Here is a 71657-nt window from a genome sequence, read left to right as displayed (position 1 = left end):
CCCCTAGGTGTTTCCCATTCATGTATAGGTGCAGAAGGGGGTGTAGGTCTAGATTCTTGGCATCATTTGCATGTTGCTACCCATTCCCCAATCCATCCCTGGCCACCATACATAACTCCTAGCCAGGGACTTCATTCTGACAATACCTGGATGACCCTCATGCAATAATTCAAGTATTCGTTTCCTTAATATGTCCGGTATGATCACCCTATCCCCCCATAGTATACATCCCTTTAAGATTGATATTTCCATTTGTCTATTCTGAAACGGTTTAACAGTCTCGTCACTTGCAGTCTCTGGCCACCCTTTCCCTATCCAATTTAAAATCTGCACCAGGTTTTTGTCCCTCGCAGTTTCCATAGCAATGTCTGTTGCTGTGATTGGTATGTTTGCCATGGTCTCGATTTGAAGGGTTGATGTCGTTCGTACAGGATCGTCATCTAAGTTGGCTAGGGGGGAACGGCTCAAGGCGTCAGCGTGTGTTATGTTCTTTCCTGGTTGGTAGATCAAGTTGTAGTTATAGGCAGCTACGAATTCTGACCACCTCGTCATCTGCGGTGACAGTATGTTAGGTGTAGCTTTGTTTCCTGCGAGGATTCCTAGAAGAGGTTTATGGTCTGTGACAAGTGAAAAGGGTCTGCCATAGATATACTTGTGGAAACGTTTTATTCCTGTTATTGCGACCAATGCCTCTCTGTCTAGTTGGCTGTAATTCCGCTCCGGTTTAGACAGAGTTTTTGTATAGAATGCGATAGGTGCTTCTCTTCCATCGGGTAATACGTGGCTGAGTATGGCACCAATGCTGAATGGTGATGCATCGCATGTTAATATTATTGGAAGGGTTTTGCTGTATTGTATTAGCACACAGTCTAATGTAAGTAAGTTTTTTATTTCCTGGAATGCTGTTTCTTCTCGTCGCCCCCAGGTGCAGGTAGCTTTCTTATCAAGCAACCTGTGTAGTGGTTCCGCCATCATTGCTTTCTGTGGCAAGAATACATTGTAAAAATTAATAAGTCTCAAGAAGGCTTGCAAGTCTGTTTTATTTTTGGGTCTGGGAGCTTCCTTTATTGCTCTGATTTTGTTTTCAGTGGGGTGGATCCCTTCTTTGTCTATGAGGTATCCCAGGAATTTGACTTTGTCGGTGGCTAATTGGCACTTCTCTTTTTTTACTTTAAGTCCCGCCTCTTTAAACTTTTTTAAGACCTCCCTTAGGCGGTCTTTCAGTTGTGCTTTGTCCTTGTCTGATATTAATGCATCGTCAAAGTATGGTACCACCCCCTTTATTCCTTGCAATAGGCGTTCCATTAAACTCTGGAATACCCCTGGGACCACACTAACTCCGAATTGCAGTCTGTTGCATTTGAATGCCCCCCTGTGTGTCACAATTGTTTGTGCTTCCGCTGTTTCTGGGTCAACTGGTAATTGTTGGTAGACTTGCGCAAGGTCCAATTTCACGAAGATTTTACCTCCCCACAAAGAATGTAATAGGTGCTATACCACCGAAACTGGGTATGTGCTTTGCTGTAGCGCATGGTTAAGGGTTGCTTTGTAGTCCCCGGAGATACATACTGACCCATCTGGTTTAATAGGGGTAACAATTGGGGTTTCCCACCTTGCATGGTCTATTGGTTCTAATAACCCCTGTGTAATAAGTTTATCTAATTGTTCATCAATTTTTGGTTTTAACACAAAAGGAACTCGCCTGCCTTTAATCTTATAGGGACTATATTTGGATTTAAATTAAATGAGATAGGGGGCCCTTGGTACTTGCCCAGTTCTCCGTTGAAGATGTCCTGGAATTCTTTCATCAGGTTCTCTTCCCAGTCTGTCTCAGTAATGCTGTTTATTCTGGTTACTCCAATTCCTAATGGTGCAAACCATTTGAGTCCCAGTAGGATGGGTCGATCCCAGTCGACTATGGTTAATGGAAGGACTTTAGTGTGTTTTTTTAATTCAACTTTGAAATGTCCGGTACCTACTACAGGAATTCTGTTTCCCTGGTAGTCCTTTAGTGTGAGTTTTTGTATTTCGAGCTCTCCCTTGTTTATATCAGGTATTAGTCTTTTTAGGGTATCCCACGATACCATTGATAAATACGAGCCTGAGTCCACCTCCATCTCACATGGCTGGCCTTCTATGGTGACTTGCACATGTACCTTTTTTGCATTGATTGAGTTTGAGTGCCCAATGGTTATTGTTTGATGTGTTTCCTCTTTTCTGTTTGCTTCTTTCCATCGCTTGTTTCTGTTTTCTTGACTCCAATGGCTCCCTATTTGCTTTTCCCTCTCTCGGGGGGCGGGGGGGGAGTATTCCATCTTTGTCTAGGGCCATAGTTATTTTTAGTTCAGCATGCCCTAGCTATGTGTCCCCGCGGTTCACAGTACCTGCAAATAGCATAGAAGAAACGGCATTTGGAACGTGGATGGTTTCCTCCGCACCCAGCACAACAGAATTCTGACTTTCTTTCATTTTGCTCCCGTCTACCTTTTTCCGACTGGAGTTGATTTACCTCTTCCTCTTCCTCTTCCTCTTCTTCTTCTGATAGGGATTCGATATCCTCGTGATGTGTTGTGGTGGTGGGTTTTTTTTGTTCCTTCTGGTGTCTTATTGTGTGTTTGACTAGTGTCTTTTTGGGTTTCCTTTGGTAATTTATTCATTTGTCACATGGTGGCTGTCGATTTCTGTGTGGCTTCCGCTGCAGTGGCTTCTTCTATTGCCTCCTTCAATGTTATCTTATGTTTTGTTAGTAGTCAACCCTGTAGTGTAAGGTCCTTTAATCCGAGGACCACATGGTCCCTCATGGCCTCATCCATGTTTAGAAATTCGCATGCTCTGCCAATGTCTCTTAGTGCTGCAACAAAATCTCCAATGCTCTCATCTTCCTTTTGGTCACGCTGATAAAATTTGTGTCTTTTGATGAGGCATGAAACGGTTGGTGCATAGTGGGCTCGCAGTAATTTCTCTAGGTCCGTCCACGTCATCGTCTTTACATCGTTGGGTGCACCCAATGCCTTTGCCATTTTGAATACTGTGGGACCTCAATATCCTCTTTTCGGATATTCCTTGGAGATCGCTCCCTTCTAGAAACATGAGGAATCGGTCGATGTAGGATTCCCAGTCTTCAGTTGTTGCGGATGGCGAGTTGTTCCTGGCCATTTCGTCTCGCTCAGTCCTCGTTGCCCTGGGCACAACTGGGCTCCTTTGTCTCACTATCCCACCTTCGTTGCTAGTGTTGTGTTGTGGGAAAAGAGACTCGAGACCCAGTTGACCTTTTTCCCTTTTTATTTTCTTTCTAGTAATCGCATGCAGAGAAACCGCAGCAGCCTTTTTTATAGCTGGTTGCTCGCGGCTCATAGCCAATGACGGCTCTTCAAATCTCCTGCCACCATGGACCAACCTATCATAGGTAAGTATGCAAATATATAACACCCACCAAATATGATAATGTACTTAGGGCCTGGTTACACTTCGAACATTTGGTGGACATTTTGTTAAACATTTTTGCTAGTCTTGTCAGTGGCAAGTGCCACCTATAAAACATCTTATAGAGATTTTCCTTATATGCAGTAGCCATTGTCAGTTTGTCCTTAGTATTCCAAAGTTTTTGCCATTTATCTGGTTTATAGTATAACCAAAGTTTTTTGCCCATACTATCATTGTTTCTTTAACTTGTTCATCTTCCATTTTAAAGCTTAATAAATAATTATAATTTTTTCAGTTTTGTGGCTACCAAGCTAAGTCCACCCCTTGATTTTGTAATTCTTGTCTAGTTTTAAGTTCATCATTCTCATTGACAACATCTTTATAAAGTACAATTTTTTCCAAGTTAATAAGATTTGGATGTATCAATGTTTACATTGTAGAAAACCAGACTGGTATTTTCCTATAATTTTGCAGATTGATTTTTTTCACATACCAAGAGTAAAGTATTCCTCACATAATGTCTTTGAAAATATCTATGTACAGTACACCTTCCATACTACAGAAAAGCATGCCATCCTAATTGAAGATTGTGTTGGCTTGCAAACACTCTTAGCACCAAGACTGATATGGCACAAAAAGCATTTGCAAGCCGACGAGACTTTGGGGCAATGAAATGGCTGTTTGAAGCCTCCCATTGTCTTACAAATACTCTTTGCACCAAAAGTGGAAAGATGTGAAAGGTGTTTGCAAGCTGATGGAGGCTTGAAGCAAGGTGATTTCACTGCCCTGAAGTCTCATCAGCTTGCAAACACGTTTTGTGCTAAGACTGCAAGCAGGCAAAGAAACCACAGGAGAGAGGCTGGAGAAGAGACAGATCTTCACAAGGTAAGTGACTTGGTGCAGCAGGATCAGGGTCAAGCAATTGTCGGGATCCCAGGGGAGGGAGCATGAGATATCACAGTGGGTCAGAAAAGGCCTTGGGTAGTCTGAAGCAGATGGCCTGTTCCCCACCTTGAGATACTTCATGTGCAGTTAACGGCCAACTCATTCAATTAGCAAATGTGTAGGCAAAAGCAGGGAGTGATCTTGGTAAAGTTATGCGATTCACTCCTACAAATCCTCAGGTTATGAAAGTAATTGGCAGGCTCCATAACATTCGTAACTCAAGGACTACCTGTAAAACCTCTTTGGGGTTTGATGTTTCTTTCCTTCCTTTTTTCTAGGTGTTTGCCATTAATCCTGAAGAAAAGCCTCTAGTTTTAATTGTATCTTAATTTTGAAAATATTTTGAATTTATGTATGTATGGGTGTTTTTAAAATGTTGGAACTTTCACCATATATGATAATATATCCCTTCATTATGTTTATCTTTCTAGTATACATTTGAAGTACCTGTCAACTCTGAAGTGAACCTAGCTGAGGCCGTTTGGGAGGCTTCAGGGTTGCCACACAACAGGGGTGGGGGGGAGAGAAATAGCTAGATGGGAGTTGTAGCCAAAACAATACAGTTTTCCTGTGGGAACCAAGGACATTCTCACAGGTGGATGGCCAAAGGAGGAGTGAAGTAACCAGGCAACCAGCTAGCACCTTGATTGGACAGTGTGACCAGTGACTTGGGGGAAAGAGGAAACTTTTACTTTTTAATGAAACCTGCAGGAACTTTAGAGTTGGCTCTCACCAGTTGTGCCAATATGAAATAGCCAATAAATTGTTCTTTGAGGAATATTTCTGTCTCAGAGTGCTGCTTTCTATGGGTGCATTGCTTGGAATGCTGACATTACTTTTATAGCTTCTAGATAATTTGTCTGATAAGAAATGTCAACAATGCATTATTTTATATATATTTTTCTTAAATACTATACCATAATATGAATTTCAGTCCCTTCAACCATGTATTTTCTCACCTAGCCATTTGTATATTCAATCAACAAAATTATCATACATTCTTTCACTTGTTGGACCTTTCAGATTGTTGGACTTTCAGAATGTTGGCGGCAATATGCTGACTGTGTAAAATGAACTTAGAGAGGTCTGTAAAGCCCTCTGAAGCAATATATAAGTCTAAGTGCTATTGCTATTATTCTTCTGTCTCAAACTTCATGTTTATACTTCATAGAAATAATATATTCATCATTTGTACATAGTTTTATTTGAAACTCAGTCTTGTACTATTCTACATCATAAAACCTCACCATTTCCTTTTTGGAAATTTTGAGCAGGAGGCTCTTCATTTGCCTAGATTAGAATGTGTATGAACTTCATTTTTGTAACAGATTTATAAGAAACTATAGACCTGTGAACTGGGCTTTTTCTATAATGAACTTCATCCATACTCGATATCTGCATTTTAATTCTTAACAATTAAAAAGAGTGCTGATGGTAGCTAAAAGTAAATATTGATTTTATTTCCTGTGAGATCGATTTATATGACTGAGGAGAGGGAGGAAGGAATTGATTCTCTTGTCACCATGCCTCCATGCTATTTAATCTGAAAAGAGCACTATAAAATGTATTTCAACATTTGTATTTTAACCTTTTCATTACCGTTTTGAGCTGTCAAAGCAATTTTTTTTCTAGATTTACATAGTTGCTTTGAAAACTGCACCCACTTGTTCCTGCTGGAGAGCAAATGCACACCCTGTTTTGTTTCATTGAACTGTGGAGACCGCTGGCAAGGGCTGCTTCTAAAAAAGTTGAACAGTTTGGGGGGGACGGACTTGCAGCTGCTTTAAATGGGTTAGAAAAGTTCTGGTGGGTTAACATAGCCATATTGCTTTTAAAAAGCTACCTTGTTCTAAAATATGGAGAAATGTAAAGGAAACCTGGTAGCCCAAATGACCATTCTATTGAGTTTGGATTCTCTGGGTCTGTTAAAAAAAGTGTGTGTGCGTGCTTGCGTGCATGCTTTTTAGGCAATAAACTTTACTCTCAAGAGCAACTGTGTATTTTAAAAAAACCAATGAGCCAAAATGCACACAAAATTAATTCAGATTCTTCTAGATCCTTGGCTCTTCCTCTAAGAGTGCTGAGCTGTTACTACACATAGTCCTCAACTTACAATAGTTCAAAATTAGAACAGCACTGGAAAAAAATGACTTAGGACCACTTTTCACACTTGAGACCACATCCTCACGATCACATGATCAGAAGTGGCAACTGATTCATCTTCATGATGATTGTGGTACCCTGGGGTCATGTGATCCCCTTTTGTGAGTGTCTGACAAGCAAAATCGATAGGGAAGCCAGATTCACTTAACAACTGGGTTACTAACTTAACAGCTACACTGATTTGCTTAACAACTGTGGCAAGAAAGGTCGTAAAACAGGGCAAAATTCACTGAACAACTGTCTCACTTAGCATTTTTGGGCTCAGTTGTGGTCATAGGTTGAGGACTACCTGCATTAGTGGTGCTAGATGTTTGTATAGATTATATGGAACTATTTGTTTTGTTACATGGGATTTAACTCTGCACCTCATCCACCTCTGCCATTCATCATATTTAGCAAATTCATCATATTTAGTGTCAACTCAAAAATATTTCTCTGATCTTTTAGAGCTGACAGCAGAAAGGGAGTGGGGGAAGTAGTGCATTCCTTAAATGCTTTCATAGATAATGGCTATAGCGTGCAAGATTATTACTGAAGAGCATGATTGATGATTCTTGGCTATGGATGCATCCCTTTGGAGAATATACACCCAGAGGGTAGGAGGAAGACTAGGGTCAAGGGTGAAATGAATGATGTGTCTCAGAATCGGCTGCACCCAAGTAGCGCCAGCATGTTCACTCCTAATAAATATTGGGGTTTTTTTTATAACTCTGACAGATGCGGCTAGAGACTCATGATCTGAATGGGGATGGATGACGGAGCCCTGATATTTAGCAAAAGAACAAAGGGAAGCTTGTCAAAAAGCTTCATGACAAAGTGCAGCAATTGTCTCCATTCCCATTCAGCCCAATTTGAGCACCAGATTATCTTTTTTTAAATAAAGATTTTATTTTTTACAACAAACATAAAAACAAAACATAAAAACATAAAGCCATCTTTCAGTTATATATACACAGTGTGTCAGTGGGTTACAATCTCTTGTGCTATCTTCTTTTTTTTTTGCCATTATACAAGTTGTATAAATTCTCACCTCATCAATTTAACATGTGCTTATGTATTTATCAATCATTAATCATTCATTCGACTAAACTCTTTTTCCATCATTTTATGCAAGATATTCTAGATTTCATTGTAGTTTAATCTTATACATTCATCCAATGGTTATATATTTTATATTGTATTCTATATCAATCTATTAATTTTTTATTGTAAAGCTTCCTAATCTATTTCTTTACCATGTCTTTTTATCTGACCATTGATAAAATAAATCCCATATCATATAAAATTATTTATCTTCTTGTTCTCTGATTTCAAATGTCAATTTACTCATTTCAGCACAGTCCATGATTTTCTTAATAATTTCCTCCTGCATAGGGATTTTTTCATTTTTCCAATTCTTAGCAAATACAATTCTAGCCACTGTTAAAACATTTATATTTCCAGTATAATTCCCAATAAAAATATCTCAGATTTAAAGTCTATGTATTGTTTTATCATTTTTTCCAACCATGTGTGGATTATAGTCCAATATCTTTTTGTATCCAAGCATGTCCATCACATATGGTAATATGAACCAGGTATCTGATGACATTTCCAACATTTATCCAATTTATTCTTAAACATTCTTGCAATTCTTGTTGGGGGTAAGCGCCACCTGTAAAACATCTTATACAAAGTTTCTTCTTCTTTTTAAAAAATCTATTGCATTTTAGTAGACAAGAAATATGCAAAACTACAAGAATATATTCTGAAATGGTTGCTTTTGGGGGGGGGAGTCAGGGAAGGAAGGAAGGAAGGAAGGAAGGAAGGAAGGAAGGAAGGAAGGAAGGAAGGAAGGAAATAGAGAAGGAAGGAAGAAGGGAAAGGGACAAATAGACAAGGAAGGAAGGAAAAGGAGAAAGAGAAGGAAGTAGAGAAGCAAAGAGAGAAATAGAGGAGGAAGGAAGGAAGGAAAGGGAGAAATAGACAAGGAAGGAGGGAAGCAAAGAGAGAAATAGAGAAGGAAGGAAGGAGAAATAGACAAGGAAGAAAGGAAGGAAAGGGAGAAATAGAGGAAGGAAGGAGGGAAGCAAAGAGAAATAGAGAAGGAAGGAAGAAGGGAAAGGGAGAAATAGATAAGAAGGAAGGGAGAAATAGAGAAGGAAGGAAGGAGTATGGATGTAATGGAGAGGTGAGGGGTAGATGGAAGGAAGGAAGGAAGGAAAAGCAGATGTGAGAGGGAAGAAGGAAAGAAAGAAAAGCGGGAGGGAGGAAAGGAAGGAAGAAAGAGAGAGATTAGAGAGGGAGGGAGGGAGGAATAAAGCAAAGGGAAGAAGGAAGGGGGAGGAAAAGATGGGAGAAGGAGAGGGAAGGGAAGGGAAGAACGAAGGGGAAGAAAGAGAAGAAGGAAGGGAGGGAGGTGAAGAAAGGAAGGGGGGAGGAAGGAAGGAAAAGCAGAAGGAAGGACGAAAAGAGAGATAGATTATTGAGGGAGGAAGGAATAAAGAGAAGGAGGGAAGGAAAAAGATGGGAGAAAGTGGGGAGGAGAGGGAAGGCAAGGCAAAGGAAGAAGGAAGCTGAAGGAGGAGAGGAAGGAAAGAAGAAAGGGAGGGGGTGTAGAAAGGGTGGGTGGGAGGAAGAAAAATGAGAAAAGGACAGGAGGAAAGGAAAGAAAGGAAAAGGAGACGAAAAAATAAAGAAGGAAAATGGAAGGAAAAAAAGAGTGATTATTATCTCGGTGTGTAGTTATCCATGACCTGATTTCTAATTATTGCAAATAATTCTAAACTAATTTAAAAACAACAACTTTGCACCAGCCCACCAATGCAAATTCCGGCCCATTTTGCCACGGAGACGAAAGAGCGATCAAGGCAGCGTTTCCCGTTACAACTTTAAGCAAAAGGATCCTTTCAAATCCCAGGCAGAGCGCAGCCTTCGGCAACAAGAGGAGGAAGCCGTGGGCGCAAGGGTTCCGTCCCGGCGTTTCTCCTGGCGAGACTGTCAAAGCACTTGTTGCATTCTCATGATGTTAGTGAAACCAGCCCCGGGTCTCCACCCGCTGACGATGATCGCCACGTCTTCCAAGCGTAGGAAACCTCGCACACGACCCATCTCAAATCCGAATTGCACCCGGTGATCGAGGTCTTCCGCCCAGGCGCCCAGCTTAGTGCCCTGCCAAACCACCGGGAAAATCCCGCGGTACACGTTTTCTTTATATGCAGTTGACATTGTCATTTTATAATTTTGAGACCACAATTTTTGCCATTTTATCTAGGTCAATTCCATATCCAAAATTTTCCAATAAGCAATCATCGTTTCTTTAACTTGTTCTTCCTCTAATTTAAACTCCAACAAATGTCCATAAAGTTTTTTAATTACTTTTTCATCAGTACCTGTTAAAATTTTATCTAAATCAGTCAACTTATCATAGATACCTTCTGTTTTAATATCTTTATCAATTGTATTTGATTGTATTTGCAAATATGAAAACCAATTCATTTTTACACCTTGTTCTTCCAGCACTTGCATAGATTTAAGTTCACCCTTTTCATTCAGTATCTCACCATATCTGTTTGTTCCTTTTTATATATTATTGGATTAAAAAAAGCTTCAATAGTAGATAACCATAGTGGCATTTTTAAATAATATTGCTTTTTTATCTTCTCCCAGTTTAAAAACAATGCTTCTGGAATATAATGTCTTCTAAAGCACCAGATTATCTTGAAAAGGATCTGGAATGTATGTCCTTAAATCAGTCCAAAGAATAATAGTTCAATATTTTAATTAAAAAATACTTTTAAAATCTAGTTTATAGAATAATCCTAAAAAAAGTACAATGGAATACTTCTATTTGAGAAGGAAGGAGTATAACATTAAATTTCCTAAATTAAATGTTTTGCTTTATCTTTTTAATATGCAACTCAATCTTGTTACACTTATTTTGAATGATTTAATTTCTTGTTCAAGCAAGATTTGCCAATAAATCTTTGGAATCCTTTATCTCAAAAATGCACTTGCTCTCTTGACAATCAAACCCACGAATGGTCCAATGTGCAGCTTGTGTTACTGGCATGCAAAAATCTACTTTGTCCCATTGCTGCTGACTTGATTCATAAAATCTTCCAGTCAAGAGATATTAAAACTATAGTTGAGATTTAATTTTTAAAACGGATTTTCTCTTGAAAATTGGGAGGGGGGGGTTTAGTATTCTGATACATTAAATGTAAACTAAGAAAGGGATCACATAGAACAGACATTTGAAGCACCTCAGTACCACAGGCAAGAAACCCTATACCATTTCAGACAAATGGTTGTCCAATCTCTTCTTAAACGCTTAGTGTTGTACTAGGAAACTAGGTCATGTCCAATACTTGTGAATTTGACCTAGTAGTCATGTGATTTGCCAGGGCAGGGCGGGTCTTGTACTGAGTCTGAGAGGAAATGCCATCTTCTCACCTTGTGGGAGCAAGTTAATCATGAAGATCTGTTGTGTGCTTATCTTAACTTGATCTGAGGAGTCCTCCTGGATGCACTCTGAACTTGCTTGTTTTCTTGCAGATGTTTCATTACCCTAACTAGGTAACATCGGTGCTAGTAAGGAATGATGTTTGCTACCAGTTTATATTCTGGTGTGGATGTGGGTGATCTCAGAGATTCTTTGGTTGGGCTGTTTACAGATTCTTTGGTAGGTAGTTTCTTGACTGGGTTATTGTTTACTTGATTATTAGTCTGAAGTTAACCTTGCAGTTAATCTATGCTGATCAGGGTGTTGATTACTGGTGGAGAGGTGCTGGAGTCTTTTTGTCCTCTTGGGAGCTTTTGTATAGTTAATAGAGCAGTGATGGCTAACCTTTGGCACAGCTCCTGTGCCAAAAATTGTGCACGTGCTGGTGGATGCACGCTGATGAGTCAGCACCCAGAAGGCAATGCGCGTCCCCCCTGCCCCCTGTGCATGGGCAAACTATCCCACTGCCCCCCACTGCCCTCTTACCTGCACTGCTCCTCACAGATGATTTTTGGCTGGTTTGAGGCCTTTTTTGTCCTCCCAGAGACTTGAAAAAAGCCTCTGCAGGCTGAATAGGCCCGTTTCGTCACTTACAGGAAGTGATGAAATGGGCCTATTTGGCCTGGAGAGGCTTTTTTCAAGCTTCTGGGAGGCCTCAAACCAGCAAAAAATCAGCTGTGAGGTGCACGCATGCGCAGTGAGGCAAGTTTGCCTGTGGCTCGTGTGCTGGCACAAATGGCTCTGCGTGCCACCTGTGGCACACATGCCATAGGTTTGCCATCACAGCTATAGAGATTGTTAATGCCTATGTGTAGGTTGATGGCTGGTTTGTCAGAATGCTAGGCTTCTAGAAACTCCCTGGCATCTTTGGATTTGGCTTGGTCTAGGATTGTCACATTTTCCCAATTGAAACTATAGAAATGGAGATTTGGAATTATGAGAAACGACAAGAAATGCCTGCAGAACAAGAAGATTGCGACAAAGAAGAAGCCACCTTTAATGAACAAGTAATCTTAGATGGGGGAAAAAAGGAAAGGGGGGAAAAGAGAATGGAAAGTTTAAGATTGGGAAAAACAACTCCAAAAAAAGATGTTAAGATTTTAATGATTAATGATAGGACTGAACTGGAATGGAATGAGGGTTTATAATTACATACATTTACAATCTTTCTTTTTTAAAAAAAGAATATAGTGTGTATTATAAGAATGTACCAAGCAGAATTCGATTGGAAGTTATGTATTATGTATTATATTGAAGGTCATAAACTTAAGGTATATATTGAAGTTTTAAAAAGAGTTGAACGGATGTAATTAAAAGATATAAAGGTGTCATACTCCAATTAGTAACTACAGGAGAAAATTTGTTTAATGAGAAAAGATAATATGAAATTGAAACAGAACAGACAAAAGTATAAATATAATGATTTGAATTGAGATGAGATTCAAAATAAAATTGAGAAAATTAAAAGAGGGGAAAAACTATATAGAAAATGTAAAATAGTATAAGATATGGAATAGAATACAAAAAGGAGCATGAAATTGAGTTTTGTGTCTGTATAAAGAAATTCAACCCGGGACCATGCTATTTTCAAAAAAGACGTTTTACTTGTAATTTATGTGTGAAAACCCAAATAAAACTTTATTTAAAAAAAAAAGAAATTTGTCAAAATGACTATAACCAGTGAAAGAAGTCACTCCAAAGCCAATAGGTTTAAACTACAGTATATATAAAGCAATTGCCCAGCTTTTTAAGCTAGTCCTCTTTTGGTTGAATGATCAGTGAGACACCCTCTGTACTTATGAACATAAAAAAGAGCTATTTTAATCTGCCTTTCTGGCTTAAGCTGTTTTGGCAAGACACACCAGACTAAAGGACTTGCCAACATTTACAGCTAACAAGTTTTCCTTGGAAAAAGGAGAGTTGAACATGTAGTTATGGCATTGTTTTGAATTAGTAAGCAGGCAATTTCATGCAGACACTCCATTAGCACTACTAATTCAATTTTATTGTATATATATAGGAAATAACAGTATCGAACACTCTACAGACTTGACTTTAAATGTATGCAAACTTCAACTAATCTCTTTGGGATCAGAGTAATTATTGTATGTAACTGCTATTAACATTTCTATTGCCAATGACTTGTTTACCAATCACTTGTGTTCCAATTTTGCTAGGTGTTTTTTTCCTCTTTTCTGTAACATCAGACCTCCTTCATAATACATCAGAAAAAATAAATGCAATCCAGAATATAAACAAAGAACTAATAAACTGTATACATCGTCAAAAATTCTTGCTGCTTGCTTCTAACAATAATGAAAAAAAAAGTTCTTTTAAAACTTGCCACCATTCAGTGTGGTGCTTAAAGGCTGCAATTGAAAAATAAACAAGCTAGTGAATAAAATAAAACAATATAATATGAATTGCTTCTCCTATCACCACTGGTGCAACACTTCTCACAATTCCTTCCAGGGTTTGTTGTTTTTTTCTTACTCTGGCTGGTCATAGGCTGATGGAAAGGATGAATTTGTTTCAGTTGAGACTGGTGCATATCCGCTGATTACTTGGTAACCCATGGCTGCCTGCAACAGAAAATAATATTTATACATAAAAATACTGTGCCTTGGGGACATCTTACTCCAGGTAGGAGGAATAGCTTCTCCAGTTGTGTATTTTTAATTCTAGCATTGTGCTCTCCTGGAATAAGCTGGGGCCTTATCCTCTGAAACCTTCAGAGAGCTATAAGCTCTGATAGAGAAGTCTTTAAAGGTAGAAATTAACATCCAAATGACTTATAGCAGGGGTGTCCAACCTTTCACCTTCCCTGGGCCACATTAGAAGATGAAAATTTGGTTTGGGCCGCACATAAAATAAAATAACAGTAACAATACCTGATCATCCAAAAAAACCATAGAAAACATAGTTAACATATTAAATTTATTTGGAAATGAAGTTAGTGAGATGTTTTTATTATTAATTATTTATTAAAAATTATTTATTTTTTATCACAGTTTTTTTATCACGGTTTTTTTTATCATGGTTTATTTTCCGGCCAAATTTTGCGGGGGAGAAAGCTCACCCGCCTCGCGCCTACCTCTCCTCCTGCAAATGGCCCGGCTGGATGAGGCAGGACTGGGAGGCAGAAGCAGCAGCAGCAGCGGGTGCAGAAGCAGCGGCGGGGGCAGTGGCGGCGGGGGCAGAAGCGGCAGCGACGGCAGGGGCAGAAGTGGCAGAAGCGGCGGCGATGGCGGTGGTGGCAACAGCAGGAGGTGGCGCTCTGACGGCACCTGCTTTTTCTGTTGCTGCTTGGCCTGGTGCTCGCCTCGCCCTGCCTCGCGCCTGCTTCTCCTCCTCCTCCTCACTGGCTCTGGCACAAAGGTTGGGGTGGGCACTGGGCCGCATTACAAGGTGACCTGGGCCGCATGCGGCCCTTGGGCCGCAGGTTGGACAAGCCTGACTTATAGCCTGGCCACTTAATCACCTTTCTTTGATCTACCCACCTGGTCCAGATATAATGAGATAAAATTATTATCAAAGGATCAAACACTTACCTGGTCATCAGCACAGCAAGTTGCCTGGCATCCAAAATGTGCAAGTGAAACAGCGATGGAAAATTCCAGCAATCTGAACAAGAACAACACGCTGGAGAGGCAAATGCCGACTTTCTGTAGAGTAGGGAGGACACATGTGGAAAGATTGTGATTTGCTGAGCAATTAACCCATCTATGTGCTACACCATTAAAAGGGACTCCCAGCTGCTTCCTTGGAAACACCAAGAGGAACATTATATCAGGAAAATACAGGACAGTATATAGTCTCTGATATTATGAGAAAACCAGATCAGAGGATATTGTAGCATTATTATGTTTTGGAGTATCTCAAATATACCCCAGATAATCAAACAGGGATCTGTAATATTTCAGATCCATGTATAAAATATTTGCACAAGGGCACATACTTCACCTGAACCTTGTTACTCTGTTATGCACCATAAAAAGATGTTCATGTGGGACAAAGCAGAGAAGAACAATCCAACATATATTCTAACTCATTAGTTTTACAGATGCAAACATTCAAAGCCAATTCAAAAACTACCAGCAGAGATAAACAATAATAAGTAAACAACAACCTGACCCAAGAACACACCCATCAATACTGATACAGGAAGCCACTAGTGTATGAACAGAGATCAGCCAAGAACCCCATTTAAAAGTGGTTTTTTTTTTCATTCCAAGGAAATATGTGAAAACAAGCAAACTAAATTTAACTTACTCATTTGGTTTTCCCAATGTCAGTAGCTCTATCTAACATGCTTTACAAGTTTGGCTGAGTGCATTAGGATCCAGATTTTAAGGAGAAAATCTTACCAGGGTTGAATTGTTGAACCCTGGAAAGCCCCACAGCCTCCAGGCATCATAAAATAATGTCCACAGCATCCCTCATTTCATCTAGGCCAGAGATGTATAACTGGGTATCATCAGCATACTGGTGATACTTCATCACTTGGTGATAGCTGATCTTACCCAGCCGTTTCGTGTAGGTGTTAAAAAGGAGCAGAAAGGGCACTGAGCCCTCTGTCATCCTGCCAAGCAGGATCTGTGGACCCCTTGCTTCCTATTAACATAGATTGGGACCGACCTCAGAAGAAGGAGGTGAACCAGCATAGAACTGTACTTCCTACCCTCAACTCCATAGGACAGCCCAAAAGGATACTGCAGCCAAGAGTACTGAAAACTGCTGAGAAGTTAAGAAGAGCAAGGAGGGATGCACCACTTCCAGCATGATCTCATCAGAGATCATTCTTTAGTGCAAACAATATTGTTTTTGTCCCATAAATAGGCCAGAAATTTGATTGAAAAAGAGTCCAGATAATCTGTTTCCTCCAGGATCATCTGGATTGCAAAGCCACTACCATCTCTAGACTGGACAAAAATTGTCCAGAACAGTGGAGTCCAGTGATAACTACTTGAGGAGGGGTTTTACCAGTACCTCTTTAAAAGGAGCTGGGAGTATACCCTCTTACAAGGGTGTGCTCCCAGCTCCTTTTGTTTGTGTTTTAGAGATATGAAAAATTATCTTAAAATTGAAAGACTTATATGATTAAGGTTACACGGTGCTTATTTTTTTGCATATGTTAATCTTTTAAAAAATAAAGTTTCTAAGAGAAGAAGAAAAAATGATGAAAAATTAACCTGTGGGCTGCTATTTCAAGGGATTAAAGATTAAACATTTTAGTACATTGTTGCTTCTGATAGCTCTTAATAATACTTTGAATGGTGAGGTTTAAAGATTTATAAATAAAAGATATGGGGAAAAGCACTGCACACCAGAACAACTAGATACAAGAACAGCTTTCCCCCGAAAGCCATCACTCTGCTAAACAAATAATTCTCTCAACACTGTTCAACTATTACAAAGTCTGCACTACTATTACTGTTAATCTTCCCATCACTCCTTACCACCCATCCCTTCCCACTTATGACTGTATGACTGTAACTTTGTCACTTGTATCCTTATGATCTATATTGACTGTTTCCTAGTATGATTTGATTGCTTATTGTACCCTATGACTATTACTAGGTGTTGTACCTGATGATTCTTGACTCCTGATGAATGTATCTTTTCTTTTATGTATACTGAGAGCATTTACACCAAGACAAATTCCTTATGTGTCCAATCACACTTGGCCAATAAAAGAATTATTATTATTATTATTATTATTATTATTATTATTATTATTATTATTATTATTATTATTATTATTATCATCATCATCATCATCATCCTTTTTTCCTTGCACTGTTCATTTTTTTCTTTTTATATTTTTCTTACTTTGTATTAGGTTCTTTGGGGATTTTTGAATTTTAATAATCATTATTATAAAAACAGCATTCGAATGAAATACAGATAGTCCTCGACGTATGACCACAATTGAGCCCAACATTTCCGTTGCTAAGTGAGACATTTAAGTGAATTTTGCCCCCTTTTATGACCTTTCTTGCAGTTGTCAAGTGAATCACTGCCATTGTTAAGTTAGTAATATGGTTGTTAAGTGAATCTGGTTTCCTCAAAGACTTTGCTTGTCAGCCTGCAAAAGGGGATCACATGACTTTGGGTCACTGCAACTGTCATAAATATGTGTCAGTTGACAAGCATCTGAATTTTGATCGTGTGATCCTGGGGATGCTGCAGTGCTGAAAAACGGTCATAAGTCATTTCCCCCCCTGCTATTGTACATTTGATTGGTCACTAAACAGTTGAAAGTTGAGGACTACCTGTAGTAATCCTGTCTTTGGGACTGAGATGTATTTTAGGAAAAAATTGTCGGAATCAAAGATGTAGCTTATTGATCTATTAGATTCAATACGTCCTATGGGTGATAGCAGGCCCCAGAAGAAAAAGACCTGATGAACCAAAGTTTTCAGCTAGGATGGTTTCAAAATATACCAGAGCTATTTGTAATCCTGCTTAGCTGTTGCTAACTGCGAAAACATTTTTTTGCAAAGTATGCACTTGGATGGGTAAGGTTAAAACAGGAAGAATGAGGAACTGAAAGTAAGGTTCACAGGTGTTTATAGAAAGTGAGTTAGTGAAGCTGTGAAGCGTGTATTCTTAAAAAAAGAAAAAAATATAAATATATGTAATTAAAACAACACATTCCATTCCAATTCAATTCTATCATTAATATTAATATTCATTAAAATCTTAACTTCTTTAACATTACTTTTCAATTAAATATCATACTTCTATGGGAACAATTATAAGCTTTCCATAATTAATTCCCCCCCTTCACTTATAAAACATTAACTAATTAAAATGTTCCCATCCCTTCCTAATTCAATTTTCTCATTTATTTTATTTCACTTATTTTATTCACAAACATTTCACTAAATTACACTATTTTATCCCTCATTTTAATTATACATTGTTTCCAATTTTCTAAGGTTATTTCTATTACTAATATAACAATACAATCTTATGTACCTTTACAGAATCCTTTTTTCAGTTAAATTTTTACCCATTATCTCTAAATAGGTCCTGTTTCTCTGTATCTTGTTCCGGTCCTTTGTAACTTCTTTTCCTTTCCTTCTTCCCTCTCTCCTTTTTACCCCCTTGTCTCTCTACCTCTATTTGTCTCTTCTGTATTCCCCTCTTCTGTTGCTTTCCAGTATTATACTTATTTTTCGAATTATTTTTCTTTTCTTTGGTTGTTTTTTAAGTCTTAAATTCTCCATTCTCTTTCCCCCCTTTCCTTTTTCTTCCCCACATAGAATTACTTGTTCATTAAAGATGGCTTCTTCTTTGTCCCAGTCTTCTTGTTTTGCAGACGTTTCTTGTTGTTTCTCATAGTTCCAAATCTCCATTTCTGAGAATTGAAAAACGAAGCCAAAAGAACCTCTCCCTTCTTGTGCATCTTCTTTATACTTTTTAAGTTCTATTTTCAATTCATCCAGAAGTAGTGCCATTGTATAAATTTTTAAACAACCACCCGATTAATTTTAGTCATTCAAATGCAATAACCAAGAATCCAAAGATCACCAAGTAATCCAAATACACGCAAGCTGTTTCTTTTTGCTCTTTTTTCTCACTTTCTCTTCCTGGGGTTCGACTGTTTAGTTACAAAGATTCAGTTAAAATGTATCTTTTAGAAGTCTTGTTGAAGTTTTACTGTAGATTCTTTTTAATTCCAGGCAGTCTCTTCTCTCTTTCCAGATCCTGCCCTTTTATTCTTTTTCTCTCCTTTCCTGCTTATGAAAAAAAAATTTAGTGTCCAGAAATCTTTATTATCCATTTTACATTTTGTTTTATTTTCAGCTTAATTGCCTGTTGATGTCAAAGTGGATTTTTCCGATTTCTTATTTAAGTCTCTTAGTTGTCAGTATAGGGAAAGGGAGAGAAGAAAAAAAAAACCAAACTTTTCCCTTTTCACTTTCCTTCGCTGCTTCCGACTCTTCTTTGGGAGCGATGTTATTTTTTTGTAAGTTTAAATTCCAGGGTACCTTAGTTGTTGCTTTTGCAATTTAACCCAGTCAGCCAAAACTTTCACTTCTTATCTTCCTCCTACACATTCTTTTCCGGTCGAGTTCTTCTTTGAGGTGGCCATTTCTGACCACCGCTGCAACCGCCTTCGGGAAAGGGAGTAATGGCCAGCTGAGGAGGAGAGATGCGGCTCTCCCCAACCCTGCTGGCAGTCTCCCCTCTCTTCACCACCTCTATGGGGTGGCTTAGCCCTGAAACCAGCTGGCTCAGGGAGCTCCAGTGGTGAGCCCGGACCAAAACTGCGCACAATCATGGATTTCTGTCTGTCGCCGAAGGAACTCAAACCGGAAGACCGTTCTTTTTGTTAATTTTATTGTTTTAAATGTGGTTTTATATTCCGTAAGCCGCCTTGAGTCACCATGGCGAATAGGCAACAATATAAATAAATAAATAAATGAAGGATAGGGTTGGAGATCAGCTTGGGGCCCTTTGATTTATGGCAGTCCTTGCAGGATCTGCTGTATCTCATTGGATCCCATTGCAATGGCTTATTAATGTAAGAGTATTACTGCTATTATATCTTTTATATCTATTCATTTCTTATGTTCCAAATTATTAGAAACAATAAACCTCTGATCTTAAAGTAAGAATTTTTGTTTGTGTTGCTGTCTGTTTCCTATTGGTATTTTTTATGACAGATTTCAAACCAAATTCAATGGGCCTGGTGTTGATTCTAGATTCTGATTCAAAAGGTTCTTAGGTAGAAATGACAGAAGTAAAGTTCAGGCCTTAGCAGGCCTTTGGAGTTGTGGAAAGTTCCATAAGAAACCACATCCTGCAAATCTGGATTGCAGCTCTTTATTCGCCCCAAACCATACCTCTAACACTGTGATATATCTATTGTGTACATAAATATCCTTCTGGATTCTAACATGAAGCCAAAATTCTAGAGCAGATTTGGTTTACTTACTTTTATCCAATCCTCTGAATTGAAATTTAAAGAAAAACTATCACCCATGGTCAGCTCAAGTATATACAGCAGAATACCGAATAATGCAATTATGGCACTTGTGATGTTCATCCCTACACAACATTTCACCTGAAAGACAAGAGCAATATACCAGTGGAAGAAAAATGAAAATGAAAGCACAATTCAAACCATAGGGAAAATTACAACCAACTATGGTAAAACCAGTAATAAAATATATCTATGTATGTGTTTAATGGTGCATTATCAATCAGTAGAGAAGCCAGACAACATGCAGTTATATCATAGGCATCACACAGTAGCATCAACAGGATTCCTCACAGTGGAAATGCAAAGCCCATGACTCATTTGAAGGATTTTCTAACAACGTCAAATTCCTTATTTTTTTTTTTCTGGATGTCAGTCTCCATTGGACTCTAGGTAGTTAAAAGTGATAGGAAAACTGGTAAGGTTTATCAAACATTTTGGCTAGGACATAACACGCTCTGTAAATGTTAATGTTAAATGCTCTTTTAACATCACAGAGAGGCAACTAGAGAAATGGGAAGGGAGAAACCCTTGGAGCCAGTAGTGGGAATACTGATAATTTAAAAATTGCTGTTTTTGCTTCTCTCTTTTCAGAAATGTAGTATTTCTTTGATCAAGGTAGTTAAAGTTTTTCTTCTGCTGAATCCATACTGTTTTTCTTTGCAAGAAAAAAAAAACCTTTCCTGTGTTGCCATGAATACTTTAAACAACGGGTCTCCAACTTGGCAACTTTAAGACCTGTGGACTTCAACTCCCAGAATTCCTCAGCCAGCTTCTGGGAATTGAAGTCCACAAGTTTTAAAGTTACCAAGGTTGGAGACACCTGCTTTAAACCAAAGAGAAACAGGAGAGAAGAAAGCAAGCTCTTTGTAGGAGGGCTACTATCAGCTCTCTCTTCCATTTGATTCCCATACTCATTCCATACTTTTACTCCTAATACGCAGGGCTTCTTTCCAATGTTGCTTTCAGGTAGGGACACTTCTGAAATAGGACCCTCTGTCAAGACAACAGAAGAGGAAGAGGAGGAGAAGGCGGCATGTGGGAGTTCTGGTTCAAGAACAGAGGATGCAAGAAGACACCTCTTTGCTCAGGACTAGCATTATAGCTTAGGAAATTCTGGTAGAACAAGAAGTGATTTCATGGTCTATGGCACTTTCAGGCTACTCTCATTTCTGGCATGCTTCTGACAGATTGCACATTAGGAATGGAATTTGGGAAGAAGCCCAATGCCAAAAGGTGGAACCTCTAATTCTGGATTGCTGACATAGAACTTTCAATGGAAGCAAGGCTTGGAACCAAAAATTGACCAAAGAAGGAAGGTGGTATGATTTTTGTTTTTGCTTCTTTCCCAAATGTTTGTTTAAGACTGAGCAGTAGACAATATGAAGTGTCATGAGTGCTTACAAAGAAATAGCATAAAAGACATTCAAAAGCCTTATAGCTTTCTCACCAAACTACGATTTTGATTCTTCGCAGCTGATATACATAGTGATCCAGAAGAAATGAACTGGAAAAAGAAAAAAAAATATTGTAGTCCACTGGAAATATCAAGGGAAAAAACATCAGAAAAATCCGGGACCCATGGAAATAGTCTTTTACAACAATATACAGGTGAAACTCGAAAAATTAGAATATCGTAAAAAAGTTCATTTATTTCAGTAATGCAACTTAAAAGGTGAACCCAATATATGAGATAGACTCATTACATGCAAAGCAAAATAGTTCAAGCCATGATTTTTCATAATTGAGATGATCATGGCTTACAGCTCATGAAAACCCCAAATCCACAATCTCAGAAAATTAGAATATTGTAAAAAGGTTCAATATTCTAGGCTCAAAGTGTCCCGCTCTAATCAGCTAGTTGAGCCGTAACACCTGCAAAGGGTTCCTGAGCCTTTAAATGGTTTCAGTCTAGTTCAGTAGGAATCACAATCATGGGGAAGACTGCTGACCTGACAGTTGTGCAGAAAACCATCATTGACACCCTCCATAAGGAGGGAAAGCCTCAAAAGGTAATTGCAAAAGAAGTTGGATGTTCCCAAAGTGCTGTTATCAAAGCACATTAATAGAAAGTTATGTGGAGGGGAAAAGTGTGGAAGAAAAAGGTGCACAAGCAGCAGGGATGACTGCAGCCTAGAGAGGATTGTCAGGAAAAGACCATTCAAAAGTGCTGGGGACTTTCACAAGGAATGGACTGAGGCTGGAGCCAGTGCATCAAGAAGCACCACACACAGACGGATCCTGGACATGGGCTTCAAATATAGTATTCCTCTTGTCAAGCCGCTCCTGAACAACAAACATCAGAAGTGTCTTACCTGAGCTAAAAAAGAACTGGTCTGTTGCTCAGTGGTCCTAGGTCCTCTTTTCTGATGAGAGAACCTTTTGCATCTCATTTGGAAACCAAGGACCCAGAGTCTGGAGGAAGAATGGAGAGGCACACACTGAAAGATGCTTGAAGTCCAGTGTGAAGTTTCCACAGTCTGTGTTGATTTGGGGAGCATTGTCATCTGCTGGTGTTGTTCCACTGTATTTCATTAAGTCCAGGGTCAACGCAGCCATCTACCAGGAGATTTTGGAGCACTTCATGCTTCCTTCCACAGATGAACTTTATGGGGATGCTGACTTCATTTTCCAGCAGCTAATTGGCACCTGCCCACACTGCCAAAAGCACCAAAATCTGCTTCAATGACTGTGGGATTATTGTGCTTGATTGGCCAGCAAACTCGCCTGACCTGAACCCCATAGAGAATCTATTTGGCATTGCCAAGAGAAAGATGAGAGACATGAGACTGAACAATGCAGAAGAGCTGAAGTCTGCTATTGAAGCTTCCTGGTCTTCCATAACACCTCAGCAGTGCCACAGGCTGATAGCTTCAATGGAACGCTGCATTGAGGCAGTAATTGCTGCAAAAGGGGCCCAAACAAAGTACAGAGTACATATGCATGCTTATACTTTTCAGAGGTCCGATATTGTGCTATGTACAATCCTTGTTTTATTGATTGCATGTAATATTCTAATTTTCTGAGATTGTGGATTTGGGAGTTTCATGAGCTGTAAGCCACAATCATCTCAATTATGACAAATCACAGCTTGAACAATCTTGCTTCGCATTTAATGAGTCTATGTCATATATTAGTTTCACCTTTTAAGTTGCATTACTGAAATAAATGAACTTTTGCACGATATTCTAATTTTTCAAGTTTCACCTGTATTATTTTATATATGCTTATCATTTTAATTTTGTGAAGTCAACCTTAATTGTTTTGGATTGGGCAGCCTAGAATATTAATAAATATTCCCCCCCACCCCTGCAGAAACAGACCTGCATCATCCTTAAAAGAATTTAAGACTTATAGGGAAAAGTGTTTGGATGTCAGGAACTTGTAGAAAACACATAGCAAAATGGCACTCTTTTGTCTTAAATGCACCAGCCACCCTCAACAGGTTGGGCAGGAAACCCAAATACCGTATTTTTCAGAGTATAAAATGCACTTTCTCCAACCCCAAAAGGGGGTGGAAATGTCTGTGTGTCTCATACACCAAATGTTGCCAAAGCCCCATCCACCCACCAGCCCCCTCCATTTGGCCCTTGCCTCCTAGCAAATTGCCTCCTTGCAGCAAACAGCAAACAGCTTGTTTCAGTTTCAGTTTCAGTACAGCCTGATTAGCACAAGCAGATGATTGTCGGTTGGATCGGCCTTCCAACAATCAGCTGTTTCAGGCTGCAGGGATTGCCACTGCCTATTGCCGCCTCTGTGTGCCCCATTTTTGGCCTCCTCATCCCATTTTTTTTTAAACAAGTTTTATTGATTTTACAAACAAACAAACAAGACAAAACATCATTAAACATTAAAAACATAAAACCTCTTTCCATTGTAGATCCTTACAAGGCAGGTAACATATTGCTTTATATCACATACTTATAATTTATCCCATTTCCATATAAACACATAAATTCCCTTTACCAAATTCCACATTGTTTCTCTTTAATCATTATTCAATCATATTTCCTTTCTGATTTATCTGCTATCTAGTCATCAACTTTATATTTCCCTCTGGCTTGTTTATAATTATTCTCATCTGGTCTTCTTCCGAGATTTTATTATTTAATTCTTAGTTAAACACACACACATAAAACACAGACATAAAAAACATAAAGCTTTCTTCTAGAAAGATCTAATAAAAGGCTAAAATATCAAGGTATAACTTTTAAAGGTTTAATAATGAATGATAATAAGCTTTAATAAAATACTAAAGGGAATGTTTAAAATATTAGTTTGAATATAGAGCTTAATGGATTAATGTGTTGATTGTTATGGATTTATTATTGTAGTATTGGTTTTTGAAATAGTAGAATGTACTAAGCAGAATCTGATTGGGATTTAGGTGTTATTTTAAATTTTAACTTAGGGGAATGATAGAAAGGCATCATACTCCGATTAGTGATTCCAGGGGAAACTATTCTTTCTTAAATTGGAAATGAGACAGATGTAAATGGAGAAATGGACAAAAGATATAAAAATAATTTTTTTTTAAAAAAAAACAAGATTAAATATATAAAACAGAATTAAGATGAGGCAAAAGTGGAGAGGAGTTATATAATAGATATAGAATGGTAAATAAGATGGGTAATGGTATATAAGAAAAGCGTGAATACAACTGAGTCCATATAAAAAGAGGTAATCTGGGGCCAAGTTACTTTCTCCTCATCCCATTTTTGGTCTCCGTGTGCCCTGTTTTCTGCCCATCCCAATTCCCGCTGCCCGGAACAGGCCGAAAATGGGACGCATGGAGGCAGTAAAAGGCAATGGCAATCCCTGCAGCCTGAAACAGCTGATCATTGGGAACCCAATCCAACTGACAATCAGCTGCTTGTGCTAATCAGGCTGTGCTGAAACTGAAACTGGCTGTTTGCTGCAAGGAGGCAATTTGCTGAGAGGCAGAGGCAGATTTTTTTTTCTTGTTTTCCTCCCCAAAATCTAGGTGCATCTTATACTTCAGAGCGCCTTATACTCCGAAAAATACATAACTCGAAAAACTATGCCAAGGGGAAAAGAGGAAGGGGATAGAAAACTCTCAAACAGGCCAGTGGAGGTGAGCATAATCAATCCTTAGGGAACACTGGAATGAAGCAAAGTGAGGAAATTTTTGGAGCTGGTTTTTAGGATTCCATACCAAAAAAAAAAGTTTCAGCTTCCATGGAGATAAGAGACCTCAAATTTCCACAGCTTACTTTTTAAACTAAATCTGATTGCTACTTTTCCAAAATATAGTTTCCAACTATTTTTTCATTTCCCTTCCTCTTCCTCTACAAAAGAGGCCTTTTCTTTTCTATTTCTTTCTTCAGATTCATTAGAACGTTTTCCTAATTTATTTAAGTGGCATTTTGGAGCCTATATTCTTCTAATGTAGGACAGTAATGAGTTCTCATCTGTTACTCAGATGGCTTTTTAAAATAAAAGTCCCCTTGGACCATCTCTCATAATGAGGAAATCAGGGTGCTGCAGGGCAGACAGGACTTTGATAGGTGCTCTTGGCCATTAATTCCATCGTGAATGATTGAACAGGAATTTGCACATACTTACTAAGATCCCTCCCCAAAAGGAGTAACCTCCAAATACAGAAATGGCAAAGTAGCCTGTGAACGCAAGGCACACTGCAACAGCCCCAAGGCCAAAGTGCATCAACCCAATCATGATTTGGACGGTCTACAGAAGGAAAACACACAAAATAAGACAAGTTAACTCTCTGAATCCAAGAAATACAAATATTCTAATTTGTTAGCACCCCAGAAAAGGCATCACTTTCTATCAACCTAAGGTCCTTCAAAGGTGTTGACCTTTTAAGCTTGCAGTGCAGGGCTTGACCCAAGGCCTGGTTTCCTATGGGGAAAAATCCAAATGGGGAGAAGGGGCAGTTTGAGACACTATTGTCACTATGTGCTGTGTCAACTTAAAAGATACTCCTTTGGTCTTCTTAGCTGCCAACAGAAAGGGAGTGGGGGAAAATTCCTTAAGTGCCTCAGATAATCCCCTTGTCAGCCCAAAGTTGTCGGTGCACAAGAATATTACTGGAGAGCATGATTGATGACTCTTGGCTATGAATGTGTCCCATTGGAGAATATACATCCGGGGGTGGGGGGAAGACCAGGGTCAAGGGGGAAATGAAAGATGTATTTTAGTGTCAGCTGCATCCAGCTAATGCCAACATGGCTACTTCTAATAAATCTTTTTGTTTTACTCTGAGAGATGAGGCTAAAGACTTATGATTTGAATGGAGGTGGATTTGTTGGAGCTGTCATGCCCCTGGTGGAGTCTGACTCTGAGGAAGAGGAGGAACAGCCAACAGGGAGTGGGAGTGTGGCTCCAGAGGTGGTGGAGGAGGCTGGGGAAGGGCAGAGGCTGGCTGAGCAGTCAGAGGAGGATCCAGGCCCATCCCCTTTCCATCCTAGGTCATGCAGGGAGGAAAGGATCAGAGAAAAGCGGGGTCTATTCAAGAGGAGATTACCATGATCCTCCTTGTGGCTTGCAGGTGGGAGCTATGTATATAAATTTCCAACTGCACAGTTAGAATTGCTGAAGTCAATTAGTGTACACCTTGAAAGAGGTTTATCGTTGCTGGTGTTCTTCTCATGGACTTTTCTCGGCTATTTTCCTAGAGTTTATCATTAGTTATCTCGGCTTGCTTCAGAACTCTCATCAGTGCTGTTTGTTTTGGTTTTCTGTTTGCCTCCTTAATTACTTTTGCGACTTTAAACTGTGCCTAATAAAACAGTGACATTAAGTTGAAGGCTTTACGGGACTTTAATATATGTTTTGGGTTTTGGGTTATTTTGAGAGACTACGGGTCATCGCAGGAGCTCTGACATGCTGGACATTAACTCCAAATTATAATAGAGTTTGACCTACAGTGAGGCTGCTCTTGTCAGGAAGAAGGTTTGTAAGAATATCAAGATAGGCCTTTGAGAGAAGAATGTCACTTCTCTCACTACAGACTCCTCTGCAAGAGGAAGTTAAGCAGGATCATAAGCACAAAGAGACTTCAATCAGCTTGGACTGCAGCCAATCTATGACCAGGTTCTTGTGGAAAAATGCCCAACAGTTGTACTTCTCAGAGGGAAGGGAGAAAAAGAAATCTGGCTGAAATTATCACTGAGCTCCTCTTTCTCAATTAAAGAGCAAAGCAAAGAAATGCACATCTGAATCAGAATTTTTCTGCAAATGCAAAAGAAACTACCAGGAAGAACAGAGGTTTCCGGAATATACTCCAAAACCAAACAACAGCCAAGCCAAGAAGTTCACAGCATGGTGTTTTGTTGGTTTTCAGGTGAAGCTTGGTATAATAAAGACAGAGTCCCAGTATTTGCCTCTGTCAGAATATTCATGAGCTGACAGAGACATGGTAACAAGGTCAGCCAATGAATAGGCATGGCAACTGGATCAGCCAACGGGGGCTGTTTTGGAAACAGAAACTTAAGGAAGGAGTCTGGGCGTGGCTTAGCTCTGTGCTCAGCTCTAAAACAAAACTAGTCTGTACTTGTCTTTCTGAACTGAAACTAAGAACTTACTTACAATCTCTCCTCAATCATGTTGGAAAAATCTGATGTTGGTATTGTAAATTTACTTCATGTATTATTATGTATATGAATTAGTTAATGAATTAGTTAATGAATCCTACTGAATCAGCGATCTGTGTGTGCTTTCTGGATTTGATTTTCTGCAACAAACTCTCACAGCCTCAATAAGCTTTACATGTTTATTCAGCTTAATAAAGATGCCCCCCTTCTCATTTGAACACACTGTGATACTCTTATTTATATGCTTGCTACATTGTTTACTTCATCGCCCAGAAAAACTGGCACTCTATAGATAAGATAAAGAACTACAGAAACAGTCAGCTACCTCTCTTGGTGGCATTCCAAGGACATTGAGTGCTACCTCAGGGACATTGGGTGTCTCCTGGGGAACTTTGCAGGACCTGGAAGACTTGCTGAGATAACTGTGCCAATTGCACATATATTCCCTCAGGACTTTCATTTGAATTATTAGATTCCTGATCAACAGTGGGGCTGTCAGGTTTCTACATAGCAATAACATTGTAATGCACTTCAAACAGGTACAATGTGAACATGCTTACCCCAAGTACTTTGATCTCAGCATTGAAGAATCTCTCCAAACGATTTGGGGGCACTTGTTGAGCATTGATGGAAGTTCCAAGTTGCTGAGCTCCATACTGATGATTTGGTATTGCTCCAGATACCTGAACAGCAACACAGGGGAACCCCTGGGATGTTTGAATTAGGTTGGTTCCATTAGAGGGAATCATGTTTCCACTGGCCATTCTTATTAGAAGTTAAGTACAGCTAAGTTACCTGCAAACACACAAGTGAGGAAATGCTTGTGTCTTAACATTAAGGAGGCAAAATCTGGTCCTTCTCTTTAATCTCACTTTATGAAATAACATTCGTCTCCAATCACAGAAGATTGCCAAAAGGGATCAGGAAGGAGAATAGTAAGTCCAGACAACTTTCTCAGGAAGGGAAAGAGCCCCTCTGGCCAAGGGTCTTCAAACTTGCCAAGTTTAAGGCCTGTGGACTTCAACTCCCAGAATTCCTGAGCGAACATGACTGGAGGAGCAATTCTGGGAGTTGAAGTCCACAAGTCTTAAACTTGGCAAGGTTGGAGGCCCGTGACTCTGACCCTTTCTCCAGACACTCGGGTTTCCTACTGTCTTAGCCCCGTCAGCTGCCGTTCTATTCTGCTCGCCTCTCTCCTCCCATCCACTCGTCATCCTGGCTAAGCAGCCCGGCTCCTGGCTCCGCTAGTCCATTCTCCCCCTTCCAGCCTCAGCTCTTTCGTGGCCACCATTCAGCTGATCGCTCTCTTGGCTCGCTCGCTTGCCCAGCTCAGCTCGCCTACATTGCTCCGGCTCTCTTGGCTCCGCGCTCCCTCCCTCTCTTGCCCCGCTGAGCTCTCATGCAGCCCCACCAAGCACGGGCCCCGCGGTGAGAGCGGTGATAGTACAAGCCTTCTCCCCCTTCGCTATTCTCTCTCTTCTCCCTTCCTAGACCTGCGCTTTCCCCGGCCTCCCCCCTCTTTCGCCCTGTTTCGTTTCAGCTACTATTTCCCCGCTTGCCTTTCTCTTCCTCTGCCGATCGTCCGCGCAGCTCTTCCTGCGCCCCTATTCTTCTCCGTTTCTGTCTCTCTCGTGCTCCGCCGCTCGCGTATCGCTTTTTTGCCCCTGTTTCGCTTTCATTTCTGCTTTCCCCCCCTCCTCAGTTCTCTCCATCCTTTTCCTTCTCTTTTCCCGCCAAATCCTCCCCTTTTAAACTTTTCTCCGCCTTTACCGCCTCTTCCTCTCAAATTCAACAGCAGAAGATTGCCGGAAGGGCTCAGGAAGTAGGCAAGTTTCTCAGAAAGAAAAAGTTAATCATGAATAAGGAGAAGGGCTGTCTTCTTGCTTCCATTCCAATGCAAAATGGCTCTTTTAAAAATCCTAGTGCCATCTCAGATCCACCCAGCTAAATGGAATCTCTCAAATGGACAAAGTTTTACTCTAATGTCCCTCTGTCCTGTTAATGGCAGTTGGATCTAAAGGCATCGGGCATGTTGATTGCCATCTTCCATGTTGATTGCCATCTTCCAACTAGTTCATACTGATTTGGACAGAACAAGTTATTGTGAAGGACATAAGAGCAGGGATCTATATTCCAGTTTTGTTTCTCGGATGTAGTGAGGTTTCTTATCAGAACACAACTGGAGCATCAGCCTAGTTCGCCCCCCCCCAAAAAAAAATCTGGACAACCCCAGAAAGAAGTGAAATGGCAAAGTCCCAAATGCTATGGACATCTTGTGGCCCTCCAAATTTTTAAACCCTGACCCAATTGCCCAAATTAAGAACACAATTAGGATTTTTACATCCCTTAAGAGGAAGCTGCTTCCCTTTAATCAGAATAGAACTTGAAGGGAACTTGGAGGTCTTCTAGTCCAACCCCCTGCTCAAGCAGGAGACCCTATACCTGTGATGGTGAACCCATGGCACACATGCCAGAGGTGGCACACAGAGCCCTCTTGGTGGGCACACACATCATCGCCAGCTGCTCTTCTAGGTTTGGTGCACATGTGCACACCGGCCAGCTGGTCTTTGCAGGCACCAGAGCACTGGAAAATGGCCGAAAATGGGCCCCCAAACAGGTCATTTTGGGGGCCTTTTTGGTCCATTTTCAGGCTTGCTTTTGGGCCATTTTGGGCTGTTTTCAGGCTTTTTTTGGCCATTTGGTGCAGAAAATGGCCTGTAAACAGCCTGGAAAATGCCCCCAAAATGTCCTGAAAATGGAAAATGGCCAAGAAACAAGTGGTTTTTGGCCTGTTTTCCAGGCCATTTTGGGTGGCAAAAATGGCTCAAAGAACAGCCTGTAAGTGGCCTGAAAATGGCCCCCAAACCAGCCAAAATACAGGGATGTGCACACCGGCCAGCTGGTCTTCAGTTTTTCGGCACTCTGGCACACACACATGCATGCACATGCATGCCCGTTCTGGTTTGGGCACTCAGTGCCAAAAAGGTTCACCATCAGTGCCCTATACCATGTCAGACAAGTATCCATTTTTTTCTTTAAAAACTCCAGTGATGAAACACCCAGAACTTCTGAAGGCAAGCTGTTCCACTGGTTAATTGTTCTCACTGTTATGAAGTTTCTCCTTAATTCCAGGTTGCTTCTCTCTTTGATTAGTTTCCAACCATTGTTTCTTGTCCTGCCCTCTGGAGCTTTGGAAAATAAGTTGACCCCCTCTTCCCTGTGGCAGCCCCTCAAGTACTGGAATATTGCTATTATGTCACCCAAGTCCTTCTTTTCTCTAGAGTAGACTAGCCATACCCAATTCTGGAATCATTCATGTGTTTTAGTCTCCAAGCTTCTAATCATCTTTGTTATTCTTCTCTGCACTGTCTCTGTACCTTCTTGGACTATAGAAATTAGATGTTAAGTGGAAATTGACCCCCACCCACCAACCCAATACACTCACTGCTCATAGGACACTTCCACTGTGGAAGTACTGATTATAAAAGCTTTTCTGTCTGCTAATTCTACCCCAAAATGCTCCCATCTAGAATATCTGTGGTGGCTGCGTAAACTACAGATGGCTGGCTGCAGGGAGGAACCATATATTCATTTTTATTTTTAAAAAAGTAATCCGAAACTACTCATGACAACTGCTCGAGATACATGGAAATGAAAGTAGCTTAACTGAAACGAAGAAACTAACAATGTTTCAGGGAAACAAAAGTTGTACTGTCCAGCCAGTTATAGTTAATGGGAATTGGTATAGTTAGTTAGTAATTGGGAACTATCCCCTTAAGGGAATGCATCATGGTAAATGTAGTTAAGGTATCCTGGGAAATGTAGTCCATGTCATGTGGTCACTTCTGTAATCCTGATTGGTCACTGAATTGACCCTTGGTGGGTTGGGGGAGGTTTCTTCACTCTTGCTCGGACCCTAGCATCGAACTAGCGTCTCTCCTTTGGCTCCACTATGGGATGAAATATGGGATGAAAGAATTACTATCATTTTACACTATGATTTCAACTATGCAAAGAATTGGACATTAGATGCATCTCAGCATAAGTGTGAGATACCTTGAGGATACCTAATATAATCCAATAAAAGAAACTTTGTATGGAAGAATTCGTAGAGTTATCTATCTGTCTTTATATTCAACAATTGAATCAAAGGACAGAATAAAAGTAATTTAACAGAAACAAGTGGAGGGCGGAGGGCTTTACTCTGGAGGGATTTACTCATGCCTTAATCGCAGACTCCAGAAAATATGAGTGCAAAGCTCACCAATTTCTAGGTGGCATTTTTTGTTAGATGACATAGGCCAAATTATGTTCAGAAGCAAACTAGAGCTGCAGATAACAAAATAGGCCATACTACATGTATTTATTATTATTATTATTATTAATCCTTTTTTGGTAGCCTCGTTTTTCTGGTTCTGCTTTGTAGTAGCATTTCATTACAGTGCGGTTCTCTGACATGATGTATTTCTGCCGCTTCTGAGGTTGTTCAGCTTCCAGTAGCCCTGCAGGCCCATGCCCTGGTTGCTCAGCTTTGGGACCCATGGCCTGTAGCCCACTTGTCAATGGATGCCCAGGTTCCCCAGCACCCGACGTGGTCCTTGTTAACCCAGGCGACAACTGAGCCAGTATAGGCTTCGTTCGGTTGTGTTTCACCATGATTCATTGCATGGGTTGTTATGTGCACTCAGTTCTGCTCCTCGGCCTAGACCTCTCTGACATGGTTGGACCTGCTGGTAGTTTGTACTACCATCAGCACAGCTCTCAGCTTCATTGGAACAGTTAAGCCCCCCGCCATGCCAAGGTGGCACCCCGTGAGGGGAATACAGACATACAGACTGACAAAGTTCTGGAACACAATACCCCTGATATCACGATTGTGGAGAAGAAAAAAGTGTGGATCATCGACATTGCCATACCTGGTGATAGCAGAATCGATGAGAAACAACTTGAAAAAGTCACCAAACATCAGGACTTGTGAATCGAACTGCAGAGACTCTGGCATAAACCAGTGCAGGTGGTTCCAGTGGTACTCGGCACACTGGGTGCTGTGCCTAAAGACCTAGGCAAAAACAATTGGTGCTGACAAGATCACCATTGGTCAGCTGCAGAAGGCCACCTTACTGGGATCTGCTCGCATAATCCGCCAATACATCACGCAGTCCTAAACACTTGGGAAGTGTTCGACTAGTGATTTGTGCTACGAAATCCAGCACGGTTATCTCGTCTGCTGTGTATACTGTCATTTTTGTGTATAATAATAATAATAATAATAATACATAAACATTTTCAATACAGCATTTTATCAGAGTCTGTTATTTACAAAGAATAAGAACTATAGCTAGTACTATAAATATATTGTCCCATTTTCTAATAAGAATACTTATAATATAATATAATATTGTAGTTATACACCTTTTCTGTTTTTAATAAAAACATTCATTGTTTTCTTTCTCTATACTCTGGTTTCTCTTCAGATCATATAAATCTTTCGCCTTTTACATGTATTACCTTCAACTGAACTCAAATAAACTTAGACATTTAATATCATTGCAATAAGTTTGTGCTTCATTTGTTACTGCAATCTTAACTTCTATGAGTTAGCTCAAGGTTTTGCAACTTTGGCCTGTTTAAGTCATGTGGAGTTCAACTCCCAGATTTCCCCAGAGAGCAAGGATAGGAAAAATTCTGGAAGTCCGTACATTTTAAAGCTGTGGAAGTTGGGAAACACTGATTTAATTCAGTGGTCACCAACCAGTGGTTTGCCAACTGGCGAGAAAATTTTGGTGGTCCTCAGAGAAATGTCACCCCCAGAGCACCCCACAAAGCAATTAATCCAGGCTGCATGGAAACACAAGGCTCTGCTGCCCACATGGCCCATGGGAACCCTCCCCGCTCACTCACTCCTTACCTGGTAAACTTGCCTGCTAAGATGCTATTTTCCTTTCCCCCCCCCAACCATCAGCTGTTCTGCTGTATCGGGAGATTTTGATGAGCTAGAAAGCAGGAAACAGTGGGATTTCTTGCTTTCTAGCTAATCTTTAGATCCGGACCTTTCTTAGGAATGAAACTTCTATTATTCAGTGCAGACTCAGGTAGCCGATGGCAGATGGATAGATCTCTTGAGTAAATCTGTGATTCTGTGAGCAACTCAATCTGCCTGCCTGCTTTGCCTGATTTTGGGTAAAAGTTGCTCTTTTTTTATAAAATCAATATTTACATAAATATTTATAATATTTACATACAAGCCATGCCCAACCAATCACATGACCACCAAGCCACACCCACAAATTAGGCCACACCCACAAGCTCGGTAATAACTCCTGCCTCTGTGTGTGTGTGTGTGTGTGTGTGTGTGTGAGAGAGAGAGAGAGAGAGAGAGAAAGAGAGAGAGTATGAGAGAGAGAGAGAGGTTAGATCAGATCTCTCTCTCTCTCTCTCTCTCTCCCCCCAACATCAGCAAGCCAATGCTAGTCAAAATTCATATTAGTGGTCCCCGGGATTTAAAATTATGAGTTTGGTGGTCCCTGAGGTCCAAAAGGTTGATGACCCCTGATTTAATTGATCTCAACTAAGCATGTCTGCATTTAGCTGAGTTTGTAGAAATGTTTATCAAAGAAAATCCCCCACTCACAACTTTTGCAAATGTTTTTCAGAACAATGTTGTAATAGCAGATTTGATCTTAGAGGGGAGACATGAATGCTTAACTACTATGACTGGAACTTTAGTTTGGAAACAAATTAGTTAAAACGCCAGATTGATTGGAAACAAAATTTTGAATTGTAAATATATTTGGCAACAATGCATTCTGAAATTTCTCTTCAGATTATCTGCTACCATAAAAATGGGTTTGGAAGAGGTGTTAGTTTTGTCAAGGTGAGGGCTGTTAAGGTAAATCTTCCAACACTTCATTAAAGAATCCCACTTTCTGGCAGCTGCTTCAAAATTCATTTCCCAGCTGGGAACGAACTCAGGAAAATTTCTTCCAATAGTTTAAATCAGACAGCTTCAAACTTGACAGCTTTAAGATTTGTGGACTTCACCTCCCAGAATTCCTCCTCCAGTCATGTTAACTCAGGAATTCTGGGATTCCACAAGTCTTAAAGTTGCCAAGTTTGAGGACCTCAGGTCTAAATCAAGGATTTTCAAACTTGGCAAGTTTAAGATCTGTGGACTTCAACTTCCAGAATTCCTGAGCTAACATGACTGGAGGAGGAATTCTGGGAGTTGAAGTCTTGTGGTCTTAAAGCTGTCAAGTTTGAAGACCCCTGGTCTAAATGCACCAGCCACACTCAATGGGTTGAGCAAACGTTCAATTTAAATAAATGTAAAAGAAAACATAATGGATTAAATAAACCAGGCTAACTTTAGCAATGCAGGGAAGAGACTTGCATTTAGCATCTGCTTGGTATCATATCCAGAGAGCGCCAGTGGAGGGAAAGAAGAGGGGGAAATCCGCTGGACGAGAGCCACTTAAAGAGCCGGGGGGAATGGGGAGGCTGTGGTCGCGATGCGCGTCCCCTTCTTTTTCTTTCTGGCGATTCCTGCAAAGGTTGTGGAAACCTCCGAGGGGTTGAAAACGAGAGAGAAGCGAAGGAGACGTCGAGGGATGCATTTGATTTCAGTGATTTGTTTTAGCCTGGGAATAACAGAACTTTATAAACTTGGATAATTTTCCTCTCATCTCTGAACAAGCAGAAGGTTCCGGGACCCAAACTGTTATTTGTTGCAACAGTTTAAAGGGCCAAGAAGTTTTTTTTTTCTGCGGACCTCGATAAAGGTGAGCAAATCCCTCCATTTAGTAGTCGGGTGAACTCCACCCTCCACTTGTTCCTGTTATGTTACTTTCGTTTTTCCAGAGGCTTCCCTTTACTTCGTCTTGAGCGGTTGTCGTGAGTAGTTCCTGGTTAATTTTTTAAAAAATTAATATGGAATTAATACGTGGACCATCCCGTACCTGCCGATTCTCCCCTGCAGCCATCCAGCCGCGGTCTTATCAGCCACCGCAGGTCTTCTAGATTGGGAAGACTTCGGAGGAAAATTAGCGGACAGGAAAGAGTTTGTAGTCAATCTTGTGATGGAAATGACCAACGTGGGCAAAGGACCCATGTAAACTTAACAAAAATTCAATATTGGAAGTTCACCCTTCAAAGGAGAGTAGATGGGTCGGTTTTGGCTTCACTCTGACTTCCAATTTAAACAGCTCAAAAAGGAAGTACCTTCCTCTTCCTAACTGATGGGATTAATTCGGGCCATTGGGCCAGTGTTCTAAAAAATTGAAGTGTTCTTACATGTCATTGGCAGTTAGGACTTTACTGAATCGTTTCACTGCTTTCTGGGATTGCCCGGAGTTTTGTCAGAAGACTCAGTCTGGTGGCCCAATTGTTTGTCTGATAAGAAACCTCACCACTTCTGTGAGGCAAAGGTGGGATACAGATCCTGCTCTTGTGTCCTTCCCAGTAATCTATGTCCAAATCAGAATGAACTTGCTGGAAGGTGGCAATTGACATGATCACCCATGCCTGATGCCTTTAGATCCATCTGCCCAATAATAGGACAAGAGGGCAAGTACAATAAAACCTTGCCCAAATGGGAAATAACATTTAGCTGGGTGGATCTGAGATTGTGCTAAAATTAGAAAGAGACCTTTTGCATTGAAAAATGTTGTGTTCTCTCTGTTCTGATTAACCTTTTCTCCCTGGTATCTATGGAGATTCTCAATCCTTCAGGTCATAGTTGTCCCAAAAGTGCTTTTCCAAAGGCAACTGGAGCTTTTGGGGTTTTTTTTTCCTTGAAAACGTTTCCCTTCTCAACAAAGGAGCTTCTTTGTTCTGGCTGAACTGTTGGGAAAGGAAAGATTTTTATCCCAGAGAAAGTTGTATATTTTTACTACCCTGCTCTCTGAACCCTTCTGGAAATGTTCTTCAGTTTTACTGCAGGCAAATATTATCTCATAAAGTGAAATTAAAGAGAAGGACCAGAATCTGCCACCTTGACGTTATACATTAACTTTTCCTCACTTGTTTGTTTGCAGATAACTTAGCTGTGGCAACACTTCCAGCAAGAATGGCCAATGGAACCGTAGTTGTCATCCCCTCTAATGGAGCGAACATAATCCAAACAGCCCCTGGATTGCCCAGTGTTGCTCTTCAGGCATCTGGAGCAACTCAGCAATTTGGGATTTCCACCAGTGCTCCTCAACAAGTCATCCAAAAGGGTCCTTTGGAGAGATTCCTCAAGGCTGAGCCCAAAGTGCTTGGGGTATTCATGCTTTGCCTTGGAAGTCCATTAAGATTTTATTGCTGATGTAAAGACCTGTGAGCTCCATGGTGAAGTTAGGGAAATTAGTTTGGCTATTGTCTGGTTCTGGAATATACTCCAGAAATCTCTGTTCTTAAATTCTGGCTCTGATATGAATTTTCTTTTTCTCCCTTCCCTCTGGGAAGTGCAACGGTCGGGCATTTCTGCAGAAGAACCTGGTCACAGCTTGGCTGCAGCTCAAGGCAGTTGAAGTCTCTTTGTGCTTTGTGACCATGCTTAAGTCTCTAGTGAGAAAAGTGACATTCCTCTCTCAAAGGCCCATCTTGATATTCTTACAGTCCTTCTTCCTGACAAGAGCAGTGCCACTGTAGATCACTCTATAATCTAGATCACAGTCTGGAGTAAATGTCAGCTACATAGTGAAAACGGTTTCTCAAACTGTCCCTTCTCCCATTTGAGTTTTTAATCATAGGAAACCAGACCCTGAGTCAACAACTACGCTTCAAGCTTTAAAAGCCCCAACATCTTTGAAGGGCCTTTCAAAAATGGATAGAAAGTAATACCTTTCCTCGGTTGCTAACAAATTAGCATGTTTGTGTTTCTCAGATTCAGTGAATGAAGTTGTCTTATTTTGTGTGTTTTCCTTCCGCAGGCTGTCCAAATATTGATTGGGGTGATCCACATTTGCTTTGGGGCTGTCTCGCTTTGTCTCTTTTCTTCTTACTATTTTACCTTGTCTGGAATTGGAGGTTACCCCTTTTGGGGAGGGATATTTGTAAGTATGTGTACATTTTTGTTGAGTCATATACCAAACAAATCAATGCCAAACAAACAAATCTAATTTCATTTTTCAACACAGTGACTAAATTAGTAGACCAGCAAAATACTGTGGACATAATATATTTAGATTTCAGCAAGGCATTCAACAAAGTAGACTACAATCTACTTCTTAATAAGCTAGAAAAAAGTGGAATTGATAGCATCACTACTAGATTGACTCACAACTGGCTGGCAAACCGTACTCAATGAGTAGTCCTTAATGGGTCTAAGTCAACATGGAGGGAAGTAAGCAGTGGGGTGCCACAAGATTCCGTCTTAAGCCCAGTACTCTTCAATATCTTCATTAACAACTTAGATGAGGGAATAGAAGGGGACCTTACCAAATTTGCAGATGATACTAAGCTGGCAGGAATAGCTAACACCCAAGAAGATAGGCTCAAGATCCAGATGGATCTTGACAGACTAGAACACTGGGCAATATCTAACAAAATTCAATGTAGAGAAAAGTAAAGTCCTACACTTAGGCAAGAAAAACCAAAAATACACATATGGACTGGGTGAAGCCAGGCTCGATAGCAACAACTGTGAGAGGGATCTTGGAGTCTTAGTGGACAACCAGCTAAATATGAGCCAGCAGTGTGCAGCAGCAACCAAAAAAGCTAATGCAATCCTAAATTGTATTAACAGAGAGATACAATCAAGATCAAGGGAAATACTAATACCACTCTATAAAGCCTTAGTAAGACCTCACCTAGAGTACTGCATCCAGTTTTGTTCACCACATTATCAAAAAGATGTTGAGACTCTAGAAAAAATACAGAGAAGAGCAATCAGGATGATTAGGGGACTGGAGGCTAAAACAAATACAACGAATGGTTGCAGGAACTGGGCTTGGCTAATCTAGTAAAGAGAAGAACCAGGGGGGACATGATAGCAGTCTTCCAATATTTGAGGGGCTGCCACACAGAGGAAGGGGTCAAGCTATTTTCTAAAGCACCTGTAGGCCAGACAAGAAATAATGGATGGAAACTGAACAAGGAAAGATTTAACCTGGAAATAAGGAGAAACTTTCTAACAGTGAGAACAATCAACCAATGGAACAGCTTGTCCTCAGAAGTTGTGGGTGTGCCATCACTTGAGACTTTCAAGAAGAGATTGGACTGCCATTTGTCAGAAATGGTGTAGGGTCTCCCATTTGGGCAGAGGGGTTGGACTAGATGACCTACAAGGTCCCTTCCAACTCTGATTATCTGTATCTTTCAGATCTTCTGTCTTCCAGGGTATATCTAATTGTGGAAGGAGTTGTCTTCCTCTTCTCAGAAGATTAGTAATGCTTGGGCTATCAGTACGCAATGGTTTTTTATATGTATCTTTATTTTATGTTATATTTAACTTGAGAGATGCCCAAACTGAGGGTGGAAGGAAGGTACAGCCGATATCCCATTTCTGTTGTAGTACCCTGAGTGATGGATGTTTTCCTTATTGACTGATGATATGCTGAAAATGGATGGCAGTGAAATCAGAGGAGAAAACCAGTCTGTAACAGGTGGGATTTCAAGAGTAAATCAGAACAGATACAACAATGGTCAGGAAAGGGGCTGGCCATAGAGACTAGGCATTTGATGCCTTCATTATTTATGGTGTTAACACAAAGATAAATTACGCACACCAATTTGTTAGATCCAGGAGAGTCCACACATTGAAACAGGGCTCTTCCAAAGCAACAGCTGCAAATCAGAATCTATCTGAATGATTGTAAGAGGTTCTGGGTTACAAGAACAGAGATGGTGTATTTCCCAAATAAGGAAAATATGCAGGTGCAGCAGTGGTGGGATTCAAAATTTTTTAATACCAGTTATGTGGGCGTGGCTTGGTGGGGGTGGCAGGGGAAGGATACTGTAAAATCCTCATTCCCTCTCCACCCCACTAACCTGCTTTCCAGCTCCGTTCTCCTGTGCAGGGTAACAAAGGAAGACCCAGCTGTTCAGCTGGGACTCTGGAGGCAGAGAATAGATGGGGGCGGGGCCAGTCAGAGGTGGTATTCCAAACTACTCAAAATTTCCGCTACCAGTTCTCCAGAACTGGTCAGAACCTGCTGAATAACATCTCTGAGGTACAGAATGAATTAGTTTGCTTTCACTGCTGTGGGTTCTGCCCCTTGTGATCCTTGGGTAATTCAGGAGAACATACACCCAAAATGTTCCAATGTGTTTGGGTCATCATGACCTGCACCCCTTGTTGTGGGGAACATGTCCCTTTAAAGAAGGAAGCAGAGGGATTGGAAGTAAGCAAAAGGAAGCATCTTTCACTGACATGCAAAGCTGGAGTGATCGCTGGGTACCTGGCCAGCAGAATGTCAAGGAGCCTAGAATTAGGAAATACTATGGGTTAAATACCCTTAGAACATGAGAATAAGAATGATAAAGTAATGTGCATCATACTATGGCCTTCACAGTTGGGAGGTAATCGCACAGTACTATGGGATGTCCTTGCCATGGTCTGACTCAGGGCCTCCAACTTCCCCATTCCTCCAAGGACTCCAATCTGAGCTTCTTCTAACACTACTTCCACTGTCTAGCATGAACGATATCCTTTGGCTCGATTGATTAGGACAGCCGAGAATTTCTGCATTGGCAGAACTAATGTTTTAGACTGAGAATTAGATTCTCTGCTTTGTCCTGCATGAACCGCATTTTGTGATGCATAAAGAAGAAATAAGGCTCCGGTGAAAGACAGCTATTGTGCAATGATTTAGCTTTATGTATGGATCTGATATAAGGCTGATCCCCATTTGATTCTCAGTGATATCTGGAATTCCCCTTTAGAATTTCTGCAAAACGTGAGAGATGCTAATAACATTCCCTGATACGGTTTTCACATATCACACAGGCTATACAGGCAGTCTTTAATTTAGTGACCATTCAAATTTTCAGTGGCACTCAAAGCTATGACTCCTCCTTGCATTTATGACCATTGCAGTATCCCAACAGTCACATGAGCAATTTATTTAGGATAGTTGCAGCATCCCATTTGCGACTTTCCCAGCCAGCCTCTGATCGGCAAAGCCAGCAGGGGTGGGGAAGCTGGATTCCCTTAAGAACTATATGATTCTCTTAATTGCAGCGATTTGCTTAACAACAGTGGCAGAAAAGATAAAATTATGCACGGCTCACTTGAAAACCGCTCTGTTTAGCAGTGGAAATTCTGGTCCCAATTGTGGTTGTAAGTTGACCTGTTACAGTGTCTCTGTTTTTCCCAATACAGTTGTTACTCCCAGTGTTTCCCAAGGGAGCAGGTGGGAGTCCCTTTTTTAAAAAAAATTAAATTTTATTAGTGAAACAAAAGGAAAAACATTTAAAAACAATGAACGTGGTGCATACATCTGGACACACTTATTTGTCTTACATCACCAAATAACATAAATAACAAATGATACAAATGTATATATATATAAACTTTAGTCATCTTTGATACACTTATTCCTTTCTTTTTTTCAACCAGTGGTAAAACTGCTCCCAAATTTTGTAATAATCAGATTCAGTTTTATTTTTTAATTCTTGAGTTACTCTATCCATTTCAGCGCACATCCAAATTTTCCTAATTATTTCCATCTCATCTGGCATTTCGTTACCTTTCCATCTTTGGGCAAAGGCTAACCTTGTAGCAGTGGTGACATGTATTATTAAATATGTTATTTCGTTATTATATTCTCCCACATTGATTCCAAGTAAAAAGATTTCAGGTCTAAATTCTATTTTAATTTTACACATCTCTTCTATCCAGTTTCTAATTTTCAACCAATATGTTTGGGCTTCTTTGCAATTCCACCATAAGTGATAATATGTTCCAATTTCTTTATTGCATTTCCAACATTTAGGGGATAGTTTTGGATACATTCTTGCCAATTTTGATGGTGGGATGCACCATCGGTAAAACATTTTATATAAATTTTCTTTATACGATGCGGCCAAGGGTATTTTTTTTATTTCTATCCCATAGGATTTGCCAATCATCCAAATTTATGCCATATCCAAAATCTTTCATCCAGGCCAATATTGTTTCTTTTACTTTTTCCTCTTCCAATTTGCATTCCAATAGCACTTTATAATTTTTTTAAATCAAATTTTCATCTGTTCCTAATAGTATTTTGTCTAATTCTGTTTTCTGCCCACTAATTCCCCATTCTTTCATATCTTTATCATACCTCAATTGTAGTTGCAAATAAGCCCACAATTCTATCTCAAATCCTAAGTCTTTCAACTCTTGTCTCGTTTTTAGTTCTCTCTTCTCATCCAATATATCCTCATATGTAATGATCTCCCCTTGACAAAGTAGATATGGGTACATTAAGCTTCTAACGTAGATAACCAAGTTGGTATTTCAATGTAAATTTGTCATTTGGGTTTGTTCCATACATTTAGCAGAGCCTGCCTAATTTTCTGCCTTTGGAGGTATCCATGAATTTGTTGTTTGTCTTGCCACAGGAAGGCATGCCACCCTGCTTGTAGATTGTATCCCTCTAATGTTAAAATTCTTTTATTCTTAACATTTATCCAGTTTTTAACCCAAGTCATAATAGCCGCTCTGTAATACAATTCCCAGTAATACAATTCCGCTCTGTAATACAATTCTCTTTCAGTAGCGTTCTGCAACAATTTTAGCTTGATTCTAGGCTTTTTCTTTTGCCATCCACTGTTTAGCAATGGAAATTCTGGTCCTAATTGTGGTTGTAAGTCGACCTGTTACCTGTGCAATGTCTCTGTTTTTCCCAATACAATTGTTCCTCCCAGTGTTTCCCAAGGGAACCAATGGGAGTCCTTTTTAATGGTATAGCACATTCAATAAAATAAAATACATACCACTACATTAATTTCTGAGCAAATGACAGCTATCTTTCCAATGTCTTCCTACTCTACAGAGTGTCGGTTATGGCCTATCCAGTGTGCTGCTCCTGTTCAGCATGCTGGAATTTTGCATCGCTGTTTCACTGGCTCACTTCGGCTGCCAGGCAGCTTGCTGTCTTGATGCCCAGGTAAATAGTTGATACTTCGACAATAGCTTTATTACTTTATTAGTGTGACTACATTAATTTAAACTATCTGTCACTCAATCACATTTTCTCACAATGCCAACATTTTTTGAAAAAAAAAATAGGGCCTTTTCATTTCTAAAAACAGTTTTATTTTAAATTCTCAGACAAACAGCTGAATACATGACTATCATATGCTACCTAAGAACTACAAATATAGATATAGTAATAAAGTGCTTCTGTCAGCACTATAAAGACCTTTGAAAAAAAATCGGTTGGAAACAATTGAATTACCAACCACATCCCTACATTCTGCATTGGCAAGTTTTGTGTTGGGAGAAAAAGACATGTCTATCCTTGTTCTGTAGAAGTGACAATTAGCTTCCTATTGTTCTAATAACAAACATACTCTCAACCTTTCAGAAATGCTTTAGATAATTTGAGAGGGAGAAAATGTGACAGAACAAAGACTGAAGGGGTTGGATATGATTGGACCTGACAAAAGAGAAGAACTCTAAGAATGTTGTAAGAAGCTAAATCAGCAAAGAGACACCTGACTTGGGGTCCTTGGTGGTCTCTATCTTGGTTGTTTTCTTGGAGATGTTTCATTACTCAAACTAGGTAACATCATCAGTGCAGGTTTATTATCTGGGTAGTAAAACATCAGCAAAAAACAACAACAACCAAGCTCAGAGAATCAAGATCCCCTTATTTCAACCCTGAGCTACAAATATTTTTCATTATTGCTACCTGTATCAGTTCATACCACTGCCAGTAGAAGCCATTTCAGAAACCAAAAAACTAACCTCCCCTGGAGGGAAATGCATCTTCTTCAGGCCTTAAATTGTTAAAATAAGTTAATAATCTGATAGCTTTTGTAAATAAATCATGAGAATATTATTTATTTCTTTATGTTCCTCAATTGCTGAAATCTAGAAGATTTAGAACAATATGAATACAGTAACAGTTAATAATCTGATAGCATTTGTGAATAAATGAGAATATTATTTATTTTTTATTTATTTACTTTATTTATGTATTTATATGGTCCTCAATTAAACTGGACCCTAGAAGGTGTACAACAATATAAATGCAGTAACATAAAATATAAGCAATATAAAACTCCAATAAAAACTAAAGCACAAAATAAAATCAGTCCCCAAAGGTCATCAGTAGAAGCTAGTTCCCTTCTCTTACCAAGTACCACTTTCCAGAGGACCACCCCAGTTGGTACCATCTTTATTTCAGAAGACCATCTATTCCATCCAGAGAACACTCACTGAGGCGGGTGTGTGTGTGTGGTTGTCTTCCTGTCATAACTTTGGTATGTGGGAGATCCCGAGCAGACATTCTCTGAATGATCAGAAAAAGTTACTTAAATGCCAATCATTTGCCTGTTAATTTATAGAATTAATTTATTATAGAATTCACTATCAGGACTTTGAGCTATCAAAGATTTCAGCCTCTTGGTGAGATTGCCAGCATCTCAGTTAAAACACACACAAGTGGAGAATCTATTCCTCCTACCTAGAGTAACAGAGGCATCCCTGAGTATTTTTTGTATTGACTATTCTTTTCTGTTACAGCCAACCATGGTTTTTGTGCTTTACCAAGTCGGAGGTGGAGAAGTTGCAGCTGAACCAAATCCTCCTCCTCCACCAACTTACGATAACGTGGTTAACAAATCTCAGTAAAACAAAAGCACCAGGAAGGAATGTGAGAATTGTTGGCAACAAAAGTTTCAGGAGAAGCAATGCATTTCATATTACTTTATTTTGTCCTCCAGCTTGCTTATTTTCTAATTACAGCCTTTAAACACCAAATTGAAAGGTGACAAATTTAAAAATTCTTTGATTTTTACTTAATAGATATAACACTTCCCTAGAAACAAGAATTCATCCACATATTTATGAGGAAGTGCACTCTCTACAGTGGATGATGGAAGCTGTTTATTACTCTCTTGTTTATAGTCTGGATGATGTTTGTTTTTTATGACAAATATGGAATTAAATAGGAGATCTGATGCTACAGAAAAGAAAAACAGCTACTAAAATTAAAACATGTAATTGATACAATACAGATAGTTCTTGACTTATGACTGCAATTTGGACCAGAATATCCATTGCAAAGTGAGGCAGTTAAGGGAATTGGGCCTGATTTATGATCTTTTTTGCCATTGTCAAAAATGTCATCAAAAAAGCAAAACAAAGAATGTTCTTCCTGGACCAACTCAGAAAGCTCAGACTGCCCAAGGAGCTGGTGATACAGTTCTACAAAGAAATCAATGAGTCTGTCATTTGCACCTCTATAACTGTCTGGTTTGGCACTGCAAGCAAACAGAGACACAGACTTCAATGGATAGTTAGAACTGCAGGAAAAAACTGCCATCCATTAAGGACCTGCATATTACACGAGCTAGAAAAAGGACTGTGAAAATATCTACAAACTTTTCACATGCTGGACGTAAACTCTTTCAACTTCTTCACACAAGATGACACTATAGGGCATTGCATGCTAGACACAAGGATAATTGACCTGTGCAGTGAAGGCCATGCCTGCAGCTGGACACCTTCAGCCTGCACATGCTTGCCACCTCCTATGCTAGCCACACCCACACCCACCATTCACTAGGGCTTATTTTTGGGGTAGTGCTTATGTGCATGCTTAAAAATCAGGCTAGGGTTTATTTTTGGAGGGACGATATATTTTTATGACTAACTTTGTTGATTGTGTCATATTAATTACGTTGTTTTATTTAGTATCCTAGTAGGATTTATGTTGATTGCTTATTTAGCATCCTATGACTATCACTGAGTGTTGTACCTTATGATTTATGATGAATGTATTTTATGATTATGATCATGATTTCTCACTTCCTTGTATAGATATTGAGAGCTTATGCTCCAGAGACAAATTCCTTGTGTCCAATCACACTTTATCTGGTCAATAAAGAATTCTATTCTATTCTATTTTGTTGTTCTGTTCATGTCCCTGTCCCTGTCCCTGTCCCTATCTCTACTCCTATTGGAGTCCCACCCCCTTTTCAACAAATCATCCCTTGCAGCAGGACTTATTATTCTCCTTCTGCTCAACTTTCCCAGATTTAAATTAAGAAAGGCAGACAGATTCAAGATAATTTCTGGGGTGCCCTTATGTTGTCTAAAAGTGGATGACAATTTCTGAGAGGATGATTTACGTTGATTCCTCAATGTGGATGAATAGGAATAGAGGTAATAACTTATATCTTAATGTTCTGTCTCGCCTTTCTTCTTTCCAAAAGATGAAAGAGTACAAACTCACACAAACACAGGCAGGCAAGCTGGCTTGAACTTCACAGAGTTAATTCTTTGGAACTGATAATGTCCTTGGCATTCCAACACGCTCTGCCTGCCAAGTCCAAACATAACAAGTAAAAAGCTACTTCCAGAAAATTACAAGGCAGACCATAAAATCATTCACAAAGAAAACCTGAAGCAAGATTAAACTTTGTCCCGTACAAACTTCCAGCTGACAACACACCCACTTTAATCCCCTGTGGGGTGTGGCTCAATCTCAGCTCACTCTCTGACCCACCCACGCCTCCTACGTTGCTGCTCACGTTTCTTCCTACGACGCTGCTTAGGATCAAGCCAACATTCTTCCTCTTGACTCCCTGTCAGGAGCTGCTCCGATATGCCTTCCTCCTGATTAATCTCAGGCTGTTCCTCTCGGTTGTCTGATGAAACCTGAGGCATTATCAGGGAGAAAGGCATTGGCAGAGAGGAAGGTCCTGGGGAGGAAGGCATTCCCAGTTCCTCCTCCTCATCTTCTGAGTCCTCTTCCTCTAACAGCACAGGCTCGGGAATCAGAGTCACAACACTATCTTTCACTGTAGGGTCCTTCCCCCAAGTCTGATGGTCAGGATGTGGTCTCAAGGGGAAATGGACATGGAACATCCGTATAAGGTCTGGGGCGCGGATCGTGGAAGCATCCACCCAGGAAAGGGCCTCTGGCCCATCCCCCTGCCTCTCGATCAAATACTGGAACCGCCCTTTCAGCCAGCGGGAATCCCTAATGCCGACCACGTTGCCATCAACTGTGTCATCTTCACTGGGCACAGGTGGTGGATCATCAGCTGCGGGATGTCGAAGGTCACATGAAGGGGCGTCAGGGACCAAAAGGGAACAGTGGAAGACTGGATGAATTCGCATGGAGCGCGGTAGAGTCAGTCGATAGGCTACGGGGTTGATGACCGTCTCGGGAAATGGGCCAATGAACCGATGGTCCAGCTTCTTTATCGGGCAGTCAACCTGAAGATGTTTTGTGGACAACCACACGTGGTCTCCTATAGCCAGGGGAGGCGTTGCCCGTCGAGAGTGATCTGCGAACCGCTTGTAATCTTCCTTGGCCCGTATCAGTTGCTGCCGAACTAACTGCTGAACTGAGTGTAGTTCCAAAAGAAATTCCTGAGTCTCAGTTACAGGGGAATGTAATAGTGTCAACGGAAAGAATCGCGGATGGTACCCCACATTAGCATAAAATGGTGTCATTTGGGTGGAGGTGTGCTGGGAGTTGTTGAATGCAAACTTGGCCAGAGGGAGATAATCAACCCAATTGTTCTGCCAGTGGTTTACAAAACAGCACAAATATTGCTCAAGAATGCCAATGACCTTCTCCATCCCACCATCAGTTTCTGGACAACAAGCACACCTGTACCTGTAACGTGGTCATCAGGCTTTTCCAAAATTGGGCTGTAAATTGTACAATATTTTGCTTGATGAATTTACCTATATAGATTCCATAGACTATAGTTCTTCAGCTTTCCTTTGCTTTACCAATCCTTAAAAGCCATAAATGTGAGACTTGGTTGCTTTTCCATCACTGGTGTAACTGGGAACCCTGGTTAAATGAGGACTGCATGTAGCTTGAGTGCTGGAAAACACACTATCTCACCCTGAGCACAATGAGATTGCTTAAGGAGAGAATGACCCATCCACACAGCCTCCTGACTTTGCTTCAAAGCCATCTTGAAACCATTCTTTAAGGACTTATCTGTGTGATACAGCCTCCCTCTCATTTCCAGTCCATAGTTGAGAGCAGCTACCATTTCCTTTCTCTGATTCAATGTGGAAATCATGTTTTCCATCTTCCTTTATCACAGCCCTTGTTATATGCACAATTTGCATGGCTTCACTGCAGACTTCCCTCCAGGGGCATCTGGGGTTGTGATGGTGGACAGACATGATCCCAGAAGGAGAAGGCTTTACAGTATTATTTGGGTGGTTTACAACTTTGAAGCACTATTTGCATATTGCCCCCCAAAATCTGGGCCCTCATTCTACTGACCCCTGGAAGGATGGAAAGCTGAATCAAACTTGAGCCCCACCAAGATCAAACTCCAGACTGTGGGCAGAGTTTGCCTGGGATACTGAACTTTAACCACTGTGCCATCAGGGCTCATAAAATGAACTCGTGACTAGACTTTTTGAAAATTAGAAGAAAAAAAATTCTTTCTCTTTGCAGCTTGTTAGATAACCATTTCCTTAGTTTATTCACAAACTAAAAATGTCTGTGTTTTGCCTTTCCAGTTCTCTTATGGTTAACATGGATAACTGTTACTATAAAATCTTAATTTCTTGACAGATTTATGAACCCTAGTAAATCATTTAACTCATATTTTTATTTCATCCAAAATATTTTGGGTTTCCTCTTGCCTTTTAAATTCAGAATTATAGTGGTCAGCTAACTGGACCGGCCACGCTTACAGCTGGTTATCATCCCAGTGATTGAAACACCTGTCTAATTTCGCCTTGAAATGAACTGTCAGGAGCTGAATTAAAGACTGAAAAGCCGATATCATAATATAGGGAAATTATCTTGGCATCTAAAAGAGACCTAGAAGAGAAAAGGGCAAGCTGCTTTTTAAGAAGACGAAATCTGGGAATAGCGAAGCTCATGGAGGGGAAAGGAAATTAGAAGCTGCCTCCCCTTCCAAAACTCAATTATAGCATTGAAGCGACCTGCTCTCCACACAGCAATAGGAGGATCAGGACGCCAGAGGGCGCTCCCGTGTAACATACAGAGTGAAAGAAGCGGGGAGGTGGAGGGGGGGGGGGAGAGTTTCTCTCCAGAAATGTATATAAATGTCAACCAAAAAGCAAGTGTTCAGTTTAAATAAGTGCAAAAGAAAACATAATAAATTTACCCATCCTAACTTTGCCAATACACGAGGAGGATTTGCCTTTGGCGTCTGCTTATTGGCTAAGCGAAACGGTCCAGAGGTTTCAGCGGCCCCTGAAGTTTCCTGGGAGAGCTTTGCCAGGAGCGGACCCGGAGGCTGGGATTTTAGTCCCTCCACCCTCCTTTTCACGCCGCTGCGGCTTTGCCTATTCAACCGCTAAAAAGAGCAACCCGAAAGCTACAGAGAGCGCCAGTGAGGGAAAGAAGAGGGGGGGGGGATCCTCCGCTGGACCAGGGCTACTTAAAGAGCTCAGGTGGGATGGGGAGACTCTGATCGCAGTGATCATAATCTGATCCCCTTCTTTTTCTTTCTGCCGATTCCTGCAAAGGTTGTGGAAGTCTCCGAGGGATTGAAAAGCGAGAGAGAAACGAAGGAGACGTCGAGGGATGCGTTTGATTTCAGTGATTCGTTTTAGCCTGGGAATCACAGGACTTTATAAAATTGGGACAGTTTTCCTCTCATCTCTGAACAAGCAGAAGGTTCCGGCCCCCAAACTGCTTTTCGTTGCTACAGTTGAAGGGTCAAGCAAGTTTTTTTTATTGAACTCTTGAGTAAATCCCTCCTTTTAGTAGTCAGCGGAACCCCGCCCTCCACTTGTTCCTGTTATGTTACTTTCAGTTTTCCTGAGGCTTCCGTGTACTTCGCCTTGAGCGCTTGTTGTGAGTAGTTTCTGGTTAATTTAAAAAATAATAATGTGGACCATCCCGTGCCTGCCGGTTCTCCCCCGCAGCCATGCACCCGCGGTCCTCTCAGCCACCGCAGGTCTTCTAGATGGGAGGATTTCAGGGGAGAATTAGCGGACAGGAAAGAGTTTGCAGTCAATCTTGTGATGGATGTGCCCAACGCGCGCAAAGGCGCCATGTAAACTTACTAAGATTCAATATTGAAGTCCACCATTCAAAATAATGTAGATGGGTCGATTCTCGCTTAACTTTGACTTCCAATTAATACAGCTCAAAAGGGAAGTAGCTTCCTCTTAAGGGCTGTACAAATCCTAACTGGTGGGATTAATTCGGGCTACGGTCATCCGGAGGGCTATTAGATGTCATTGGCAGTTGGGATTTTACTGTATTGCTTTACTGCTTTCTGGGGTGGTCCGAGTTTTGTTAGAAAACTCAGTCTGGTGGCCCAATTGTGTTCTGATAAGAAACCTCACCACTTCTGTGAGGCAAAGGTGGGATACAGATCCTGCTCTTGTGTCCTTCCCAGTAATCTATGTCCAAATCAGAATGAACTTGCTGGAAGGTGGCAATTGACATGATCACCCATGCCTGATGCCTTTAGATCCATCTGCCCAATAATAGGACAGGAGGGCAAGTACAAAAAACCTTTCCCAAATGGGAAATAACATTTAGCTGGGTGGATCTGAGATTGTGCTAAGATTAGAAAGAGACCTTTTGCATTGAAAAAGTTCTCTCTGTTCTGATTAACCTTTTCTCCCTGGTATCTATGGAGATTCTCAATCCTTCAGAGGTCATAGTTGTCCCAAAAGTGCTTTTCCAAAGGCAACTGGAGCTTTTGGGGTTTTTTTTACTTGAAAACATTTCACTTCTCAACAAAGGAGCTTCTTTGTTCTGGCTAAATGGTGGGCAAAAGGAGGATTTCTATCCCTGAGAAAGTTGTATGTTTTTATTACCTGTTCCCTGAACCTTTCTGACAATCTTCTTCAGTTTTACTGAAGGCAAATGTTATCTCATCAAGTGACATTATGGAGAAGGACCAGAATTTGCCTCATTGATGTTAAGACCTTAACTTTTCCTCACTTGTTTGTTTGCAGGTAATTTAATTGTGGCAACACTTCCAGCAAGCATGGCCAGTGGAACTGTATTTGTCATCCCCTCTAATGGAGCAAACATAATCCAAATGGCTCCTGGATTGCCCAGTGTTGCTCTTCAGGCATCTGGAACAACTCCATATCCTCAGTATGGAGCTCAGCAACTTGGGATTTCCACCAGTGCTCCTCAACAAGTCCCACAAAAGGGTCCTTTGGAGAGATTCCTGAAGGCTGAGCCCAAAGTGCTTGGGGTATGCATGCTTTGTTATGTTCCTGTTTGAAGTCCATTAAGGTTTTAGAGCTATGTAGAGACCTGAGAGCCCCATGTTGAAGTTCTGGAAGTTAGCTTGGCTGTTATCTGGTCCTGGAATCTACTCCAAAAACCTCTGTTCTTCCTGGTAGTTTCATTTGTGATTATGCAAAACATTCTGACTCTGATATGCATTTTTTTTGCTTTGCTCCTTAAATGAGAAAGTGGAGCTCAGCCATGGTTCCAGCCAGGTGTCTTTTTCTCCCTTCCCTCTGAGAAGAGCATTTCTCCAGAAGAACCTGGTCATGTATTGACTGAAGCCCAAGCTGCTTGAATTCTTTTCTCCTCCTCCTCATTATTTATTATTTATTATTATTCATCGCACAGTCAGCCAGATGTTCAGACTGGGTTTGGCATTTTTGTCTACCTATCGAGTCCTTACCAAGGACCCAGGATAGGCAAATCTGGATGTTTGATGGTATTACAGATGCTGCAGGATGAAAGCTGTTCCAAGTAAAGCTGCCTTCTGCAATTGACAGATGGCAAATTTGTCAATGCCTATGGTGTTCAAGTGGTGCTGCAGTTGTTTTGAGACTGCACCCAAGGTTCCTATTACTATTGGTACTACCCTTGCTTGCTATTATTATTATTATTATTATTATTATTATTATTATTATTATTATTATTATTATTCACAAAAAATGACAGTATACACAGCAGACGAGATAACTATGCTGGGTTTCGTATCACAAATCACTAGTCGAACACTTCCCAAGCGTTTAGGACTGCATGATGTATCAGCGGATTATGTGAGCAGATTCTAGTAAGGTGGCCTTCTGCAGCTGAACGATGGTGGTTTTGTCAGTGCCAATTGTTTTTAAGTGCTTGCCTAGGTCTTTAGACACAGCACCCAGTGTGCCGAGTACCACTGGAACCACCTGCGCTGGTTTATGCCAGAGTCTCTGCAGTTTGATTTTCAAGTCCTGATATCTGGTGATTTTTTCAAGTTATTTCTCGCCGATTCTGCTGTCACCAGGTATGGCAATGTCGACGATCCACACTTTTTTCTTCTCCACAATCGTGATATCTGAGGTATTGTGTTCCAAAACTTTGTCAGTCTATATTCAGAAGTCCCACAGTAGTTTTGCATGCTCATTTTCTAACACTTTTTCAGGCTTATGATCCCACCAGCTCTTTGCTACAGGCAGATGGTAGTTGTGACACAAGTTCCAGTGGACCATCTGTTGTGATGTTGTTTGTAGTCAGTCTGAGCTATTGTCTTGCAACAGCTCAGTATGTGATCAATAATAATAATCAGTTGATCACATATTTATAATAATAATAATCATCATCATCATCATCATCATCATCATCATCATCATCATTATTATCATCATCATTATTATCATTATCATTATTATCATTATTTATTTTTATTTTTCAAATATACATCCATTTTGTGTGTGGACACTGTTGATTCTGGGTATCATTCACATATTAATCCAAATTACAATAACTATTGGTAAACTTTATCACACTTATCAAATTTAGGTAATCCTCATAATATTCAAACAACAACAAAAATGTCTAGCATCTGTAAAACTCTAATCTTTCTATCTATTATTTTTATTTATTCTATGAAAATGTATGATCTAATATTTCCCCTATCTAATTTTATTTCTGCCTCTATCAGCATACATCAAACTACCTTAATGTTTAAAAGGCAATTCTTTATATCCATCATCTCTTGTCCTCCTTAGTGCTTCATTTTTTTTCCATTTTTTTACTCGCCTCAGTCTAAGCATTTCTCCCAGTACAATCTGATGCTGGCTATTCTCCCAAATGTCTGTCCACATCTCAATCTCCTTATCAGAGATATCTTCCTGTCTATCCAATTGTTGGTTTATCTGTTTTATTTTCTTCAATCTTTCTTCTTTTATCGGCTGGTTTGTCAGTCCTATTTTTTGTTCCAGTCCTTGGTTTCTTTTTTGATGTCGCCACTTTATCTGTTCTTTCTGCTCCTTTTGCTTGCTATTTGTCTGTTCTTTCTCTTTGTCGAGCTTCTGCTTCATTTGCTGATTTTTCTGATCCATATTTTTTTCTTGTTCATAGTCAGTTTGCTGGCTTAAGTAGTCCATTTCATCTAATCTTTGTTGTTTTCACCAGTTCATGGGCAGTTTGGTCTTTATTCATTGTTTTTTGCAGAAGTTTTGCATTTTCCATCCATTGATATTTTAATACTTTGGAACAACAAAGTGATCTCATTAAAGAGTCCAAAATTATAGGTTTCCAATCATTAGTAGATGGCACTTTCCTCTCAGATTTCCATGCTGCCTTTTTTTCCAGCAGATATTAATTTCAATCAAAAGCCATTTATTTCAAAGCAAAGTCATTTATTTAGATGGGCCAGTTCCAACATTTATTCCATATTCTAATAGTCCATATTCTAATTTTCCAAGTTCTTTGAATCTGCTCTGTAATTTTGGTCTTTTATTCTGGTTTCCCAGAGTTTCTTTTATAAAATGTCTTTCTTATTTTCACCTCTGGTAAGTGTAAGACAATAAATAGTTAAAAGTCATAGCCTTCCACTGGTTAAAGAGATATTCCTTTCCTAGTCTAAACTTCCAGGAGTTTAGGAGTCACTTTTCCTTTCATCAGTAGATGGCATTCTCAACTTACTTTTCAACATAAATTTCAGAAGTGCTTACTTTTGCAACTTAAACAATTATCTTTTTAGACTCTTATTATGGATATTTTATTTTCCTTGGGGTTACTTTTTAAACAGAAGAATCATCTCACCCAGAAACAACCATTGTTCATTCTCTTCGCTCCTGTACTTTCTTAGGTGCTTCAGCTGCTCCCCAGATCCATGGCAGCCATGTTGACCACTGCTGCTCCTCATTTTTGGATAAGGGGGATTTTTCAAGCCAGGGAGGAAAGATACAGCTCTCCTCAACCTGCAAGGTGCCCCCCTTTGCTTCACCACCCCTACAGAGTGGCTATGGCTTCTTTTGGAGTTCTCTGATGGGAAGAGCTTGAAGCAGGGTCACAGAGCTCATAGTCCTCACCTCCAGTGCCACAGGAAGCGCAGCCAGAAGTCAAAGTCACTTTGTGCTAACCATGATCAACTTCCTCCTTCAGAGGAGTCTGCAGTGAGAAGTGTCATTTTTCTCTTAAAGGCCTATCTTGATATTCTTATATACCTTCTTCCTGACAAAAGCTGTCCCACTGAGGGTAAAACTAGATCATAGTCTGCAGTAAATGTCTGGTACATAGTGACAACGGCATCTCAAACTCCCTTCTCCTCATTTGGATTTTTCACCATAGGAAAACAGGCCTTGGGTCAACACCTGCACTGGAAAGTTAGAAACCCCAACTCCTTTGAAGGACCTTTCAAAGAAGGATAGAAATGATGCCTTTCCTGGGGTGGTAACAAATTTCAGAATGTTTCTCTTTCTCAGATTAAGATAACCAATTTGACTTATTTTGTATGTTTTCCTTCCTTAGGCCATCCAGATCATGATTGGGCTGATCCACATTGGCTTTGGGGCTGTCTCGCTTTGTCTCTTTCCTTTTTACTATCTTACCTTGTCTGGAATTGGAGGTTACCCCTTTTGGGGAGGGATATTTGTAAGTATATGCAAATTCCTCTTCAGTCATGCACCATGGTATTAATGGTTAAGGCATACATATAGAAGTCCTGTTTGCTTGGGAGTCTTCCTGACTTCTCATGTGTGCCAGATTTTTCTGATGCTTTTTTCCATTAATATTTCCAGTGGACTAAACTATTTTTGTTTCTTTTTCCATAGTTCATTTCTTCTGGGTCAGTATGTATAGCAGCTGCGAACCGTCCAAATCGTGCTTTGGTGAGAAAGCTGTATGGCTTTTGAATTTCTTTCATGCTGTTTCTTCATAATCACTCAGCACTCTATATTAAAAAGGAGAGAAGCCTGAGAGAGTCAATGACCATCATGTGGGTGTTTGTTCTACCAGAGCTTCCTTAGTTGCTACTAGTAATGCTGCTAGCCCTGAACAAAGAGGTGTCTTCTTGAGTTCTCTAGACTTGAACCAGACCTCCAACATGCTGCCTCCTCCATCTTGATTTTATTTTTTTTTTATTTATTTATTTTGTCAAACAATTATTAGATAACAGGTATAAGTATAAACATGGTTATAAATACATGAAATGGATATGAATAAGAAAAAAAGAAACAATAGGACAGGGACGGTAGGCATGTTTTGGTGTGCTTATGCACACCCCTACATACCTCTTAGGAAAGGGGTGAGGTCAATCGTAGACAGTTTAATGTTGAAGATTTTGGGGTTTGGGGAAGAAACCACAGAGTCAGGTAGAGTATTCCAGACATTGACCACTCTGTTGCTGAAGTCGTACTTCCTGCAATCAAGTTTGGTGCAGTTTACCTTGCGTTTGTATCTATTGTGTGCTCTTGTATTGTTATGGTTGAAACTAAGTATTCGTTGACAGGTAGGACATTGCAATGTATAATTTTATATATTATACTTAGATCAGACCAAAGGTGGCATAGTTCTAGGTTGTCTAGGTCTAAAATTTCAAGTCTGCTGGCATAAGGTATTCTGCTACGAGTAGAGGAGTGGACTTTTCTTGTAAAATATTTCTGGGCTTTCTCAATTGTATTAATATCAGATATGTAATGCGGGTTCCAGACTGATGAGCTGTATTCAAGTATTGGTCTAGCAAATGTTTTGTATGCTCTCGTTAGTAGTGTGATATTACCAGAGAAAAAGCTATGTAGGATTAGGTTAACAATTCTTAATGCCTTTTTGGCTATGTAGTTGCAGTGGGATCTAGCACTTAGATCATTTGAGATGAGTACTCCAAGGTCCTTGACAAAAGTTTGTGTCATCAACAAGGTCTCGACTATTCAGCTTGTAGTTTATTTTTTGATTTTTTTTGCCAATATGTAAGATAGAGCATTTATTTGTTGAGATTTGAAGTTGCCATTTGTTTGACCATTCTGACACATAGTCAAGGTCTTTTTGAAGGGTAACAGCATTGTCAGTGGTGTTGAATAGCTTTACATCATCAGCGAAAAGAACACAGTTGCTCTGAATATAATCACAGAGGTCATTAATATAGAGTATGAAGAGAGTTGGTCCTAGAACACTGCCTTGGGGGACACCACTGTTGACAGGTACAGGATTTGATAGGATGCTCCCAATTTTGACCATTTGTTGCCTGTTTGAGAGGAATCTTCTATCCAGTTATGCAGAGATACCATAAGACCTTAGTTTTAGGAGTAGTTTGTCATGTACCACTGAATCAAAAGCTTTACAGAAGTCTATGAAATTGCGTCAATTGTTTTGCCCTGATCAAGTTGTGTAGTCCATATGTTTTTACAGTGCAAGAGTTGCAGATTACATGACAGTTTCCTTCTGAAACCAAACTGTTTGTTAGAGAGTAGGTTGTTTGTCTCTAAGTGGAGGATAATGGATTGGTTAATAATTGATTCCATGACTTTACAGGTGACACAGCATAAAGAGATTGGTCTGTAATTTTCAAGTAGGCTGGGGTCTCCCTTTTTGAAGATGGGAATGTCTGTGGCTAGTGACCATAGATTTGGCAAGGAGCTGGTCCTGAAAGATTTTTCAAAGATTATGCTTAGAGGTTCACTTATGACAGTGGATAGCTGTTTAAAGAAGTAGGCACAAACTCCATCCAGTCCAATAGATAAAGATGGATTTAGATTGCGTAGTGCTTTTTCAACATTGTCTTCTGTAAAATCGATATGTATTAGATCATTGTAGTTGTCTGTGGTTTGACTAGGAAATATTGGGCATGATCCATTGTTGTTTACAAATACTGAGCCAAAGAATGTGTTAAAGAGGTTGCCTTTAATGGTGTCATCATAGCAGTCTTTACCATTAGTTTCTTTTAGGGGTGGGATGGACCTTGAGTCCTTTAGTCTGTTGTTTACAAAATTGTAGAAAGCATGGGTGGAATTGGTGCATAGGTTTTCCGCTTGTTTAGTGTGATAATTGGTACATTCAGTCTTTATCTGGTGGCATAAATTTTTGTATCGGCTTTTAAAGTTGGCAACGTGACCAGATTTATTTTTCCACCAAAGAGATTTCTTTTTGGATTGGAGCTTCCTTATTGTTATGGGTAATTTGTTTTTTCTGGTTTGGGGAGTTGTTATTGGTACATATAGTTTGATGACTCTTTTGACTTCAAGTAAAAATATGTTGTAATGGTCTTCAACAGTATTGCATCCAGTGAATAGAATTTGCCAATCAAGAGATGAGAGATCGTTGTCTGTAAGATCATATTTGCCTTTTTTGAAGTTATAATTGGGGATCCTGTCGTTATGGTGATTTTTGTGAGGACATTTGTTGAGACAAAAGTCAATCATGCTGTGGTCACTGTTGGAAAAGCGTTCATTAATTTCGAGGCAGTTGTTAAATCTAGTATTGTTGGTTACTAGTTGTTCCAGTCCTAGTGTGGTAACAACATTGTACAGGGTTGTATGACTGGGTTCAGATGTACATTCATTTAGTGTCCAATTTATAAGGGGTAAGTTGAGGTCACCAAGAAAAATGAGAAGATGTGGGCAGGAGGCAGCCCATGTCAGTAGTGAAGTTAGCTTGTTTGCATGAATTATATCATAGTCAGGGGCACCGTAGCAAAGTAAGAAGCGGATTGAGGTGTTTAAGGACAGTTCACAGGTGATGGTATTGGGAAGAGCAAGCTCTTGTATAATTTTGATCTTTTTTAGATTTAGAGACTTTTTATAGAATATAGCAACTCCACCACTTCTATGGATTTCACGATCTGACCAAAAAACTTGATATTCTCTTGTAGTGGTAATGGAGTCTGGGAAAGATGCATTTAACCACGTCTCACAGACAAATATAATGTCAAATGTGGCTGAGCTTAGAAGGATGAGGAATTCATGCATTTTATTTGTGAGGCTTCTTGCATAAAGTAGTTTGCATTTAAGATATAAAGTAGTGGGTCTAGAGCAAGTAAGGGGCGTGCATCCCTAACGTTGGATGTTTGGGTGATGGATATTGTGATGTAGATTGAGGCTCTTGCTTTTGATACAGTCAGCATGGTAATGTATAGATTTGTATTACCTAATTCATGTAATCTTTTGAGCTCAGAACATAGCTCCCGGGACCGTCACGTTGCTGTTAGGTTAGATCGGGGTGAGAACAAAGGTTCTTATGGTTCTTGTTGCTCTTTGCGAGTGAATTTATTGAGAAAATGAATTTGCGTTTGCTTTTTCATTTTTGCAAACAACCCTGCAGAGGCATGAGATCATCAAGCCGTCTTTGTTTTTAAGCTCAGGACTGACACGGGAAATATCAAGTATTTCTTCAGGGAAGATGGTTGATGCTTGATTTTCTCTGATGATGTTTCGAACATTAGAGATGTCATCATTGTCACTGACCTCTAGACCAAATAAGATGGCATTTGGTTGCTTCAGTTCATGCTCAACAGCTTCTTTGATGAGGATGGGGATATCATTATTTGTAGGATTTGTTGTTTTTTGTGGATTGGGTTTTGGTTGCAGTTGTTGAGTAGAGATATGGTTTGTAGATGTTTGATGTTCGTTTTTTAGTGCTGTCTCTTTTTTTTTTCAAGGTTTGCCAATCTAGTTTGTATAGTGTCCAGGGATGCTACAATGGTGTCAAGGGATGTTATATGTGTTTCAATGGTATCGACTTTTTCAAACAGGGTAACATATTTTTCTAGTTTGGGTCTGCATGGTGGACAGAAATATGGAAAAGCATTGGCGGATGTTTTTAGGAATAGAGCCATTTGCTTGGGTAATCCTAAGCAATTATGGTGAGCGTAATTGTTACAAAGAGAACATTTGATATAATCTTCATTCTCCTTTAAAGATTCCTTGCAAATAAGGCAAGAGCAAGAGTCTTGTGGTTCTTTAGTAGTGGTTTCTTTCTTTTTAGGTTGAGGTTTAACATTGCATTGTTTTCCTGGCATGGTGGGTTTGTTGAGATGGCTTGTTGATTAGGTTGTTCAATCAAATAAGGTATTGTGGTAATCAATAAAGTAATATTGTACCAAACAGTCTATTATACTAATCACACTAGTCAATTAATTTAACTAATCAATAATCACCCTAACAATTAATTACACTAATCAATAAACACACTAGTCAATTGATTGCCCTAATCATTAATTTATACTAAACATACTAATCATACTAATATTCAAAATAGTTAACCAAACTAATCAATAACCACTAGTCTATGATAATCTATAATATATTCCTCACAAATGATAAATAATTGTAAAAATTAATTAATCATTTAGTAAGGTCAGTTAATCAATTAAACAGAGTTATATTGGGAAAAATTAGGGCAGGAAGAGAATAAAGGGAGGAAGAAGAAAAGATTTGGTTTGGTGATGGTCTTGGAGGGTATATGAAGAGGGCATATATTAGGTTGGAAGTATAGATGAAAGTCTTTTGGCAGAAGGTTACTCTTTACTCGTTTCTTCAGATCTTCAGTTAGTGATTTTTGAGGAACCAGATCTGTCTTCACACGGATCTTCTTGTCTTCGGGCATATATTAGGCTGAAGGTAACTGAAAGTCTTTTGGCAGAATGTTAATCTTCATACGTTACTTCAGATCATCAGCTAGCGATCTTAGGGATTAGGTCTGTCTTCTCACGGACACCCTTGTCTTTGGTCAGCGACCTTAGGAATTAGGCTACTGCGTGAATTAGCAGGGCTGCGCTCTGAGATCAGGACCTCCAATGTGGGATTTGACGATCGCAGATGATCGATGATGAAGGCGGCAGTTTGGACAGCAGCTTTACTGGAAGGTCAGCACTCCAGGATCAGGCCCTGAGCCGTTGGAAGTTCGGCGGTTGGAGCTTTGCCATTGATTGAGGCTCCAACGGGTTCGGGGCTACAGCGCTCCCTTAGGAATTAGCAGCTTAGGCTCCTCAGGATCTCCAGTGCAGGCAATGCTTTTATAGGTTTTTATAGGTAGGAAATGCTCCAACGGGCTCTGGGCTACAGCGTTTTGAAGGAAACAGTAGCTCTGGTGCTCTGGGATCCCTGGCACAAGCAGTCCTTCAGGGTGGCCACAAGGATGGCAAGCACTCCCGAAACAGGTCCTCAATCACAGGATCAGGTGATTTTTGCCGATAACTGATGCAGCTGGTGATCTAACAGAGTCTCTTTTGATCGGGGATGAACAGCAAATCTTCCCACAATCAACTACTTATTTTAATCAGGAAGGGAAATGGTAGGGACCCCACTCACGATCAAATGACCATCGGACCGGGAGCCTCCCCTTGCTAGTTATATGCTGCCCTCTTCGAATGCTTGACAGAGGTTCCTGTTTCAGAAGTCTTCCTACTTGAAAGCAACATTATGAGGAAGCCCAGTATATTAGGAGTAAAATTATAAAACACAGGTGGGAATCTTCTGGGAATCAAAGAGAGTTGTTGGTAGCCTTCCTACATTTCATTCTTTTCCTCTGTCTCTCTTTGGTTTAAACTGTATTCATAGCAACATAGAAATGTAAAGGAATACTGTGTGAATTCAAGAGAAGAAAAACATCCATCTTAATGGAAAAAACACTACATTCCTGAAAGGAATGAACTGAAAACAGAGGAATTTTTAAATTTTTAATACTCTCATTACTGGCTCCAAGGGTTTCTCTATTCCCATCTCTCTTGTTGCCTCTCTGTAATGCTGTATAAGTTAACATTTAATGCTTAGAGTTTGTCATGGCTTAGGATAAACAGTGTGGGATTTCTTTAACTAAAATGTTAAGGGATAAATAATCCTTACCAGTTTTCCTGTCACTGTTAATCACCTGGCCTTCGATTGGAGGCTGACATCTAGAAACAGAAAGAAGGGATTTGATAGTGTTAGAAAAGCCTTCAAATGAACTGTGGCACTTGCTTTTCCAATGTGGAAAACCTTGTTATTGCTGCTGTTTGATTCTGGTGATCTTAGTGGATGTTGTCTGGTTTCACCACTGATTGGTCATGTGTCATTAAACACACACATATATTGAATTCTGTCACTGCTTTTACCATAGTTGGGGCTAATTATTTTTATCTTTGCATAAACCTATTCTGTAACATAATGACACTAACTGTATTTTCTTTCTTTCTGGTGTATTGTTTCAGGTGAAATCTAGCGTAGGATTGAACATCACAAGTGCTATCATGGCATTAACTGGTATCATCCTGTACCTATGCGAACTGATCTTCAGCAATAATTTTTGGAGATATGATCAACAATATTACACTGACAATTTAATTGTAAGTAAAACAATCTGGTCTTAAATTTTGGCTTCATGTGCAGAATTCTGAAGGAGATTATATATACAGGAAAGATATCCCAAATCCTTTGAGTTTTATTTGAAAATATTTTCTTCAATAGGTCTAAGTCACAAAAATATGAGTGCTATTTCATTTGAATGCTTTATATACAGTATTTGTTTAAAAAAAGGGAATCAATATTCTGGTCACTGAGGTGCAAAGTGAGTAGGACTTTGTAGATTTCTTCTTCTTCAGTTTGTTTATTTGGTGGGGAGGGTTATTTTTAAAAAGTCTAAATGTGTTTTAAATGTATAGTTTGATTATGTCTCTGAACAGTGTAAAAATTGGTTGTTTTGCGGGAAGGTTTAGGTAGTGAAAAACAAAGGGGTGCTTGAGAATTTTATATAGAATGTACATGTTGAAATCTATACCAGGTTTTCCTGCCATCTCCACATCCTCATCCCTTCTTTGCATTTGCCACCCAGTTTTATAAAACTGAAATTTAGGTAAGTTCTGAAGTCTGGACAGTTTGGAACCATACCAATAACTGGGATTTTAGTATTTTGTACGGTGCTGCCCTTTGCTTTCTTATGAGTGTTAAATCTTAGTAGTATCACATCCAGGGCTTTTCTCCTTTCCAGCCTGACAGATGATTGGAAAGAAGTTGGGTAAAGAAAATAGATCTAGCTGCATCCTTATTGAGGAGGAGAAACAATATATCTTAGACTGGCTGAATCTAAATCATGTTGCTGCCCTTAACCATACTCGGCTGATGCCAATTTTCCCATAAGATTTCCTTTACTTTATCCTCAGCCCATCAGTAAGTTTTACACTTGATGTGAGTAAATCATCATTAGCTGTACTTGTGTAAAACTAATCTTTTCCTCTCCTCTTCTTTTGAGCCCATCCAACAACAGCCTCTGTGGTGGACTGGCAATTGAAAAATGATGGGAGACGCAGGGAAGACGTCTGAGCAACTGCCAGCCCCGAGAGCCCTCGGGTAGCAGTATTTATTAAGAAAATGCAAATACAAAATCAAAACAATGACTTCAACATTAGCTCAGCAACATTATCTAGCTAGGCCTCAGCGAAGGTGATAAAGTTCCCGTGAGAAAGCAGGGCACCAAAGGTCTCATGGGAATGGCTCTGCTAGGTACTGTGAACCCCACACAGATTCCTGGTCTCTGAGCTTAGCAGACCATAACAGGATCAAACTCTCATCATAAAGACACTACTGCCCTCATGAGGAGCGTTTGTGATACCCCCAGATCTTACAAAGCTGTACAAGAACTTGCAGAATATGATGGATATATTACCACATTCCCTCCTTTTTATTTATTCAAAGATAGGGGGTGTTTCAGTGGCAAAATACACAGTTCCCTCGCAAACTTGGTTTCGTACACTTAAGGCTGAGGCACACATTTGAAATAGATTAGGAATACATTGAATACAGCAACATAACATAATAAGTGTAATAACAATTATTACAACTAATTGAAACAATAAACGTAACCATGAGCTGTCAGGAAGCCAATCCCATAGCAAAGCCCAAAGTGACTTATTGAAGCCATCTTTTCCTGCTTCGTGTTCAGCTATGCGGTCTTCCATATCATGAACAGTTCTTGTAGTGTTAGGCTCATAATTATGTATAAAAACACAACAATGTAAATGAATTAAAGCACAAACTCCTAACATTATATCTAAAGCATAAAGTAACTTGGCGAATTTCAGACACTTCTTCATTTAACATCTTAATATTCTCAACAGTATCATAAAACATAGCAACAGTAAAATTATTTAAAATATGAATATCTCTATAGTTCATAGCTATTCCAAAAGGTGGGTACATGCATACAAAGCTAACAATTAGTTACATTTAAACTCTTTGCTGCAATCCGAACGTCCTTGATGTAGGAATTTTCCTTCCATAAATTATCACCAAGGTCTCTAGTTTCTGAGATAATAGCAGCTCTCCGCCTCCGTATTAGAGTCCGTGGAGGCATAAGACGAATGGAAAAAGAAGTTGTGTAAAGTAACTTAGGCAACTCCAATTGACATCAATATTGTCCATAGTCTGAAACAGAAACATTAAACAGAATCAGAGTTGTAGCACAGGCTGAAGATATAATATCCTTATCAGGTCCCGAGTAAAGAATGTCTTGACCCTTATGCCAGGACCAATATGCTGGAAAAATCAAAAGATGCCGCTGTTTGCAGATTAATTTAGTCCGATTCCCCAAAGGAACCTGCTGCATACAAGTTGATAACCTCGGATAAGCAGTCATCTTTTCCCAGCTTTCACAGCGCCACGCCTGGACTGCCGGCATCAAGAGAATCAGGAACCACGGAAATGCCATCCTGAGAATCAGGAACCTCAGGAACGGAATCAGGAACCACAGGAACGCCATCCTGAGAATCAGGAACCTCCCTCACTGGCACCTGTGAAGGCGCTTGTGAATGATCAGGCCGAATACATCGACCAGGAACCCAACGAATTTGACCAAGATGTTCTACTGCTGCATAACCACGTCCCCACGTAATCAGCTCAGCGGGAACCCATGCCGGATCCGGAAGGAATCGCACCAACACTCGAGGCCTCACTGCATCTGTAGAAGGGGAAGAAAAATGCCTGCTGGCGCGCTGCAGGGGGTTACCAGACAAATTTAAAAATTTAAAGTATACAAAGCAAGATTTAAATGATCTTGAATTGCCGGAAGCCCCAGGAGCTTCCTCCTTTTTTATTTATTTTAGCTAACATGTTCTTGAGCGTGCCATTATAACGCTCCACAATAGCTTGTCCTGTGGAATTGTATGGAATTCCAAATTTATGTTCCACGGACCACTGTTTGCAAAACTGATCAAAGACTGTGCTCCGATAAGCCGCACCATTGTCTGTTTTTAAAGTTTGAGGCGTACCAGCAACTGAAAATGTCTTAATGCAATGATTGATGACATGTTTAACCGCTTCACCTCTTTGAGGAGTAGCCATTAGAAATCCTGAATAAGTATCCACAGTCACATGTATATACTTCCAAGGTGCAAATGATGGATACTGAGTAACATCCATTTGCCAAATCATTGAGGGTTTCAACCCCCTGGGGTTGACTCCCATAGGAATAGCTGTGCCTTGCTTTGAACAAGTTGGACATTGTTGAATTATGGCAGCAGCTTCTGCAGCAGTAAGCTTGAATTGATGTGCCAACGCTTTAGCATTTTGATGAAAATAACTATGGCTGTCCCATGGCTGAACAGTGAGAACTGAAGTTACAGCACTGTCAGCTTTGGCATTGCCTTGTGATAAAATTCCAGGTAAATTACTATGACTACGGATATGGGCAATAAAACACACATTCATACGCTGCTCCAAACATTCTTGCAACAACAAAAGCAAACGTAGAATATTAGGTGATATTCCAGGAGACAAATAAGAACCTGCTACAAAGGGTAACAAATTATATACATACAAGGAATCCACTATTAGATTAAAATCCTGATTTTGAAAATTTTGAAAAGCCAAAACTACAGCAGCAAGTTCTGCCTGCTGGGCAGACTTCTGCTCTGATGTCACTTTTGTATGCCAAATTCCAAATTTATCTTTCCAAACACAAGCACCAAAAACTTTCCCTCCATCAGTAAAGACTGTAGGAGCATCTGATATACTGATTACTGATTTAGGTCACACCCTGTCCCATTGATCTCTCATTTTGCTGACTTTGACCCCCCCCAGGAGCCCGACATTGCGCTTTAAAATGTCCAGGCTTCCCGCAATTGAAACAAGTGCCTTTATTATTTCCTGCCTGGAGAGCCAGAGCTAAAGTCTCCATGTTAAAAGTCTGACTCCCACCTTTCTACATGCGTTTATCAAATCCGCTATCTCTCTCTCCGCCGCAATAGCGGATTTAGAATTTTTTACAATCTGCATTTGCCTGCTCTACTGCTAACTTCAAAAGCAATTCATTCCGGGCAAATTGATTGTCAATTTGCCTTTCAATAGCCACTTTCAATCTGCTAATGAAATTTTCATAGGGTTCATTGTTTCCTTGTTTGATGTTAGTAAAGGTCTTCTCACCACCTTCGCCGTCAGGGAGAGTCCCTACGGCTTGTAAAATTAACTGTGGGAGAAGAACGAACCCTCCTCAGGCATTCTATCTCTCTGTTGATTTAAAGCAACGTCCACACCAATTTCTACTGGATTAAGTTGAATCTCCACTCCAAAATCTACCAAATCATCTCCTGATAATTCCCCTCTATTTGTTGCTTCTTGAATAGCTGCAGTAACTGCATCTACTTGAACTCTTAAAGGCAAACTCTTCTCTTCTGACAAAGTATTTTCAGTGCTTGACAGCCCTCTGGATTTATCTGGAGGTGCTGTCGGTGGCAACGTACCACATGGTAAGGCGGCAAACCTTCTTCGGGGGTGCTAGGAGCGGTTGTTCATGCGTAGCTAATGCATCCATAACCACCCTCCAGGTTAACAAAATTGAAGAAGGGGCACGAGGCTCCTCGTGCAAAAATTTCCCTATCTTTCTCCAGCGCTCTACTTTAATACTACCTCCTCTGGATAACACGGAATATGTTTCCAAACATACTGTAATAAGTCCTCTATTTCTTTCTTTCCTACTTCATGTCCTCTACTATGAACTCCAAACTTAAAACTATTCCCAGCGATCTCTCTCATTTCCTAAGGTGCTTTGTCTGAGCTTTGAGAGACCTTCCCCATACTCACGAAAAGAATCTGTCTCCGTCCAGCGAAGAAGATGAGGGCCCAGTCGCGTCCGCGACGATGAGTATAGGATGCGGGAAACGATAGCTTTCAAGCTATCACGCCAAAACGTATAGCCTTCCAAACTATCACGTCGGGGTCACCACTTGTGGTGGACTGGCAATTGAAAAATGATGGGAGACGCAGGGAAGACGTCTGAGCACTGCCAGCCCCGAGAGCCCTCGGGTAGCAGTATTTATTAAGAAAATGCAAATACAAAATCAAAACAATGACTTCAACATTAGCTCAGCAACATTATCTAGCTAGGCCTCAGCGAAGGTGATAAAGTTCCCATGAGAAAGCAGGGCACCAAAGGTCTCATGGGAATGGCTCGGCTAGGTACTGTGAACTCCCACACAGATTCCTGGTCTCTGAGCTTAGCAGACCATAACAGGATCAAACTCTCATCATAAAGACACTACTGCCCTCATGAGGAGCGTTTGTGATACCCCCAGATCTTACAAAGCTGTACAAGAACTTGCAGAATATGATGGATATATTACCACAGCCTCAAGGCGTATAAAATCTATTTCCCTTCCCCTGTTATCTTGGAGAAAAAGGCAGGTGACCAAGAGTGGATATGTTAGGACAGTGGGGAGGCCTGTCAGTTTTTCCCCTTTGGACTAGCCAGCCTCTGTCTTAACCATTTCTCCTTCTCCCTTCAGCACTTTGTTTCTTGAGGTTCCCTATCCATCCCATCTCCTCTTTCATCCCAAAGGTGCTTTTTCAAGAGGCAACTGGACTTTGTTTTCCTATGAAGACATTTCACTTCTCATCCAAGAAGCTGCTTCAGCTCTGACTAAATGGTGGCCTCAACAACTTCTAAAAGGATGCAAACGACCAACTGTCTGCAAAGAGTATAAATCCTTCCCTTCCCCACCATCCAGTTAGAGCTGAAGAAGCTTCTTGGAAGAGAAGCAAAATGTCTCCACAGGAAAACAAGAAAGTGCTATTAATGTTTCCTGATGCAGTTTTCTCATATCACACAGGTTGTACACGTAGTCTTTAATTTACAATTAATTTACAATTATTCAATTTACAATTGTCCATTTAGTATCAATGGCACTCCAAAAAACTATGACCTCTCCTTGCATTTACGACCGTTGCAGGGTCCCCACAGTTACATGATCAAAATTTGGGGACTTGGCTACTAGCAATTTATTTAGGACAGTTGCAGCATCTCCTTTGCAACTTTCCCAGCCAACCTCTGATCAGCAAAGCCAGCAGGGGTGGGGAAACTGGATTCACTTAACAACCATATGTTTCTCTTAATTGCAGCAATTTGCTTAGCAACACTGGCAGAAAAGGTAAAATTACGCATGACTCACTTAACAACTGCAATGGAAATTCTGGTCCCAATTGTGGTTGTAAGTCAAGGGTTACCTGTACAGTGTCTCTGTTTCCCAAGAGAGCAGATGGGAATCCCTTTTCATGGTGAAGGACATAAAGTAAAATAAAATACATACTGCTACATTAACTTCTCAGAAAATTACAACTATCTTTCCACATGTCTACAGGATGCTGCAGAGAGGCTACGGAGTGTCGGTTATGGCCTATCCAGTGTGCTGCTCCTGTTCAGCTTGTTGGAATTTTGCATCGCTGTTTCACTGGCTCACTTTGGGTGCCAGACAGCTTGCTGTAGTGATGCCCAGGTAACTATTTAATATTTTAATAATAGCTTTAGCAGTTCTCATTGTTAAAGAATGTAAAGAACATAGTCAATTTTTCTTCTTTATTCTTTACTCCATCTAACCTGACCTTTTGCTTGTTTCTTTGATATTACCCTGAAAAGTAGGTGAGATTGGCTACACAGTTTACCCAGTAACCTTTATAACTAAGAGAGACTTGAATTGTGAGCTAACACCCTGTGATTTATTTGCTTCTGCATGTGAATAATTAGATGACGTGAATTTTTCCCAGCTTCTGTTTTGCTAAGAGAGTGAGTGTCATGAATACAATACAGTTTGTGTGGTCTCTATAATTCAGTGATACAGAAGTTGATGTCTCCATTTTAGAGGCCTTAGTTCTAAATATAGTTACTTTAGTAGTGTGACTACAGTAATTTAAAGTATCTGTCACTTAATCACATTTTCTCTCAATGTCACCTTTTTTTTAAAAAAAAGGTATTTTTCATTAAAAAAAAATAACATTAGTTTTAATTCTCAGACAAACAGCTGAATACATGACTATCATATGCTACCTAAGATCTCCAAATATAGATGTAGTAATAAAGGGATTCTGTCAGCACTACAAAGATCTTTGAAAAAAAATCTGTTGGAAACAATTGAATTACCAACCACATGGATTTCCTATCTGGCCACTCATAGACGGCCAGATTAGGTAATCATACCTCTTCAGCCCTTATTCTTAACACTGGTACACCACAGGGTTGCGTGTTGAATCCCTTACTCTATACTCTTTATGTTCATGACTGCATTCCCATTCATGCTAGTAATACTATTGCTAAATTTGCAAATGATACAACAGTGGTGGGACTCATCTCTGGGGGGGATGAGTCTGCCTACCGAGATGAGGTGGACCAATTGCTTTTGTGGTGTGGAGACAATTGGTGTCCTCAACACCAATAAGACCAAGGAGCTTATAGTGGACTATAGAAGGAACAGATCAGATATCCAGCCCTTGCTTATCAATGGACCAAGTGGAGAAATGGCCAGTTTTAAGTTTCTGGGTATTACCATAAAAGAGGACCTGACCTGGGGTGCTCACATTGCAGTACTAATCAAAAGGGCCCAGCAGAGATTATACTACCTGAGACTTCTCAGAAACAACAACTGAATGAAAAATTCCTGGTGACCTTCTACTGTTGCACCATAGAGAGTATCTTAACTTACTGCACCTCTGTATGGTTTGCCAATTGCACAGTGGCAGATAGGACAGTGCTCCAGAGGGTGAACGTCATTGCCCAGAGGATCATGGGCTGTCCTCTCCCCTTTGGAAGAGCTTTATAGCTCCCACTGCCTTAAGAAAGTTCAAAACATTCTTAAAGATCCCTCTTATCCTGGGCACCCTTTTTTAAAACTACCATCTGGCAGATGGTACAGAATAATAAAAACAAGGACAAATAGGCTGAAAAACAGCTTCTATCCGAGGGCAGTAGCTCTTTTGAATTCTGCTGTATAGTGCAATGTTGGTGTGGTGTTGGGGTTTTCAATTCAATGTATGGAGTATGAAGGATGTGTGTTTGTGTTTATTTTCATGGTCATGATATGCACTGAAGATGGTGTTTGATTTCATTGTACGAGGTGCAATGACAATAAAGTAAACTAAACTAAACATACCTACCTTGGCAAGTTTTGTGTTGGGAAAGAAAGACATGTCTGTCTCTTGTTCTGCAGAAGCGACAATTGGCTTCTTTTTGTACCAATAACAAACATGCTCTCAACCTTTCAGAAATGCTTTAGATTAATTTGAGAGGCAGAAAACAGGACAGAACAATGACTGAAGGGGTAAATATGATTGGACCTGACAAAACAGAAGAACTCTATTATAAACAACTAAATCAGCATTCAGAGATACCTGTCTTGGAGCCTTGGTGCTCTCTAGCTTGGGTGTTTTCTTGCAGAGGTTTCACTACTCAAACTAGGTAACATCCTCAGTGCAGGTTTATTATCTGGGTAATAGAACATCTGCACAACCAAGCTCAGAGAGAACGAAGGTCCCCTTATTTCAACCCACAGCTACATATATTCTCCTTTATCAGCACCTAAAACTGTGAAATGCACCTTCTTTGGGCCTTTAAATTGTTAGAATTAGTTCTTAATCTGATGGCTTTTGTGAATAAATCATGAGAATATTATTTGTTTGTTTGTTTGTTTATATGGTCCTCAATTAAACTGGACCCTAGAAGGTTTACAACAATACGAATACAGTAACATAAAATATAAGCAATATAAAACTCCAATAAAAAAGTAAAGCAAAAAATATAATGAGTCTCCAAAAGTCCTCAGGAGAAGCCAGTTCAATTCTCTTATCACTTGCCAGAGGACCATCCCAGTTGGTACCATCTTTATTTCAGAAGGTCATCTGTTCCATACAGAGAACACTCACTGTGTGATGAGGGACACACTGTCACACTTCTCGGTAGGAAGTTGGGAGATCCTGAGCAAATATTCTCTGAATGTGTGGATAAAGCTGGCAGATTTGATAGGAAGTTACTTAAATGCTCATCATTTGCCTATTAATTTATAGTTTTAAAGAATTCTCTATCAGAACTTGGAGCTATCAAAGATTTCACCCTTTGGTGAGACTGCTAGCATCGCAATTACAAACACACAAGTGGACAATCTATTCCTCCTACCTAGAGTAACAGAGGCGTCCCTGAGTATTTTTTGTCTTGACTATTCTTTTCTGTTACAGCCAACCATGCTTTTTGTGCCTTACCAAGTCATCGGAGGTGAAGAAGTTGCAGCTGAACCAAATCCTCCTCCACCGACTTACGATAACGTGGTTACCAAATCTCAGTAAAACAAGAAGGAAACATGAGAATTGTTGGCAACAGAGGTTTCAGGAGAAGCAATCCCATGACCATGAGGAGGCTGCTACCTGTGAAGACTGGTCATGTGTCACCTTTTTTGTAATTTTGTCACTAAACTGTAGCTACCTGCAATAGTGTTTGCATAATCACTGTGATCCCAAAACAGAAGAAGTCTGCATATAACTAGAGTCTTCCATATTGTTAGGGCATTTAAGCTGATTAAAAAGACAGATTCCATCAAAATTGCTATTTTTTGTTTTTGTTTTTACTATCATCTTCAACAAAGGAAGCTGTAAACACATTCATTAGCTGTATCCTTGAAGAGTTTACAGTTGTGTAAACATACAATTTCAAAATCAAAGCCATTCTTACTTTTAGGGAGGGTATATTTAAGGTGTGGGTAACTATGATCCCTTTGCAACTTCTGGACTTCCAATTCCTGAGCCTGCATGGCTGATTCAGATATTTTTGGAGTTGAAGTCTACAATTCCTAAAAGTGCCAGAGTTGCCCATCCCTGGTACTGTATATGCCTCAAGAGACTCAATTGGAGTGTAGAGAAGATTCGTTGCTTCCTTGTCCATAATTACATGGGAAAAAGTTTGACTCCTGCAATGATTTTACAGGTGTACTAATCGTAAATTTGCCCAGTTTTTGAGTTTTAAGTTGATAGGCAGTATCCTGAATATAATCTAGCTCAGTTGAACTGATATCACTCTTACTTCCATACTTTGATGAACCTGCATACAGATAGAAAGTTGAACAACTAGCCTTGTGGTGCAGCCGGAACAATCTTGAAAAAAATACACTCAAAATTGTAGAAATCATAGTAGATTTTAGGAGAAGTCCTTCGATCTACCACCTCTTACAATACTAGACATTATACCATGTTTCCCTGAAAGTAAGATCCAATCTTATTTTCTTTTGACCTCAAAAATAAGCGCTAGGCCTTATTTTCAAGGGATGTCTTAATTTCCCCATGTACTGATATGAGGCAAGAGTGATCTGCCCCAACCCTGAACCAGGTTACTAGAACGTTGCAGCAAGCCATCCCACTGATGCATACAGCTGCCTCATGGTGACCTCTGCAGCTGCCACCTCCAGCAAGCTTGGCTGCTTCTGCAGTTGATTGCAGCCACAAAAACAGCAAAAATTCTGTTCAATGAGGACTGCCTGTGGCATTAGTGCTGGAAGACACTCTACCTTACCCTAA

The 71657-nt window shown here is 40.1% G+C and overlaps 3 protein-coding genes across 3 annotated transcripts; 2 read left to right on the top strand and 1 right to left on the bottom strand.

Annotated features, from left to right (window-relative positions):
• Positions 1 to 12997: 12997 nt before the first annotated feature.
• Positions 12998 to 29393, bottom strand: LOC113450192 (membrane-spanning 4-domains subfamily A member 8-like). The gene is made up of 7 exons (XM_026721350.2): positions 29146 to 29393; positions 28147 to 28381; positions 25596 to 25718; positions 21460 to 21516; positions 19965 to 20093; positions 14566 to 14679; positions 12998 to 13596 (listed from the first exon to the last, which is right to left on the bottom strand). The coding sequence occupies exons 2-7, from the start codon at positions 28348 to 28350 to the stop codon at positions 13504 to 13506; spliced, it is 720 nt and encodes a 239-aa protein (XP_026577135.2). The 5' UTR covers positions 28351 to 28381; positions 29146 to 29393; the 3' UTR covers positions 12998 to 13503.
• Positions 29394 to 35425: 6032 nt separating this feature from the next.
• LOC148128066 (membrane-spanning 4-domains subfamily A member 15-like) lies at positions 35426 to 45593 on the top strand. The gene is made up of 5 exons (XM_087920798.1): positions 35426 to 35476; positions 36619 to 36845; positions 37498 to 37620; positions 42544 to 42657; positions 44241 to 45593. The coding sequence occupies exons 2-5, from the start codon at positions 36651 to 36653 to the stop codon at positions 44346 to 44348; spliced, it is 540 nt and encodes a 179-aa protein (XP_087776924.1). The 5' UTR covers positions 35426 to 35476; positions 36619 to 36650; the 3' UTR covers positions 44349 to 45593.
• Positions 45594 to 48743: 3150 nt separating this feature from the next.
• Positions 48744 to 70689, top strand: LOC113450190 (membrane-spanning 4-domains subfamily A member 8). The gene is made up of 7 exons (XM_026721349.2): positions 48744 to 49533; positions 50652 to 50899; positions 54406 to 54528; positions 54708 to 54764; positions 61055 to 61189; positions 67469 to 67603; positions 70329 to 70689. Exons 2-7 carry the CDS (start codon positions 50684 to 50686, stop codon positions 70434 to 70436), a joined length of 774 nt encoding a protein of 257 aa, XP_026577134.1. The 5' UTR covers positions 48744 to 49533; positions 50652 to 50683; the 3' UTR covers positions 70437 to 70689.
• The last annotated feature ends 968 nt before the right edge of the window (positions 70690 to 71657 follow it).

Source organism: Pseudonaja textilis, chromosome 1, assembly GCF_049901715.1.
Source record: "Pseudonaja textilis isolate UNSWEBS1 chromosome 1, rPseTex1.2, whole genome shotgun sequence".
NCBI classification, from domain to species: Eukaryota; Metazoa; Chordata; class Lepidosauria; order Squamata; family Elapidae; genus Pseudonaja; species Pseudonaja textilis.
The sequence above is the reverse complement of the archived record's forward strand: the minus strand, read 5'-3'. Positions and strand labels throughout refer to the sequence as shown.

Bases quoted from the DNA above. Each gene is read 5' to 3' on its own strand.
- LOC113450190 (XM_026721349.2), top strand. From the start codon at position 50,684: ATGGCCAGTGGAACTGTATTTGTCATCCCCTCTAATGGAGCAAACATA. The intron at 61,190-67,468 runs GTAAGTAAAACA...ACATGTCTACAG, and splicing joins ATTACACTGACAATTTAATT to GATGCTGCAGAGAGGCTACG. The intron at 67,604-70,328 runs GTAACTATTTAA...TTTCTGTTACAG, and splicing joins CTTGCTGTAGTGATGCCCAG to CCAACCATGCTTTTTGTGCC.
- LOC148128066 (XM_087920798.1), top strand. From the start codon at position 36,651: ATGGCCAATGGAACCGTAGTTGTCATCCCCTCTAATGGAGCGAACATA. The intron at 37,621-42,543 runs GTAAGTATGTGT...CCTACTCTACAG, and splicing joins CCTTTTGGGGAGGGATATTT to AGTGTCGGTTATGGCCTATC. The intron at 42,658-44,240 runs GTAAATAGTTGA...TTTCTGTTACAG, and splicing joins CTTGCTGTCTTGATGCCCAG to CCAACCATGGTTTTTGTGCT.
- LOC113450192 (XM_026721350.2), bottom strand. From the start codon at position 28,350: ATGGCCAGTGGAAACATGATTCCCTCTAATGGAACCAACCTAATTCAA. The intron at 21,517-25,595 runs GTAAGTATGTGC...TTCTTTTTCCAG, and splicing joins CCTTTTGGGGAGGGATCTTA to TTCATTTCTTCTGGATCACT. The intron at 13,597-14,565 runs GTAAGTGTTTGA...TTTCTGTTGCAG, and splicing joins CTTGCTGTGCTGATGACCAG to GCAGCCATGGGTTACCAAGT.